The sequence below is a fragment of the Mercenaria mercenaria genome, chromosome 6 (genome assembly GCF_021730395.1).
Source record: "Mercenaria mercenaria strain notata chromosome 6, MADL_Memer_1, whole genome shotgun sequence".
Classification (NCBI taxonomy): Eukaryota; Metazoa; Mollusca; class Bivalvia; order Venerida; family Veneridae; genus Mercenaria; species Mercenaria mercenaria.
Window position 1 is genome coordinate 18255820 of NC_069366.1, and position 72089 is coordinate 18327908.

Sequence of the window (72089 nt, forward strand, 5' to 3'; positions counted from 1 at the left end):
AGTTTCACACATGAACTTGGCAACAGCTCTGGGGATGTATACATGGAACACATTCTTTGATTTGTTCAAGGTAAATATGTGTAAGTTTGCGGATAGCTTGAGTTTAAAATGGGTCAATACATGCTTCACCCGTGACATACCACCAAAACCACACTATTAAAGATAAAATTATTTATGTAGGGTATCGAATACACTATGATGACCATCACTCTGTCCTGACCTGAATTTGTACTGAAGTGTTCAGTCATGGCGCACGTGCGACCTGGTTTGACTTAGAGACTCTGAGAACAGCCTGTGGTTTAGTGTTTAAAGCTCAGTTACGAAAGAGATTTTTGTCGAACGTTTTTTTCTTCTGGGACAGATTGATAGTGTATATTCAATGTATGAGCATTAAAAAATGTTCAAGAAATTTGATGTAAAGATTTTTTTAAATGTTATAAAATTGAAGTTCTATACCTTTTATTATATTCATAGCTTTTACAGAGGGATGTGATACCAGTAGTATGTGGTGTAACATTGTACTATAGGTGTGCTGGTAAAGTTTTATCCATTTTTAAACAGCCACTGTCACGCTTGTTTGTTCTGTCCCCTTTGTTTGTACACTTTATTTTATTAATGTATATTCGATGTACACTTCCATACACTTCAGTACTTGCTGAATTAGTCACAAGATTTAAGTATATATGTAAAACAAATAGGCATTTGCGATTTAAGATGAAGTGGACTGTTGTAACATATGGACCATCTCAACATAATGTTAGGAAGACTATGCCCATAATGATGACAAGATCTGGCTTAAATATGCTTAAAATTTGTGGTGTGTGATATAGGACTGGTTTTGTCTGTCTGCCCGTCAGATAAGACTTTTTGTTTCAGATATCGCCAAAAGTATTTGACCTACCGTCATTACACTTTAGTGAGATAATCTTTAACATTAGATGTTGTGCATCTGAGACAACGTGGTCGAGCTGAGCTCTACTGTCTGTCATGGTAACTAACATTTGTATTTAATACAAAACTATGGATATGAAGATCCATTAAAACTTGTTTTCTAAATGACCCAGTGACCTAGTGATCTGCAGTTATGCAAAGGTGATCCCCCGTTTTGCAAATGCACTTGACAAAGGTAAAAAATGTGACCAGCAGCTTGATAGTAAATTTTATAGTGTTAACAAGTATTTTATATGAGCTTACAATGTGACCTACTTCTCGGCCACAGTTGATCCAGTTAAATAAGGATCAGACATTGCTGACATATAGATAAACACTCTGAAAACGAGTCATATAAATTAGGTATAAACTATTGTTAATGTTTTAGTGTGACATCGGGTAAACCAGTTTCAAACTTGATAAAGGTTTTATACAGAAAAACATTCTGAAAGGCTTTTAGGAAAAACTGATAGAAAATGTTTTAACAGAGATTTTTTTTTTGTTTTATTTGAGGCATTGACTTTTTGTACACCTACATAACCCTGTTTAGAACTTGCCCTAGGCTGGATTTACTGAGGAAACATCTGACCTGGAGTGAGGGAGGTCGTAGGTACGGTCCCAGGCCGCGTCATACCAAAGACGTATAGAATGGTACCAGTAGCTTCCTCGTTTGGTTCTCAGCAGTAAGAGGATAGTAATAGGACTGGTCAGCCTGGTGTCAGTATAATGTGACTGCGTGAGGTATCATGTCACGTATCTACGACGTGATATTTCAGTGAGGCAACACTAAAATGTTGGGTATTGTGTTCTCTGCTACAAGTAGACACCGTCGTTTGTATGACTGAAAATGTTTTGAAATTCACGTTTTACACAAACACACACGCAAAAAAGTCATCTGACGAGATTTTTTTTAAATAAAATGACCTTATCTTTAACCCTAGATAGAGCATTGTCAAACTTTATCTAGGTTTTAAAATAAAGACAAATTCCGACTTTTTTTCATATACATTGATAGGTAAAATATAGTCTCTAGATGGTTAAAAAGTTTTACTATGATATGATATTAGTTTTAATCCCAGATGTTCAAATTTATTTAGATTTCCTGCAGATCAAATACAAGATATTGCCTCTGTAGTGTTACCCACCCAGAATATAATAATACAAACTTTCTAATCAGTTTTCATGTATATATGTAGTCTAAGAACTTAGGCCTTAATTGTATTAAGAAATGTTTTCTATATTAAACCAAATGTGTTTTTTTTTATCCCAGACATCCCTATTTTAAATTTTTCTTCATTTAATAAAGGAAATAAATATGGCATTCTGAGTGTTAAGATTTTTTTCTATTATTTTACCTACCGACCTACCTTTTAACCCCATATGACCATGTTTCAAACTTTACCTTACTTTAAACTTTACCTAATTTTGATTGAGAAAACATTATGAATATATTTCAATAAAATATAAGATAAATATTAATTAGTCTTTAGAGCTTTAACAAGGCATTTCTATTATTTGCTTAGTGACCTAGATTTTTTATCCGGTTACAAAATTAACCTTTATTGTCTGACCCTGTTTCATCAAATCCGGTATAAAATATTGCCACTAGAGTGTTAACAATGTTTTTAGTTCCACTATTCGGAGAATAGGATGTGGGGTGGTATTCTACTCGACCCGGCGTCGGCGTCGACGTCGACGTCGGCGTGAGCTTTCTTGGTTAAAGTTTTTCGGCAACCTTTACTTTTCTGTCATATCTCTGTTACTACTGCTTATATGTTACTTCACATAAACATTGTCCAGCATACAAACAAGGTATGTGTAGGGGCTGTGCCCATTATACTTAAGGTCAAGGTCACCAAGGTGTTATAGCTACTTGGGTTATTTGTAAGGTTAAAGTTTTTCGGCAACCTTTGTTTTTCTGTCATATCTTTGTTACTATTGCTACTACTGTAACTTCATATAAACACTGTCCAGCATACAAACAAAGTATGTGCAGGGCTGGGTCCATCATACCCAAGTTCAAAGTCACAAAGTGTTATACTTGGAATTATTTTCATGTTAATTTTTTTTCGAAAGCTTCGTTTATAGACATATCTATGGTATTTTAAAAGATAATGACTTGAAATTCAAAATATTTTTATAATCATCATCTGCATGTGTGGTTACAATCCCCATAACTCTAACTGTATTTTTTACAGAATTATGCCCCTTTCATACTTAAAAGATTTTTTGGCAATCTTCGCTTTCTAGATATAACTTTAGTACAATATAAGATAATGACTTGAAACTTAAAATGTAGCTTTACCATCATCTGCATGTGTGGTAACAATCCCTATAAATCTGATTTGTATTTTTTACCAAATTATGCCCCTTTCATGCTTAAATTTTTTTGACAAACTTCGTTTTCTGGACATAACTTTGGTACTGTATACTGTGCATGGACTGAGCCCATTATACTCAAGGTCAAGGTCACAAAGTTGTTATACTTGGAATTATTTTCATGTTAATTTTTTTTCCGAAAGTTATGCCCCTTTCATACTTAGTTTTCTAGATATCTTTTAAGTAGATAATGACTTGAAATTCAAAATATTTTTATAATCATCATCTGCATGTGTGGTTACTGTATTTTTTACAGAATTATGCCCCTTTCATACTTAAAAGATTTTTTGGCAATCTTCGCTTTCTGGATATAACTTTAGTACAATATATGATAAAGACTTGAAACTTGAAATGTATCTTTATCATCATCATCTGCATGTGTGGTAACAATCCCCATAACACTGATGTGTAATTTTGACCAAATTATGCCCCTTTCATACTTTTTTTTTGACAAACCTCATCTGCATGTGTGGTTATAATCCCCATAACTCTTCTTGTGTTTTTGACAGAATTATGCCCCTTTCATACTTAGTTTTCTGGCTGTCTTCGCTTTCTGGATATAACTTTGGTACTTTATAAGATAAAGACTTGAAACTCAAAATATACCTTTACCATCATCATCTGCATGTGTGGTAATTATCCCATTAACTCTAATATTTGTTCTTGACAGAATTATGCCCCTTGGTGTATCTTCCTTTTAAAGTAGAGGTCTCTTATTCATTTTTACTGTCAAATCACCGAATAGTGGCGCGCGCTGTCTTACGTACGGACAGCTCTTGTTTTCTGTATTGTAACATGTGACCTTGATTTTAATCCAAGATAATTTAGTATCAAACTTGGTCTAGATTTTTTTAAAGACTAACATTCTAACCGGGTTTCATATCAATCCGGGGTTTGTAAACACCGAATATAAATCATGGCCTTTAGTGTATTAACAGTTTCTTTGCCTAGTGTTTGAGCCAAAATTTTGTTTACAAAAAGTTTAACCTCTAGCAAGGTTTGCTGAGCTGAGCTAAAAACTAGACACGTTCAGTACATAAACGCAGTTTTCAGTGCCGGACAAACGGACGGACGAGCAGACAAGGCCAAATTTATATCTAAACCTCACAGTGGCATAATAAACTAGATATACAGACGTGTTTTTAATATAATCAAACTATGTTGAGACGGACCACATGAAACTTGATCGTCTCAGGTGTTCGTTCACACGATCCGCTTCCTTTATATTCGCAAATGTTTATTATCTTTAAACAAGATGAAACCGGTCATAAAAGCGTTTTTGTTTGAAATGGGGAAGCCCCAGGACTTTTGTATTAGATACTAGGCCATACTAAATTTGATCAGTGTTTAACGTACTCTTTATTTTCAAACAGGAAAAGGAACGAAGTGTTGATAAAAAAATATAACAACTATCGTCACCCTCTGAATGTTTTTACACCCGTAAAGAATATAATTATTGCATAATAAGTAGTTTAAAATACTGAAAAAATCATTGTTTTTCTTCTTTTCATTCAGGGAATAATTGTATTTCAGTTATGTAACACACTGGATAACCGGCTATCCTGACGCCCAGTGGAGAAAAAATAAAACGCTGGAAAAATAACCCCGCTGTAAATGGGCAGGTATAGTTGTCGATACGAAATACGAAAACAATACTTGCAATTCAACTTGGCAGTTTTGTTAATGAATGAACATGGCTTACATTTACACTTTTGGGGCTGTAAACGATTGTTATATTTTTAAAAAATCCCTAACAATTCCTCCAGTCTGAAAAAATGTAACAAAATTCCAAAGTATTATGCAAATGTCTTCGTTTATGAACAATCTGTGAAAACTTTAATAATTTGATTTGAAAGATTATCTTTTTGGAGCATCTGAGTGAAATTTCCTGGCTGTACGTTTTTGTCTGAAATACAATATTAGCCGCTAAACTACGGCTGTCGAAAACGGCCGCGATACAGTTGCTGACCTTGGCTGTTAACGTTTATGGGCTATCCATTAACTCCGATGAGTGTATACATACGTAAAACGTATCATTTGTAGTGATTTGAACAAAACCTAATCAATTATAGAAATGAATCAGTTTCATTTCTAGCGGCTCTGTCAAACATGAATATATTCCTTCTCGCCCTCATTGAATTTTTACCAAGCACTCTCATTATGATATTTATTTCTTCACCATTCGATATATACTACAGAAAGTTTTGTTTAGTTTGTTACGTTTACAGTAACAAGTATGTATTTTAGATCGTAAGGCGACTTTTTTTAGCTTTTGACAGCGGAGGAAGACCCCAGGGTCCCCTCCGGGCTACTCTAGATTTGTTGCATGAATGACTTGAAAAACACAATCCATGCACGACAACGTCATACAGCTTTCATGACGTTCTTAACGTCACGACTCAAAATGCATTCGGTGACATAGCTTTGTAGCTCTTTAAATAATGAAGATAATTACTTCAAATTTTCAAATTTGAAAGGTAAAAGAATTTTTCAAGAACTTGTTATTTCAATTTTTTTTCTTTGTCACTATTGTCTCATGGAACGGCCCGGCCCGTATGTGCTGTAAGCAGTTGTAACATATTATGCGGACTATGTTTTATACATGATTATTGTCGTTTTCAACATTTTCAGATATATTTTTCGAGGACGCTAAACATAAATCAAATTCTGTGTGGCCTTATGTTATGTGCGGATGCTTCTTACCTTAGGTGGCAATTGTTTACTTCTAGTGGTTGCGTAAACATCTACAAACAGAAGTTATGGACTGAATGAAAATGCTTGCCACTTTGGAATGATCCTTTATCTATTCAAGACATGTAAGTAGACATTTGATATGTTTTTTACATCGTTTAGCGATAGAACAATCATAAAGATGAGTTTCGTTTTCGAACATATACGAAACTGACCCGAAAAAATTATCAATGGATTATTGCACTCAATACGTCGAAACCGTTTCGCTACTGCAATAAATTGTTCAAAAATTCTCCAGTTGATGATCGGAAGCTTGCGGTATTCTCCATTTTTATGCCCCCGAAGGGAGGCATATAGTTTTTGAACCGTCTGTCGGCCTGTCTGTCGGTCTGTCAGTCTGTCCGCAATTTTCGTGTCCGGTCCATATCTTTGTCATCGATGGATGGATTTTCAAATAACTTGGCATGAATGTGTACCACAGTAAGACGACGTGTCGCGCGCAAGACCCAGGTCCGTAGCTCAAAGGTCAAGGTCACACTTAGACATTAAAGGATAGTGCATTGATGGGCGTGTCCGGTCCATATCTTTGTCATCGATGGATGGATTTTCAAATAACTTGGCATGAATGTGTACCACAGTAAGACGATGTGTCGCGCGAAAGACCCAGGTCCGTAGCTCAAAGGTCAAGGTCACACTTAGACGTTAAAGGATAGTGCATTGATGGGCGTGTCCGGTCCATATCTTTGTCATCGATGGATGGATTTTCAAATAACTTGGCATAAATGTGTACCACAGTAAGACGACGTGTCGCACGCAAGACCCAGGTCCGTAGCTCAAAGGTCAAGGTCACACTTAGACTTTAAAAGATAGTGCATTGATGGGCGTGTTCGGTCCATATCTTTGTCATCGATGGATGGATTTTCAAATAACTTGGCATGAATGTGTACCACAGTAAGACGACGTGTCGCACGCAAGACCCAGGTCCGTAGCTCAAAGGTCAAGGTCACACTTAGACGTTAAAGGTCATTTTTCATGATAGTGCATTGATAGGCGTGTCCGGTCCATATCTTTGTCATTCATACATGGATTTTAAAATACCTACGCATGAATGTGTGACACAGTAAGACGATGTGTCGTGCGCAAGACCCAGTTCCGTAGGTCAAAGGTCCTAAACTCTAACATCGGCCATAACTATATATTCATTCAAAGTGCCATCGGGGGCATGTGTCATCCTATGGAGACAGCTCTTGTATAAATCATATGTAGGCCTCCATTTTCATTCTGATTAATATCCAAGTGATAATGTTTCATTTTTTAGTAAAAACTCTAAACTATAATACCTCTGTACTCTTATAAATAGTATTTACTCATTTTTTAAACACAGCTTTAAAAATTGGGCTACAGTTCTCATTATGTTTTTAGCTCACTTGTGCACAAAGTGCTTGGGGTGAGCTTATGTGATCGCTCACTGTCCGATGACCGTCCATCGTCCGTCCAACCACACTTTCCTATAAACAACATCTCCTCCTAAACCACCAGGCCAATTTCGATGAAACTTCACAGGGATGTTCTTTAAAAAGTGTTCAAAGAATTGAATTCCATCCAGAATTCTGGTTGCCATGGCAACCAAAAGGAAAAACTTTAAAAATCTTCTTGTCCAAAACCACATGTCATACGGCTTTTATATTTGGTTTTTAGCATCCTCTGGTTGTCCATTACCAAGATTGTTCAAATTATTTCCCTAGAGTCAAAATGACCCCACCCTGGGGGTCACATGGTTTACATAGTTTTACATAGTTTTACAAAGTTTTACATAGACTTATATAGGAAAAAAATAAAAAATCTTCTTGTCTGAAATTTAAAGGTCTAGACCTTTCATACTTGGTATGTAGTATTGCCTAGTGTTTGAATGTTCAAATTATGCCCCGGGGATGAAAAGAGGTTCTGCCCCGGGGATCACTTGATTTATGAGTTATATAGGAAAAATACTTAAACATTTTCTGATCATATTTCCTAGACTGTTTAATTATAATTACCTGATTACCCTAAGTAATTAGGGGTCAGTTGACAGTGACCCTGACCTACTGACCTACTTTTTTGTTTTTTAAGATACAGCCTTGAAATTTGGAAGACATATACAGTTTTGTACTCCGATCTTAAAACTGACTTTCAGTGACCATGAATTTTACCTACTTTCTTAATATTTTAGCATCAGTTTGACATTTGAAACATGTAGCTCATATTACTCAGGTGAGCGATCCAGGGTCATCATGACCCTCTTGTTGTGTGACTCGATAATTTTGAACACTTGGTATGTTGATCTAAATGTACGCTTAATTTCAAAAACACCTTCAGTATTTTTTAAACTGCTGAAACAGTATATGGCAGTTTACCAAGTTTTTCGAAAACTGCCAGACACAATCTTACCTGAACAAAAATCTCGTTTAGATTCTGAGCCGTTTGTGAAGATTTTGTTCTAACCTGAAGAAGCATTATTATTGTATGAAAAGGTCACCAGAAGCCACTATCATTTATTGTTTATTTGAATCATTTCCTTGGGGGAGACCCCTTAGGGGATTCCACCTCCCATACCCATCAAAATGGATAGCGCTACGCCCCTTGTGTCATGCGTTTATGTTTAAGATAAATGGTAAGCACAGTAGGCCCACAACAAAAAGAAGCTGTAATGGAAAAATGTTGCAGACGGGTTGCTTCGAAAATCTGACAACAAGTACATGCAATATAATTATATGCAATATACAGAAAAGGGGAAGGAGGGGTAAGGGGTAGATAAAAGGGTGTTTGGGGAAGTGGAGCAAGGATGGATATTCAACATGGAAAACCACGTTCCTTAAACGCAGTCTCCTTAAAAACATATACAAGAAAAACAACAACACCATGGGTACCGCCCAAGACACACACACACACACACACACACACACACACACACACACGCACACAAGCAGGAAAAAAAGCAACAGTCGGACACCGCCTAAGGACGGGATATAGGTTTAACGCTTCAGAGGCGAAAAGCAATACAGTATAAAATTTAATTTTGAATATCGTATTGCGAAATTCGAGTCAAATTCTACTTCCCTCTACAAAATCTGTTTAACAGTAATTTAAATGCATGAGCTGCTTTGAATAGACTTTTTCGGCGTAAATGTAAATGTACACGACTAGGCAAAAGCACTTATTTCGAGGGGTCTTCTCAAAACATTTTCAACAGCAATGATTTATGAAATTATATACAATATAAAGATCAACAGGCATTCGACCGCAAACTTGAGTTCTCAAGTAGTGAACCGGGTCTCTATAGATCTGGGTCATCCTTCTTTATCTATATAAATCCGCCATTTTGTTTTTGGAGGAGTCAATTTTTGGAAAAATCAGTAATTTGTAGCAGACGATTACCTAACAATAGAGAACCACACCCTGAGGTGAGTCATCCAGAAACAATAGGTAGGGCCTAAACGTGCACGTGGTGTTCACATTGGAAGTTCACTTAGCTAGGTCAGTTATGGTCCCTCACCTAGTGAAAAATACAAATAGAGTGCTTAAAAGTTTGTGTTGCATATATCTAAAAGCTGTTCCACCTAGATTCATGATACCATGGACAGTGACTGCAGTGGGGCACTTGTGTCCTATGGACAAAATATAGATCTCTTTCCTTGTCCCCAACATCTTTTTTCAACGCTTAAGCGGCTAGAGAAGTAATATATCTTTTTCAGAGTTAGGTAACATTTGTCTGTAGGTACTTGTCATCATTTATATCTCAAAGATATCCAACGTTTGACCAAAAAGACGGATCTGCATCAGTCGTGCGAACGCACGGTAATAACGCGCAAAAATGTCAACAACAAAAAAAAAAACTCAGCAGATTTATGTTAGAATGTTAATCATCTCCTCTAGAGAAAAAAATGAAAATGCCGAACTTCCGACTCATTCTTTGAAGTGCTCAGTTGGAGGCGGCAATCATAATATCTTTAAGAATGGCCTTGATTTAAAGTGTTAGAAAGTTTTATTTCCTTCTAGTTTTTGAAAATCAAAAACGTCTGGTTATTGCCGGATAAAACAAAAAACGTTATATATATATTATCATAAAGCAAGATTAGATAAATGTGTTTGCTTGGGTACTTTTTCATTGAACTCGGCTGTGGTGCAATATATTTGCATTAGTTGTAAAACCTGCCGAATGGCTTGTCTAAATCATATACAATTACTCAGAAAAAAAAACCCCAAAAAGATTGAAAAAACAAACGACAATGTCTTCCACAATCTATAAGTAGTAAGGACTTCGGACACTATCATATGCTTCTAGCCTACATTTTGAATATAAAATTCTCATTAAGTATTTAAACAATACCCAGATCGTTTCGAGTCAATGATAAACCAATGTGTTAGTTAACTTATTACAGCAGAAACTGGTTTGTATTTGTTCCTTTCAAGATGTTTTTCTTATTTTATCTAGGTCAGGGTATATTTTCTTGAAAAAAATAAAATGTTTAATTTCCGTAAAACTATAATGTCATCACTTTACGAAGGTTTTAAATATATGAAATACAGTCGAAAAAAGTGACAAAATCTGTTTATTTAAGGAAAAATAACATTTTAAGATTAAAATCCTATAAATAAACAAAAAATAGAACAATATTTTTGCAAACAACCTGTACTTGATTTATCTATACACTGTTCGTAATGTAAAGTTATTGATGCATTACATGTATGAATAGGTATACATGTATAAGTGACCGGTCAGTTTTATTACAGTGGTTCCACACCCTTACTCACTCCAGGAGAACTACGTTCCAACGTAAGTCAAGTCTCATCGATATCATGTGACATATCTCAACGACAATGTTACGGTGTCGCTCCATATGACCTTGTTGATTCATTTATTATGTGCAATAAAGCATTGATTCTATGTTTTCATAACTGAAAAGATGAGTTTTATGCGTGGAAGCAATATTAGCTGTTTGCAGAATTTTGAAAGATAAAACGAACTAGCTACAAATAAACTTATGTAAGCTACATAAATGTTGCAAGGCCGCAACGATAACGGACAATATGTGACAACGTCTCACGTACAGTGTTGCAAAGTCTCAGCATCATAATTACCATTTGAACTTGTAGAAAATTCATATTTACATTTTATCTTTACGTTGGGAACATTTCTTAAGACACTTTCATTCGAAGGCGGCGTCGAGTATAGGTTATAACACACTAAATAGTTGTTGTTCTTTATTCTATATAAAACTGACATATTTCCAATGACCGCAGCACACATCAGGACCCATTTTAAATTTCTGTAACTTACATTTTATTGAAGAATATTGTCAGTGTTAACTAAAAATCAAAAGAAAAGTGGGGGTCATGTTTGATGCAAGAAAAATAATTTCAGTCAAACACACAAACTGCAAAATCAGCTAAAAAATGAGACACCAAATTATACTGGTGGTGTATGATCTAAGTTTCCATGAAAAAATTTGTCATGTTGTTATTTCATTATGAAAATGCTACCTACATGTCAAGCATAGATCTGTCATGTGATTTTTAGCCAAAAAATTGCAAAGAAAATAAGGAAAATAGCTCTACAGAGCAAAAAAAACTGAGAACTATTTGTGTCCGCCATTATGCGACTACCATTTTTTTTCGCGCCATTTTTCTATTTAGTGTCTGTATGCCTATATGGGATACACTTTTATTTCGGACCCTGTAAAGATGGTAATGAATAGTTTCGGAGTGATAAACTGAACACAGTGAATAGTTTGTAAAAGGATCAACGATATTGCACAATAGATTTTAGTGAATAAACAAAAAATGGCAAAAAGAAAACATAAAAATGTATGTAATGCAATTTATTATGTGATTTAAAAACAATGCTATCTGTCTTTCCTCTCCTTATTTGTAGAGCAGAAAATATTTTTTTATTTACAATTTCGTCAAAATGTTGATCCGATTTATTGATAAGGGAGGTTACTCTGTAAGTCAAGTTTTCTATTTCTGATCTTAGCATGACCTACTTACCAATCTCATTTTCTATAAATAGAACACTCCGCAGATATACCATACTGTAACGCGTGAATCGCCATGACAAAGGAGCGTTCATGTATTTTACAAATAACCTTTAAGTAAACTTCGAAGAGAATATTAAAAAATAAAAAGACGGAAAATTACAATTTTCCTGCATAAAATTCCTTGAAAAAACGTATTAACAAACTAAATAAAGGCATCAATAAGCATATATATGTTGAAATGAACGAAGGAAGTGCCGCTGTTAAATTATTTTCAACCTTTTGTCTTATTTCCTTTGTTGATAGGTACAGTGATGTAATTTCAGCAGAATGCGCACATTTTTGCAAATTCCTATTTCTATTTGTTTTTTTTTTTTTTTTTTTTTTTTTTTGTTGTTTTTTGGTTTTTTTGTGTTTTTTTTTTTTTTTTTTTTTTTTTTTTGCTTATGTGTCATATACTCATTGTTTACAGATATACACTTCAATTAAAGTGTGCAATAGGCTAAAGAGCATTTGGCTGAATTTGGTCATTGACAAGTTAATACTTCTTTAAATGTGGTTGATAGAAATATCAAAAGCCATGGGACCATAACTTATCAAAGCATCAGTGACTTTAAAATAGAATTCCTTGTTGAATTTATATTTTCATTGATTTTATATGACTAGTCAATTGCTCTGGTTGTATTATATCTTGTTCCTTGCTTCTTTTTTCTTTTTGTTTTTACTTTAATAGATAGTTTTTGTATCTGTCCATTCCTGACTTTAAAAAATCCCATTTTCATTGACATATTTTCTACACTTTGGCAGTGGGTTATTATGGTTGCTAAATTTCTTGTAATATTAGATTTGAATCTAGACACTGACATATTCCTAGTAACCTTACGGTTCAACGAGGACTTCAAGTCTATCGTTCGTCCGGGAAAAAGAATGAATTTTATGATATTCCAAAAATATATAAGAAAGATTCATGCTTTGTGAATAGGGGCAATATAGAGATTATTCATGTTATATCATTCTTTTCTTGGACAAAATGTTTGGTTGTTTTGGCAACGGAAACAGTAAAATGCTGTGTATAATCTGCACTCTGAAATCTATTATGTAGGTGACTAATGTCCATGAAACTTCATCAGTAAATAGAAAACACTCATTACATTACATGATAATAAAAATAATAGTTTCTGTGAACCACAATTTTGAAATAATTATCTTTCAACATTTCCTCATTTCCCAACAAACTGCATTTCTGTGAAACTTCATACACACGCTCCTGCATATAAGAACTTTTCACAGGTACTGACCTTAGTTTCTTTAATTTTGTATGTAAAGGGACTACCTACTCGAAATGTCAATGCCATTGCAAATAGAGGATTTATATTGCATGGTAATACTTTTCTATCATGTTTATTCTTCATGTTTTAAACAGTTTATAACATAATTATATTGTTTTATGTGCTAATGTTGATAACTTGTAGCCAGTCAGACTAATAAAGTAATGATTAGGTGATTTCTCATATTGGAATAAATGTACTTCAGACACACCACTTGGCGGCGTCTTTGATGCTTGCATCAATGAATTTCCTTGTAAATGACTGGATGACGTCTGAGCAAGATACAACAATTTAATCAGTATGACAAATGTATTTGAGCGGCGCCATGAGAAAACCAACATAGTACGTTTGCGACAAGCATGGATTCAGAGACCAGCCTGCGCATCAGCCCAGTCTGGTCAGGATCGATGCTGTTCGCTGTCAAAGCCTATTGCAGTTAGAGAAACCGTTAGCGAACAACATGGATCCTGACCCAGACTGCGCGGATACGCAGGCTGGTCTGGATCCATGCTGGTCGCAAACCCACTATGTTGGTTTTCTCATGGTGCGGCTCAGTTGTCGTTATCATTTTACACATTATAGTCTTACGCAGGCTGGTGTAAAAATGTTTGAAACGGATGTATACAATTTCAGCATGAAACGTTAAGTTAATGCTCTACAATAGAAGCAAGAATTTTCAGGTGTTCACTGTAGAAATACTTTCATTTAATTTAAATACCATTGAATGTTGTAAGCATTGTTGGTGACATCTACACAATAGTGGTGTTCAGCTGAACCATTACTCATACACTCAGTTTTAAAAAAGTGTATACATGTTATTCATTTCAATGTTTACATTTTACGTTAAAAGTGGGTCGAGAACATGCAAGGTTTTAATACTTGGAAGAACATTACAATTTTATACATTACTGCATTTCTTTCTTCCTCGTCCTTTTTAAACACACGCATTTTTTTCGCATTGTTTTCATCTCCCAATTTCCCTATTAAATTCATGAAACTTGTGTTTTACTACGAAACGCCATACTTATGCATTTTATTGCATTACCTTTTTCATTTTTTCATTTTCTTTTTCAAACTAAATTCATAAAAGTCGTGCAATTACTCGAATCTCTTTTACTTTGTCGTTTACTACTTCGAACTTTTCCTTCCCTTTAATTGAAAGGCATGCAAGTATAAGCATTTATTTTAATCTCAGACAAAACTTTGCATTTTACTGCGTCCCTTTCTAAAAAAAAAAATGAATAAGCTTGCTTTTCAAAAATCTCATTAAATCATTATTTATTTCTTCCCTCCAAACTATGTTCGCAGTGACTCGGGTATTTATACCTGCTCATTTTTACAAGGTCTGTTTAATCCCTTTGCTTTTTTAAAATTCACAATAATTATTAATTTAATGAGATATTTTTATTTTACTGAAATACCGTATAGTTTTACATTTTTCCCCTATTTCTTGTGAAAAGATTTTGTTTTGTTACAAAAGATTCCTTTAAAAAAGATCTTCTTTTAGAGTTAATGTATGATCCGCAAGATCTATAATAGGATTTTGTATGAATTTTACAAAAATCATTAAAATTGGCATTGTATATTCTGTGCGCCTATAGTAAGTTATAACGTGAAAGACCTCCGAGGCCAATGGTCGCTGACTTCGAATCACTTGCCTTCTCAACTATGCGCTTAAAATTAAGCTTTGGGTGTAGGATTTTGATGTAAGAAAGCCATCCAGTACGCTTGCAGTAGGTCGTTTGCTCTACCAAGATGTCCGTCCGTAAATAAAATAATGTTCAGTGGGGCACCTAGGGCCTTCCATCACCATGAACCTTAATATTTGTTTATCAGAGTGACGTAAACGCTTCATTAATGTTACTAAATCGGCTCAAAATAGCTTATACGTTCACACTTATCAAACAGTACGTGTTCACGTAAGAACACGTAATAACTGATACATGCGTACACAGTTAATCAATACTGTATATATTTTCCGGATCGTGAAGCATTACTTCCAGAGCTTTGCACAAAAATTAGCTATTTCGTAACAAATGTTTTCGTCATCATGTGCAGGCGTGTCACTAATTTTGTCCGCACATAATAATTATTATTACGTGCGAATGTATCAGGAACCTGAGACGTCATAACTCGAAACAAGGCGCAGGTTTCCTCAGGACGGATATTTCTATCCGATTCGTAAACACATGACTGAATTCTTTTGCATATCATAAACAAATAAGCGTTTTATTCTGACAGATTATTTTTTGCGGGAAATTTTCGTCCATAAGCTGAAGTGACGTCATGACATTTCAGTGAAGCCCAATAACAAAGTTTCACTTTAGTTTTTATCGTTTCTAGCGTAATGGTATGTTCTTTCCGTAAAATAACGTTTTTTGGACCAAGAAATATACTTCATGTAAAAGGGACGGAGAGAATCTCTCAAGGTACCTGATATTTCGTAGTTCACATAAACAATACCATAATTATATAATCAATGCATAAAACGCTAGTTGTCATTAACAGACCGAGAGCAATCTGGCCCGGGGTGTCAGATGGGTTTTGTCGGCATGGGTAAAATCAACGGAAACGCCAGTCCGGTGTGCAAGAAATATTTTTCCATATTGACGTTCCAGTTTCATATCGGGTGCTGTCGTCAATTGTGACGTTAATTTCATAGATTCATGAATGTCGTCATGTTTTTAAGTTCTTTAACCACGACATTTTCAGTTCAACTTTGGTTAAAGAACAAAATCTATATAATTGATATAATGAATAATACACGTGTAGTAATTATAAAAAGATTATTAGATTTGCATCGAGAAATATGCATTCATTCTTCCTAAAGTCGCGCAGTATTTCTGCTGTAGAAGCGTGCATATTTCTCGATACAAATCTAATACAAATGTACCCTACAATTACATCCTCACTTATGTGCTTCGTTGTGTATGTGCTTCTAAAAGATCTGTTTGCAGACTTAATTATAATTAAGGTGTGCGCATGCAGTAGTATAAGTCAACTCTGTGCAACGCGTACATTTTGCTTTCATTTCGACTAATATATCTTGGGGGAAACCGTTAAATGGAAAACCGGATAGAAAATACTACACACTTTGAACAAAATCTGATTTTCAGTCACATTTAGACTTGCTGGTATATTTTACTCGAATATAAGTAGTGTGTTTAGCCGCAAAACTTCGATGAGTGTCAGTAACTCTTGCCTGTGTCGCGTTTAGAGTTAATAACATCATCGGTTAGAATGAGGAACATGATATTAAATAAATATTGCCTGTTTATGATAAAGCAGTTGCAAAAATATATTTCTAAGATTAAAACTGACATTGCCTGCAATCTACCACTGACTGTCTGTAAGTATTGTTTTTGAAAACATGTACTGGTAGTATATTTTTATTCTGGAAAATAGCAAAACACTTCTATTTTCTCAAGTAACAGACGACTGTTTTTAAAATCTAAATATTTTAATCAGTTTATGCGATTACTTTTAAAAGCTGAATACATGTTCATGCAAAGACACAAGAAAATATAATCAAAGTAAATGTTACAAATGAAAATTATATAAGCCGCGTGCTATTGAGCGATACCGTAACCAGACATCGTCGAGATATGTCACATGATATCGTTGAGACATGACTTTAATACGTTGGAACGTAGTTCTCCCGGAGTGTTACTACCCCTCTTCAAAGCAATAAACAGACACCCGGAAGGTAAGAATTTTAGCTGTCAGTTTATTGTTTTGATCACTCGCAAGAGGAAAGGTGTAATACAGTCGTTTATAGGGTGTGGGTTCAGGTATTTATTTAAGTACATGTACATGTCTGTATAGCTCTGTTATAAGTGATGACAGATATGTATGTGCTGTATAACATTAATACTAAGAAAAGGCAGTCATCTTATCAAGGCCGTGGGTTCTTGCTTGGGATAAGTACCAGTGGCACAGATAATATTTGAGCCGCGCCATGAGAAAACCAACATAGTGCAATTGCGACCAGCATGCTAACGCTTTGTCTAATTCCAATAGGCTATGAAAGCGAAGAGCATAGATCCTTACGAGACTGCGCAGATGCGCAGGCTGGTTTGGATCCATGCTGGTCGCAAAGACACTATGTTGGTTTTCTCATGGCATCGCTCATTTGACTTAAACATGTAATAAAAATGTATCCGAAATGACAGTTCTTTGTGGGACTTGCCTAAGAGCTGTATTGGAAAAAGTTAAATAGGGATAAGTCTGACAACAGCCCATCTAAAGATAATGTTGTCTAATCAGGGCCGAAGTTGTGAGCAAAACACAATCGAAATGTGTCATTTGTAGAGCTAAAGTAGAAGCAGGTCGCTGTATAAAAATTCCACCTGAAACTCGGCTGGACCTTTTAGTTCGTTTTCGCGTCTAGCCGTATTTGTATATGCCATCTGCATGGAAAGCGACTTGACACATGACTTTCGTGGCATCACACTGAATGTGACACCGTCACTGATAAGACCTGCCAAGAAGCTACTGTTCTTGACCTATGCATCACAGGCATATCAATGCCAAGCTTTATTTCTGTTGGATAGACTATAGTCAGGATCAGATAAAATGCTGTGCACATATTGCCTCTTTTTGTGGTGTTTAGGCCTAGTCCGCCACAAAGAACAATCTTCAATTCAGTTTTCACAGATGGAAGAACATGAGGTAATGACTGCGTGTGACCTTTAGTTTGTGTCTAAAAGAAATAAATATAAACGCACAGAAGAAGATGAAAAATAAAGAAATGAAAAATATATAAAAAATAATAAAAAAATAATTTAAAAAATCAAAATGGAAAACAAATAACATCCTCATCGCTAGTGGCGTGCGCGTCGCGAGGAGGGCGAGGTGTGTTACAGCAGCACACATCTGCCAATCTACTGCAATAAACAACCAGGATAAGCCGATGAAAATTTAACCCACCGAGTAATAATGAGTTCACGGTATTTGCTTCTCTCACTACTATACATGTATATCTTGCCTAAGTTTACCTTTTCAAACATTTGTGTAGTTATACATATTTTATTTTCATTTGAGTCTCATCAATTTACATGGGTCAATTTACATAAACATATAAAATACCGCACATAAAATATAATGTAAATGGCCACTCTAGTAAGAGTTACAAGAGACATTATACAAATACTACACCATTTGATATATCATACATCACGTTTTTATATTCCACTTGCAATTAAGTATATATACATTATAAGAATTAGGAAGTGTTCGCTAATCGTGCACTGAAGTGCATAAAAGAGCCTTAAAAGATAATTAATAAATTTTGACGAAGAGTTGAAAGCTGCACTATATATGCTCCAGTAAAAAGAAATTAAAAACATGTACCACCTCTAATCAGATTAGAGACAGACAGATTAGCAAACACTTCCTAAAATGATATATAAAAAACAGCAATGCTAAAAAGAGTAATTATAACAATATTTAAAAAAATACTTTTCAAGCATTAAAATATTGTATGTCAGTGATTCCGAACCTACCAAGCAACATCTTGTGTACACTGTATAATTCTGTTGTTAAGATGTCAAATAACTAGTATCATAAGCAAATTAATATTGTCACTATTTCCGCGTTAACAGTAAAAGGGAACTATACTATAACAATCTCACAAATCTTAAAAAAGTATGATGATGCAAATAAGACAAAAGGTGATGACCAGATACACATGTGTACATGTATGTTGCTTAGTTGTTTGGAGTCAAAAATCATATGACTTACATGTTTTTACTGTACAACAGGTTTTTTCTTATTTTTAAAATATTACAGCAGGTTTTGGCTACAACTCTAACTATATCAGGATGGGTGAACATAAATTTTAATTTATCATCATCAGACAATTCACTGAAGTTACTCATTATGGATCTAATTTTCTCTAACAGGCAATGTCTTTTGTCATTATACACCGGACAGTGCAATAAAACATGACTTTCTGATTCCACCACATACAAAATGGACAGGTTCTATTCATTTCTGGTATGTTTTCATACCACCCGGTCTCTAGCCGTATTGGTGCAACACCACACCTAAATCTGGCCATAGCAGACCTATGCGGAAATGACATATGAATCTTACAGTAGTTTTCACATTCATATTCGCTTTTAAATAGATTGTATGTTCTCAATTTATTAAGGCCAGAACCATTTACACTATGTATTCTTTCTAAATCAGACCTCCATTGAGCAATGTGATCATATTATAGTTTCAGACATATCAGTCAGTAATTGCCGTCGTGAGAAAGGCAATTGTAAGTAAGAATTTAGCCCAAGTGATTGTAGCTTACTGGTCACAATGTAAACCCAGTTTTTACACCTACTATTGCATTTGTGCCATGTCCAGTCAAATATTTTCTTATTTACTCTCGACCTATCATAATTCAGGCAACGGCTCCAATGATAACAGACAGATTTCAATTGTTCAAACATAATTGGCTCCCAGCCCATTTTACCTTGTACAGCAGCATTGGGAGTATACCTCCCAGTACCAAGAAAAACCTGCATTGCTCTATGGTGCACTGCATTAATACCGTAACTGATAACTGGAACAACACAGGAATAATACAATTTAGTGTATACATTGTAAGGTAAACCACCACTATTTTTGAATTTTGCAATAAGACGACCAAGAGCACGGCCAGCGCTCTGAGCTACATTTTTTGCAGTTACATTAAAGTCAAGGTGTTCAGACAACAAGAGTGTAGTATTTGAGTTACAAACAGATGTAAAAATATGTGACAATCAAATTATTAAAAATGAATATAAAAAGTATTGGTTACTTTACATTTGGGAACACCCTGTACTTATATATTGTTTGTTTAAAAGTACTGTTCCACACCTTGCATCGACGCAATAGTCACAGAAAATGTGTATTATTAATATCTACATATGCTGGCCAAATATGGTTTTGATGCACGAGGGGGAACAATGTTGTATAAAACAAAATAGCTTTTAAATGTATAATGACAGGGTATGTCATTCTATTTTGAGCAAAAATCACCGTTTTATGAAACAAATATTGAAAATTTGACTGTAAGAAAGAATCTCAAATATGTATTTTGATGGTATATTTAATTAAATACTTATTTCTCAAAGGTTTATTTTTCACTCTTGGAGTAGGCAAATTCATATAGAAAGTGTCCGAAGTCCTTTCTTAGTTCAAATTGTTCAACTACTAGTGAGCACAAGGCAATATTTAGCTATAAACACATGTTTCTTTCTTCAGAGATACCTGTACAGCTTCGTATGAAAGCGCCCTGGTGCCAGCGGGGAGATTTAAGTTTGTCTTACGTACGACTTACTAACTCATACGGATGGCTTACAATCTCCTACATACAACTTACTATCTCCTACGTAGGACTTACTATCTCGTACGTAGGACTCACTATCTCCTACGTAGGACTTAGTATCTCATACGTAGGACTTACTATCTCCCACGTAGGACTTAGTATCTCGTATATAGGACTTATTATCTCATACGTAGGACTTACTATATCATACGTAGGACTTAGTATCTCGTAGGTATGACTTACTATCTCCTACGTAGGACATTCTATCTCGTACGTAGGACTTAGTATCTCGTACGTAGGACTTACTATCTCCTACGTAGGAATTAGTATCTCGTACGTATGATTTACTATCGCCTATGTATGACTCAGTATCTCGTACTTAGGACTTATTATCTGCTACGTAGGACTTAGTATATTGTACGTATGACTTACTATCTCTTATGTAGGACTTAGTATCTCGTATGTAGGACTTACAATCTCCTACGTAGGACTTGGTATCTCGTACGTATGACTTATGATCTCCTACATAGGACTTCGTATCCATGCGCGGTTCCAGCAAATTTTCTCAGGGGGGTCCGACCGAACTCTACTATGACAAACACGTGTTTTTACACACTAAATAAACAGGTTTGTCAATACGCTTTTGTTGAACAGGCTGAAATAGAAAAGTAGCCGACCAGCTAAGGGGTTCAGGGGCATGTCCCCGCGGATAATCTTGAAATTCAGTGCTTTATTTCCTGCTTTCTGAGGCATTTTAGGAGCATTTAAGAACACCTTTTCCACTGCAATTTTATATACAATATACCTCTTATTTTCACATTTTTATGAGCTCACCTGTTAAATGTGGGAAAAATAATAAAATTAAGTTTTCTTAAAGGTGAAATAATTAAAATAAATATGAATTACGTCGGGGTCGTATGTAGCAGCAGCCACATACACTTTGAATGCGGTCCTAATGTTGCCTTTTCGAAAAACCATTTTCTTTCCTTCTTATCTTCTTTCCTGTTTTAGGATTTTCTCCCTCCCCCACCCCCCCCCCGCCTCTGGCTCCGCGCATGCTATCTCCTACGCACGACTTACTATCTTCTACGTACGACTTACTGTCTCCTACGTACGACTTAGTATCTCGTACGCAAGACTTAGTATCTCGTAAGTATAACTTGTATCTCCTAAGTACGACTTACTATATCCTACGTAGGACTTAGTATCTCATACCTGCGACTCACTATCTCATACGTAGGACTTAGTATTTCGTACGTAGGACTTACCATCTACTAAATACGACTTACTATCTCCTACGTAGGAATTAGTAACTTATTTTGCTGCGCTGCAACGTTCTGTGGGCCTACTTGCGTTGCCGGTACAAGTGTCAATTGTTGCTGACTGACTTATTATGCCCCCCTTCGAAGAAGGAGGGGTATATTGTTTTGCAGATGTCGGTCGGTCGGTATGTCGGTTGGTCGGAATGTAGACCAATCCGTTTCCGGATGATAACTCAAGAACGCTTGGGCCTAGGATCATGAAAGTTGATAGAGAGGTTGGTCATCACAAGCAGATGACCCCTATTGATTTTGAGATCTGTATTTCAAAGGTCAAGGTCACAGTGACCCTGATTAGTAAAACGGTTTCCGGATGATAACTCAAGAACCCTTGGGCCTAGGATCATGGAAGTTGATAGAGAGGTTGATCATCACCAGCAGATGACCCCTATTGATTTTGAGGTAAGTATGTAAAAGGTCAAGGTCACAGTGACCCTGAACAGTTGAACGGTTTCCGGATGATAACTCAAGAGTGCTTAGGCCTAGGGTCATGAAAGTTGATAGGGAGGTTGGTCATGACCAGCAGATGACTCCTATTGATTTTGAGGTCAGTATCTCAAAGGTCAATGTCACAGTGACCAGGAACAGTAAAATGGTTTCTGGGCAATAACTCAAGAATCCTTGGGCCTAGTGTCAGGAAAATTGATAATGAGGTTGGTCATGACCAGCAGATGACCCCTGTTGATTTTGAGGTCATTAGTTCGATCGTCAAGGTCACATTGGCCAGGAACAGTTAAACGGTTTCTGATCTTCTAGTCAAAAACCACAGGGCCTAGGGCTTTGATATTTGGTATGTAGCAAAATTTAGTGGTCCTCTACCAAGATTTTTCAGATTATTTCCCTGAGGTCAAATATGGCCCTACCCCGGGTGTCACATGGTTTATATAGACTTATATAGGAAAACACTTTGAAAAGCGTCTTGTCCAAAACCACAGGTCCAAGGGCTTTGATATTTGGTATATTACTTCATCTAGTGGTCCTCTACTAAGATTGTCCAAATTATTCCCCTAGGGTCAAATATGGCCCCGCCCTGGGGGTCACACGGTTTACATAGACTTATATAGGGAAAAACTTTGAAAATCTTCTTGTCCAAACCACAAAGACTAGGGCTTTGATATTTGTAATGTAGCATCATCTAGTGGTTCTCTACCAAGTTTGTTCAAATTATCCCTCTAGGGTCAAATATGGCCTCACCCGGGGGTCATATGGTTAATATAGGGAAAAACTTAGAATCTTCATATCCGTAACCTATATCATTCAAATTTGGACCACATGTATTGTTTTGAGTGGCAAGATGAACCTTGACATTTGTTGACCTTGATCTTGACCTAGTGACCTACTTTCACATTTCTGTAGCTACAGCCTTCAAATTTAGACCACATGCATAGGTTTGTGTACCGAAACAAACTTTGACCTTGTTATTGACCTAGTGACCTACTTTCACATTTTTGAAGGTACAGGCTTCAAATTTGGACCACATGCATAGTTTTGTGTTCCGAAATGAAATTTGACCTTGATTTTGACCTAGTGATCTACTTTCACAATTCTCAAGCTACAGCCTTCAAATTTGGACCCCATGCATAGTTTTATGTACCGAAATGAACTTTGACCGTGAAATTGATCTAGTGACCTACTTTCACATTCCTAAAGCCACAGCTTTCAAATTTGGACCACATGCACAGTGTTTTGTACTGAATGAAATTTGACCTTGATTTTGACCTTGTGCTAGTCTTGAAATTTGAAACGTTCAAAAATGGCTCAGTGATGGGTGCCAAGATCACTCTGTGATCTCTTGTTAGGTTAATAGGTTAAAGGTCAAGGTCAGATTGAACCAGAACGGTAGAACTTTTGTTTACAGTGAGCATACAATTTCTGTTCCTTGTGCAATTACTGCATCAAAGGGGGCATTTCGTGTTCGACGAGCTCTTGTTTAATTTTGTAATGATAAACGGACTTTATTGCAATATTTAAGATATTTACTCTATAAACATGATAATAATCGTATGTGATCTCAGCTGCATTGACAGACTGGTCGTTATTCACGTAGAAAGTTACTACCCAGACATTGATTTGGTAGATTTAGAAGACACTGAAATCCTAGGAATAGGAGCTTTATGTGGTCTCCCACTGCATAACAGTGCTTCATATACTTTAGTTATTATTTTATCAAAATCCGAGAACGTAGTCAGACAGAAAGGGGGGTGGGGGTGGATCCGTCGGATCTGGGCGAGTAAAAGGGGTGAACTCATCGTTCAAAGTGGTTAGACATATTACCCATACAATTGAGTTCACCTTTTCCTCTAAATTGTAATTGCTCAGTTGATTAATGTCCTGACCAATTAAAGTTATAACTCTTACGGCAAAGCAATTCTCACCCTTTTAGAAAACTCTCACCTTTATTTAATAAAAAATAATGTAATTATTTAAAACTGAATAAGAGAAATGACAAGTATTTTTTAATTCAATAATTATGATCTTTTTATCTAAGTAACAAAATAAAACCAGAAAAAAATGATCATCGCTGGATTTTATTAGAAATTAAAGAAGCGTTCAGTTGCATTTTTAATAAAAAAAGAAATATGCATTCAGGCCAGAAGCAATATATGGGCACGATGGATGAACAGAAGTTTGGCTGGATACCTTTCTAATGAGACACTATGAAATGTGTTATGTAAACTAAGTTATAAGAAAACTTTATTAATTGCAGAAAATTCTGATTATAGTAAAACTATAAGAACTGTGATTTGGGAATATACAGTTCCCGGTGTGTGGCCTAAATACATTTTCTTTTATTTATATAAAATCCAGTAATAAAGATATATCATTGTTCAAAATACACATGATTTATTATTTATAAAAAGTGCCTGAATGCATTTTATTTTATTTTTAATAAAATCCAGCATTAATGAGATATTATTGTAATAAAACTTGATTTATTAAAAAGATAAAAATACTGTTGTATCTTATCACTTTGTTTGTTTAGCCCTAATTTAATCAGGCTTTCTAAACTCGTTATAAAGGTGAGAACTGGTGAGAAATGTCACATGTGTACTGCACAGTAGCTATACAGTAGCTTATGGTGAACAGAAGCTAGTCTATCAATGGTCCAGTCTTGTATATAGGCCCTTACCGCCAATACGCAGACCGTATCATCCCCATAGGCCACATACCTGGCATACCAGAATCAGTGTCTTTAAAGTGAAAGTTTTATCGCAATTTCTTAGACAAATATGAAGTAAAATTATCTTTCTCGTTTAATGTACATGTAGCTTCAAAACATTTTATTTCTAAAGTAAGTAATATGTTCGTGTTATTTGCATTTATTTAAACAGATTTCAAAATTTAAAATACTTACAGGAGTACCCCGGGTCTGATATTTTAATGGAAAATTATTGTGCATTTATTATTCTCACGGATAGTATTGAAATACAGATAAACGCCTTTGAATTTTACATATAGATATATAGGTTACGGGATTCGTTTCCATTGTAACATTAATTTGATTCAAGAAATCACTATTTCTACTGAAATTATGACAATTTTAGATCAGAGTTTTAGTATATAAGTACCAAATTATAAATGGAAACGGAAAAATAGGTATTACAAATTACAAAAAAAAAAAAAAACGGTTGTATATCTTACCCGTATGGATATTGATTATGTATTATTATTCTATATATATTTTATATATTCAATCGTGAACGTTTATTTGCATCACGTGACCGTACAATATATTACCGTATTGGACGCACGTGCGTACAAAAAAAACTGTATTTTTTTCCATATTTCGACGGTTCAACAGTCCCATGTTAAACATACGGTAGTTAAATACTACATATTAAGGTAGCAGGGTACACTTTGAATTTTGGCCCCCGTCAATATTTGTAATAAATAGAACTTCGTGATTTTGGATGTCTGTAAATTAAGGTGAGAGATAACGATTATTAATTCTTTAGAAAATTTATAGAGCCGATACATTTAAAATTCTGATGTCAGTTGGAAAACTAACTGCTGGTAGCTTTGCATGATCAATGAGACACCTTTTTTGCGGAAAAATTCAAATCACGGAAGGGTACTGTGCTTGTTGATTGATACTCAGGAACATTTTCGCTATTTTGTGAATGGCTTGATGGGCCCCCATTCCGTTTATATCCTGACGTTCAGTTAGGACTATTAAATTGAGAAATGCAATAAAATTGGGCATTGTTCTTGCAGCGGGATCATTGCACCCATTGTACCCAGCTGGGAAAACCACATTGGACTCGCCTAGCGGCTTGTCCAATATGGTTTTCTCAGCTGGGTAACTCGTCCAAATATATCTTCGTATTGTACAGAGCAATGTTAAATAACCTAACAATATTGCAATATGTTTTGAAATATTACTTTTACAAAAGGTGAACAGACTAGTATCATTTGCTACATTTTCATTATTTCCAATATCTACATAATTCTAAAATGGCGGACATATATACTAACGTCATTTCATTTATATGAGTCCCTTCCCGAAAATTGACTGCTCCTAATCCAAAATGGCAGCTTTTATATAGACAAAGAAGGTAAAAAGTGGTATAGAAAGGCCACTCTATATATCTTGTTCACGCTTCCCGCACACAGTGTAACTGACATCAGGTTCTTTACCATATTGTAATTGGACACGCAGATAATGTGTAGTCTGCCATCAAAAATACATATTACTTTTGTCATTGAAAAATAAAAACCGGCGATGTTACAAAAGGATCGGTAATTTAATCGGAACACTAGGCGAGTGTCTATATTGAAATTTAAGTGTTGAATTTGATACCTGGTACACACGATAGGGGTATTGTTGAAGGGTGCGTTGACCTACCCTCCATAATTCTCATTGTCCAGGATACGCAAATCTTGACCTACCTTCTATTGTTCTCATCGAAATATTATCTCCGTGTCGTCTGCTCAGATTCCAGATCGATGAAGCTACTCCGCGAAAGTCTTGCCCGAGTGAGCCTGAAATTCCTTCCGAACCCGATTGCGTCATTTAAATAGAAAAAGGATTACCTAGATCTAAAGACCGGGTCCTTAACTACTCAAAGAGGGATGCACGAATCGTATGCTTGTTCAGATGATTTTCACTGAGTTATTTTCCCTTTGATTATTCCAAAAAAAATATGCTATAGTACCATTTCTTGTCAGGAGTATTCTTCAGAAACCACTGGCTGGAATTCCCCCAAAACGTCATAGGAAGCTTCACTCCTAGAGAATATTATCTTCATGTTCCGGTCGCTTGATTTTTCGCTGAACTACTGCTCTTTGATTATTCAACATTAGTAAACAATAGCGCCTCCCTTGTCCGGAGTATTTCTCAGCAACCACTGGCTGAAATTTAGCGAAGGATGCTTCACTCTCAAGAGAATATGCCCATATTCTCTTCACGTTCCAGTCGGGTGATTTTTTTTAATAATTTAATGTCTTTTGATTATTCAGCATTAGTAAACTATAGTGTCATCCTTGTCCAGAGTATTCCCCCAGCAAACCTTCGCTGAAATTCAGCGAAGCTTTGCTCCTAAGAGGAGATGTGCATATCTTGTGTACGGTTTTCTTATCAATTAGCTGCTGGAGTCTGAAAAAAATACTTCTTTTGAAGCTTCAGTTCTAACACTCTATATGTGCCCAGTCAATAAATTCACATTTTTGCTTCTAAAATGCAATACTCATACTTCGGGAGCATCCATCGGTTTTGCCGATATTTTCTTGTTAAAACTTGACAGAGTCAAGAGGCGAATGTTATAATTGATACATACGAATTGATAACATTTATGACTTTGTAACCATTTTTGAAAGCCTTTGACATTAATGTACATTACACAGTTTTGAACCAGTTTTGATTTGTTTTTAACTTTCTTTCCAGACATGTTATTAACGCAGACCGTGGTGTCCTTTTGGTTACACTTATATACGCTGGAATAAGAACTGTTGAGACTAATCTTGGGACCAGTTATTGAACTTTGAATGCTATCTAGCATTTATGTAGGCACATGAAAATTTAGAAAGAACAAGTGTAGTTTTTCTACAAATTGTTCAACTCAGAAACTCGGAAATGTCGTCTCCACGTAAAATCCAAAGTGATCAATACAGGAACTGGGTCAGAGGAGCTCTCGGTCTGTTCTATCTGCAGCAGGGTTTACAAGACTTTACAAATAATGTTTCGCAAAATCACCAGGCAATGATTTTACAAGCGTTGAGTCAACAGACTGGTAATCCACATATTCACTGCAATCAGTGCTCCATAAGGACGATATTACCAGTTCATACAAGCGGGAAAAAATGTATTCAAAAGAATATAGCAAAATGCAACTGTAGAAAGAAAAGCAACAAATATTGCCAGGTCTGTAGCTATATATACGACGAGATAATACGTCAACACCGTTACAATGATCCTTACTGGGACGTGGATTCCTGCCAATGGTGTAGCGACCATTGGCAAATCGCCAAGTGCTTCTTGACAACATCAAGTATGGGGACAAACAATTCTGCTCAGGATACAGACGCCGCCGGCTTACTTAGTATAATCATAAATAATCGTTTCTTTCAAACGGAAATACACTGCCAAATCAATGCACCGTACGATGACTTTTGTCTGGTATGAACATATTCTGTTCTTTTCATATGTACATTTAAACAGTTAGTTTTTGATGTAAAATGATAGTGCAGGTCCTTTTTATTTGAAATAGATAACTACAAATACAGTTAATGTTGTCCCTACCATCCTTCCATGCAACTTCGAAGAAGAAGGGGTATATTATTTTCTTTACTGTTTATCTGCCGGTCGGTAGACCCTTTGGTCTCAGGTCAATAACTAAAAAAAAAGGTCAAACCTCATAGAATTACTGCCTGTTGTTTTGGGTGTCAGCAAATCAATGTTCAAGGTCACAGTGGCTTTGAGACTGAAAACAACTTCCACTCAACATTCCATAAACTTCAGAGGATGGCCTGTAATTAGCAGATTGTCCCTATTATGTTGTGTGTGGGGGGGGGGGGGGGGGGGGCGTCAATCTTCAATGGTCAATGTCATTGTGAACTTAAGACTGAAAATTGGACAGGTCATTATGGGGGCATAAATGTGTACCAAACATTTCTTGAATGACAGACCTGCTGGATCTTTCAGTACCAATGAGATTTTATCTGTATGACTTTGAACGTCTCTGTATTTTATCCAGGCGAGGACAACACGGAATGAAATCCTACATAATTCCACACTACAGCTCAAAGATGCCGAGGTGTCAAAATACCTCACCACTATGATCGCTGTTTTAGAAGATAAAAAGACACTTTTAAATGACGTTACAGCGAAAAAGGCGGTTGAAAGTTTGAAACAGGTAAGTCTCATCTTTCTACAAAAACTGATGCGCATTTGTCAGACATCTTGTGAAATTTATACATGATTATTACATTGCACATACTTTGTTTTGTTTTGTTATTTAGTAAAATCCTTTTTCAGATTAGCAACGACAAATTGGTAATAACGACTGAACTTGAGAGCAAAGCAATTGAAATCGCCCTGAAAGCCATCGACGAGAAAACAGAAGAAGCTGTAGAGAAGATTCAGCAAACAAAGGATCAGATAATTGCTGATGTTAAGGCTTCAGTGGCTTCAAGAGAAGATATTGCTGCGCATAGTGTAGAGATAGAACACTTACAACGAGGTCATGGAGATCACGAGATCGTAAGTTTACTTTATGCTTCGAATCGATTAATATAAATATATTAAATAATACTTACTGTCGCATTATATCCAGTAGCAAATTTATCAATTCCAAGCGTTTTGTTATTGTGATCTGCCAATAATTTAAGTATTTTATGATCCACAAAATTTCTCCATGAAGGAAAGTCTAATATATAATAGTTATTTAACATTATATACAAGCAATTCAATTTTGTTCATTATGATTAATATCATTGCCCGCTTTTCACATGCAGATTGACTTTTTCATGACTAAAATATGTTTCTATTTCAGCGATTGCAAATTGTTGAAAAGAACATGTCTGAGATGAAAATTCAGGTAACGGCACTGGAGAATGAGGTTTCATCATTAAAAGATGTCAAAAACTTGCATCAAAGGAGACAACACTTCTTGCAGCAAAAGCAAGGTAAATGCACATTCAATAGAATTCTATGTATGAAAGACGACCAGTGCGCCATGCTAAATGCCAAATGCTAAACGACAAAGTGTTAGTGCGAAATACTACTTGCTAAATGCTTATTGTCAAATAATGACAATTTTAAAAATGGTCGAATGTTAAATAATGACTGTAAAATGCAAAGCAGTCAAGCTAATTACTTATTGCTAAGTACTCTTTTTTTAATAAAATGCTGAAGAATGCATCATAAAATAAGCATTTGCATTTGTTGCACAATTTTGTCACTATTAAAAAAAAGTTTTACTTAACATTTTAGAATAAACATTTTCAGTTCCAAGTTTCTATAACTGCTAGAACATGATATTGCTTCGAATCAGACTGTTAGAACATTACATATTTTCACATGATTAAAAGTATCAGTTGTTAGTTTAAAGATACAGATCATTGACTCATTAATCTAAAATTTGAAAATTGATGTTTATATTTTAGCAATTTTACATTATGCAATTGGAATTTAGCATAAATATGTCACATATAGCATTTGGTATTAAGCATTCGGCATTTAGCATTAGGTAATTGACATTTAGTATTAAATACTAGTATCTTGTCATTTAGCAGTTAGCATGGTGCACCGGATTACCATAAATTTTGTATGAAGCATTTAGCATTATATATATGCTATTTAGAATTACGTTATTGGCATTTAGCATTTACTTATTGATATTTAGCATTTGGCAATTAGCATGGCGCATGGGCCTTCCATTAAATGCGCAGGGACAATACCTTGATCACCGTAAGCCCATGTGATATGAAAATAAGCATTTCGGATGATGTTAGATGATCGAAATATTTTGGCCTCCGTCTGTTTTCGCCACTCAGTCATCAGACATAGTCATAGAGCAAAGAAAGTGGGGTTTACTACGTTTCTCGTCATCCATATATTGTACCATTTTCGGTATTTTTCTAGAAGCAAATTGAATCTAAAGTGAGCATATTGATAGGGACCAGAGAGGTCGTACTAAGTTGCAATAAAATCTTTTATTCTAGCACTGATACGTCTAGGATTTTGTTCGAGTTGCTCAAATTGAGTAGGTATGGGTGGGTCCGGAGTTTGGGTACCCGGTGTTATTCATTAACACTGAGAATTCGCCATTACACGTAATCCTAAACTAACTTTCTGTTTGCTTCTTAACACAAGATCATGCTATATATATTTGTTGGTAAAAGATCATTTGGATTTCTTTTTTGTGTGTGTCTAGGTAAACTGTTTATGTCCATAAAAATACCTAAAAATGCAATTTATTGAAGTAACGGAGTTGGAGTGAAAACGAATGAGACTAAAATTTACTGACTCGTATTACATCATAACGCAACATATAGATATTTTCTTCGTAGAATATTAGAATATAACCTCTTGCAGAGGATGATACTGCTACTACAAGAAAGATTCTCAGTATTTGGAGACTACATTGGTTCAAATTATATTTCTTGTAAGAGTTATCGCTTTCAAAGAGTAAATACTTCATAAAATAACATGGCTGGTGTAAAATCATTAAGGTTTACATCGTTAAAAATTAAAAAAAAAGAAAAACAAAATTAAGGTTTACATCGTAATTTAAAGAAAAACAGTTATCAAATTGGACACCTTCACATTATAGAGATATTTTACTGGGACATTTGAAAATGCTACATTTCAAATTGCCTCCCTTTTATATAAATAAGTTTAAAAATTCTGTTGATTTCGTGCTTAAATTTTAAATGAATTGTTTTCCATCAAAATTTTTTTTGTTCTGAAAATCTGTATCCATTAGGTAGAAGCTTATCATTCAATGTTTTACACCGATCTTTAGAGAAGTTTATTTCCAACGGAAAGTTAACTCATTATATCATTTAGCCTCTGAAAAGTACTAAAATGGCATTTCAAGCATCTGCCGTTTTATACTGAACTCGTGTACACTGAAGATTAACTTTGGTATAGTTCGGTTCTGGAATGTCTACATTGTGCGGTTACATCCACTAAATGCAAACTAACGCCAAAAATTTATGAATAAAATGCAATTTTTGGTTTTTAGGGTGATTTATTTTATGCTCCCCGAAATGTGAAGCATATAGCAGCCGCTGTGTCCGTCCCACAATTCTTGTCCGGAGTATTTGTCAGAAGCCACTGGCTGGGATTCGGAGAAACTTTAAAGGAAGCTTCACTCCCAGCAGAAGATGCGCAAATTATTTTCTTGTTGTTTTTTTTCTGAGTTATTGCCCTTTGAATATGTACAGCTCCATCCTTGCCCAGAGTTTTTCTCAGCAGTCCTTGGCTCGAATTCAGCGAAAATTCATAGAAGCTTCACTCGCAAGAGGAAATGCGCATTTTATCCTCATGTTCCTGTCGAAAGATTTTTATGTTTCCCGAAGGGGGTAGGATGGTGGTGAGGGGGGTGGGGGGCATATAATCGCTGCCTTGTCCGTCCGTCCGTCAGTCCGAGCTTACATTTGCATACTTAGGTGGTTATAGGAACAATAGGTTACGGTAACTGTACTTTTTCTTTGATGTCATTCATTTCGTAAGCTATTATGTGGCTTTGATTCTTTTACACGGCTAAAAGAACAATAGAGAGAACAAATCAGTAGCCACATCTATACCCATATGTAGGAACGTCCGTCCGTCACACGTCTTGTCCGGAGGATAACTCAAAAAAGTATTGAAGGAACCTAGTTGTATCTTTATACAATGATATAGCTTATTGAGAGGAAGTGCAGTGACAATGAACTATAACTCTAGGTGGTCCTATTTTTGAATTATCTCCCTTTTTTGAAAACCTTGTCTAGGGCATAACTCAAATACTATGTAAAGTATTGATTTCATACTTAACATATAGATTGTGGTCCGTGAGAGGGAGTGCAGTGACAAGGAACTATAACTCTTGATGGTCCCATTTTAGAATCACCTCACCTTTCGGGGTATAACTTGAATACTATGTAAGGTATTGACTGCATACTTTACATATTGATAGAGGTCAGTGAAATGGAGTGCATTGACAAGCAACCATAACTCTATATGGTCCTTTTTTGAATTATCTCCTCTTTGTTTAAAAACCTTATCCAGGGTATAACTCGAAGACTATGTAAGGTATTGACTTGATACTTTACATAGTTACAGAGGTCAGTGAGACAAAGTGCAATGACAATGAACTATAAGTATAGACGGTTCCATTTTTAAATTATTTCCTTCTTTTTTGAAAACCTTATCCGGTACATTACTCGAATACTATGTAAGGTATTAACTTGATACTTTACATATTCATAGAGATCAGTGATGGGGATGCAGTGTTAAAGAACAACAACTCTTGTTGACCACATTTCTCCTTAACACAATCTCCGTGACTGAAAAGCTCCTTATGCTACAGTTATGTCGGGAAGCCGATCGCTTTGTTCACTGAATTATTGCTATTTGATTATTCAACATCTGTAAACTATTGAGTGCCATCCTTGTTCGAAGTATTTATCAGCAACCACTGGCTTGAATTCAATAAAAACTTATAGGAAGCTTCTTCCCAAGAGGAGATACGCATGTTATCTTCATGTTCCGGTCGGATGGGGTTTTTTCACTGAGTTATTGCCCTTTGATTATTCAACATAATTTAACTACTGCGCAATCCTAGTCAAGAGTATTTCTCAGCAATCACTAACTGGAATTCAGGGAATATTCTTAGGAAGTTCACTCTCGAAATGAGATACGCATTGATCAAATATGCCACATTTATTTATGTTTACACTTGTGCATCTTCATTTCTTCAGCAATCCTAATTATATTTACACAGAAAGAGTACTATAATATACCAATCAGATTTCTTTCACGCTTGTTAGCTCACCTTAGCACGAAGTGCTCAAGGGTGAGCTATTGTGGTCAGTGATTGTCCGGCGTCCGTCGTCTTCTGTCGTGCGTTGTCCCTTAACATTTCCTTAAAACAAAATTTCCTCCTAAACCACCAGGCCAATTTTGATGAAGCTTCACAGGGATGTTCCTTGGTTGGTCTTCTTAAAATAATATTCAAAAAATTGAATTCCGTACAGAAGTCTGGTTGCCATGGCAACCGAAAGGAAAAACTTAAAAAATCTTCTTGTCCAAAACCACAGGGCCTAGGGCTTTGATATTTAGTATGTAGCATCATCTAGTAGTCTTCTACCAAGACTGTTCAAATTATTCCTCTGGGGTCAAATATGGTCCCGCCCAGGGGGTCACATGGTTTATATGAACTTATATAGAAAAACATTGAAAATCTTCTTGTCCAAAACCACAGGGCCTAAGGCTTTAATATTTAGTTTGTAGCATCATCTAGTGGTCCCCTCAAGTTTAAATATGGCCGACCCCGGGGGTCACATGCTTTATATAGACTTATAATAGGGAAAATCTTTGAAAATCTTCTTGTCCAAAACCACAGGGTCTAGGGCTTTGATATTTGGTATGTAGCATCATGTAATGATCCTCTACCCAGTATATTCAAATTATCCCCCTGAAGTCAAATATGACCTCGCCCCGGGGATCACATGGTTTTTATAGAATTATATTGGGAAACATTTTGAAAATCTTTTTGTCCAAAAGCTTTGATATTTGCTATGTAGCATCATCTAGTAGTCCCCTACCAAGATTGTTCAAATTATCCCACTAGGGTCAAATATGGCCCCGCCCCGGGGTCACATGGTTTATATAGACTTACATAGGGAAAACCTTTGAAAATCTTCTTGTCAAAAACCACAGGGTCTAGGGCTTTGATATTTGGTATGTAGCATTATGTAATGGTCCTCTACCCAGTATATTCAAATTATCCCCCTAGGGTCAAATATGACCCCGTCCCGGGGATCACATGGATTATATAGACTTATATAGGGATTTTTTTTTTGAAAATCTTATTGTCCAAAAGCACATGGCCTAGGCCATTGATCTTTTGTATGTAGCATCATTTAGTGGTCCTCTACCAAGAATATTTAAATTATCCCCCTAGGGTCAAATATGGACCCGCCCTGGTGGTCACATGGTTTATAAAGACTTATATAGGGAAAATCGTCCTGTACAAAACTACATGGCCTAGAGCTTTGATGTTTAATATGTAGCATTATATAGTAGTCCTTTACCAAGACTGTTCAAATTATCTCCCTGGGGTCAAACATGGCCCCATCCTAGGGGTCACTTTGTTTATGTAGACTTCTAATAGAAAACATTGAAAATCTTCTTGCACACAGCCATATAGCCTGGGGCTTTTATATTTGGTATGTAGAATCGTATAGAAGTCCTTTACCAAGAGTGTTCAAATTATTCTCCTGGGGTTAAAACTGGCCCCACCGATTGTCTTAATCATGACCTACTTTCTTGTTTTTGAAGGTAGAATATAGAAATTTGGACCACGTGTATAACTTTTGATACAGATTTCTATACTCATCTTTATTATTTTTAACCCTGACCTACTTATCTATTTTCTTGTTTTGAAGCCACGGCAAAGAGATTTAGACCATGTGAATAATTTTTGATACAGATTTCAATACTCATCTTGATTAGTCTTAATCCTGACCTACTGACCTACTTTCTTGTTTTTGAAGTTACAGCAAAGTAATTTGGACCACGTGTATAATTTTTTATACAAAGTTCAATACACATCTTGAGTAGTCTTAATTGTGAACTACTGACCTACTTTCTTGTTTTTGAAGGTACAGCATAGAAATTTGGACCACAGATACAATTTTTGATACGGATTTCAATACTCACCTTTAATATTCTTACCCCTGACATACTGACCTACTTGCTTGTTTTTTAAGCTACAGTAAAGAGATTTGGATCACCTGTATAATTTTTCATACAGTTTTCAGTAGTTATCTTGAATTATCTTTACCGCGACCTGTTCACCTACTTTCTTGTTTTTGAAGCTTTAGCAAAGACATTTGAGCCACCTGTATAATTTTTAATACTTACCTCAAATAGTTTGGTTAGAATTACACCAAACTTGGTCAATAGCATCCTGGCATGGATATTTATCAAGTTTTTTTTTCAACTGGTTTACACATTTATCTAATACAAACTTTTAGCTGTTCATGCAAGCAACTGAACTCAGGTGAGCGATGTAGGGCCATCATGGCCCTCTTGTTTATGGTCCAGATCAAATGAGAAGGTTGAGAGTTGTTTGCCCTTGAAAAATATCATATTTCGCTGTTTATACTCTAGCACATTCCTTTCTTAACCAGTCTGTTCCATATATAGACAGAAGGTGTATACTTGTAAAATCAATGCAAAGTCAGAATACTTGAGAAGCCCGACTGATTGCTGAGTTATGTGCTCTTGATTTAGTAATAAATTCCATGTAACATTTATATGCAGTTTAACTCTCTTATATCTACACACATATATACCAAACAGGTTTAGCTATAGTTGCAAACAATATCCTATTTACTTTTATGGATTCTCCTTTCAATTGTCCCAAAGAAATAACTTGTATCACACTGTATTGTTTAACATTTATGTATGTCATTCTGTCAACAAAAGTCATTGTGCTATGCCGAAATATTGCATACCTTTTCATCCTGTTATTTAAATGAATCGGCACGGGGTTACATACGCTATAAAAAGCAATCTCTAGTGCTAATTGGAATAATCCATAACTGTGCGCAAAGTTACAAAATACTGTCATTGTTTTTCTGCCTGCTGCAATTTAAGTTCTTAAATATCAAAGGGATTTGTTCATAGATTGTTTTACGCTCTTCAAACGTGGCCTTCTTTACAGTATTAATTTGTTATTCTATACTCATAAAATACAATTACAAGATAAAAAAAAACTTAAAAGCGTTGAAAAGTTTTAATACAAAGATTCAATAGGAAGGCCAGCATTAATTCTCCCCCATTGAGTTTATGCACCGCATTGAATGTACACTATTAAACCTATGTAAAACATTACCCCAAACATTGTACACTCAATATTTGCGTTCATTAAATAGAGGCGATTTAATGTTGGGGCAATAAGAACAGCCAAGTTCCAAGGAAGCAGCCTCTCCGAAACTAAACCCTATACCAGTGTATATATGGATGCGTAAGTGATATTCATTTATACATGCGTAAATGATATTTATTTACACAAGATAAAACAAATAGACAATAAGGACAAAACAAAAATTAAAACACGGTGAGGCACGGTCATTATCTCACTATTTTGCATGAGTGTTTATTAATGTTAAATGTCATTTTATCGTCTGGTGTTTTTACATTATGTAAGATTTATCTTTTTTTGCCATTTCAGGTCAGATATAGACATTTGCTCAATACATCTGTGATGTTGTTTTTCAGAATTACAACTTCAGCTGTTACATCAGTATAGAGACTATGTAAGTACAGACGTTTCTCCACTTTTGCCAGAAGAAGAAGTGGATCTAAGTAAAGCTTTCGTACCATTAAAGTTTGTTGATGGAAATTCGTCTCAAAGGTCGGAGGAGTCTAAACAAGAAAGAAATATATCATCTCTAGGCGATATTCTTTTTGACGAATCAGGCCAAAAGTTTACTAACATTTATATCAGTGGGGTAGCAGGAATGGGAAAAACGACTTTCTGTAAGGCAATTTTGTTCCTATGGTTGAATGCACAAACGCAGAAAAAATGTCATTTTCACGTTGTTTCTCATGCTAAAGATGTCCCAGATAGGAATCATGATTTTCATGTTATAAGGCAGTTTGATTTTTTGTTTTATGTTTCACTGAGGCATGCTCTGGGTGAACATTTTGTAGAGCAGATGATCATAGACCAACTGCTTTACGAAGATCAATATGCCATACTTGAAAATGTGCTGAGAAAAGAACCAGATAAATGTTTGGTAATTCTTAATGGCCTAGATGAGTGGAAACCGTCTAAACCATTTAAAGATCTAAAGGGAAATATTGAAATACCTTTAAGGAAATGTAAGAGTAGTTACACAATAGTAACAACCACAAGACCCTGGAAACTAGACAATATACGGCCGTCTACAAAAGAAATTAATGCTGAAACAAAGCTGATTGGTATTGATCAAAACGAGAGAAACAGTTTGATAAAGTCAACCATTAACGAGTTAAACAGCAGAATGGAACACCACAAGCATATGTATATTTTTAAATTCAATGATGAAATTAAAAGGTTACAGCTGCATGATATATGCAAAACACCGATTCTGTTGAAACTTCTTGTCTGCTTATGGTACGAAGATAATACTCTTGGTAGTTCTTACTGCAGCATATACAGCTCAGTTATAAATGTCATATTAAAACATGCCGATGAACGGTATAAAAAAGATGAAGCATTCCAGAAATTAAAATCCGTTATTAAATGTAGCCAGACTAAGCAACTTCCTAAATGTTTCAAAGGTAAGCAACTTTGTTGGGAAATGTCCTCTTTGGTGTTTTCACTGAGCAAACTTGCATTTTTTGCATTTTTTGGTCATGATCGAGAATCAGCTCTTGTTTTTAAGCGAGATGATATTACGGCCTTTGGCTTGTCGGAGTCTCAGATCGAAATAAGCAAAAAAATTGGCTTATTGTCTGTGAGCAAACAACTGGGGCGATCTGCAATGCACCGGTACAGTTGCTTCTCGTTTGCTCATAAAACTATTCAAGAATTTTTCTGTGCTGTGTTCATTGGTGTCCAGTTTGAGGACAACGCCGTAGTTTCGGAAGAAATAAAGAGAAACTGGATCTCTGCTGAAAGAGTTCTTGGCGATTCTATCATTTTGAAATTTCTGTCTGGCATGAAACCAAACGTTTCTGAGATTTTATTTGAATTCATTTCTAAAGTACTGGTTGATGACAAAGAAATAAAATTTCGAATGTCGTCGGACATTTGCTCTCAAGATGTATCAAAGGGACATGCAGTGACTGCAGATATTCAGAACATGATGACTGACTGTGTATCTGAGAGTTTTCTTTGTGGCCATCATGATATAAAACTCAGTATTGTCGACATTGAGGTCACTGTTGACTCAAACATTGCGAAATACATCCCATGTTTCGATTTGAAAAAATTGAAGTCATTTAGACTTACAAGTAATAGAGCGGCAGTCGAAACTAATTACATGCACTTGCTTTTCGACTCTGACATACCAACTTTAAAAGTTATTGAATTAAATGTGATTCCACTATCTTGTTCACAACTCTGTCAGATACTTCTCAAGGCAAAACATTTGAGTCATCTCAGACTGCAAGACATTTCAATGAATTCCGGTTGCAATACAGACGAAACTGCTATGCCATCATTTGAGACTACTAAACTTACAGTGGTCCATCTGGAAGGAATTGAGTTATCAAGTAACTCAACGGAAGAAATGCGTGTGCTAACGTCTATTCTTTCGCTTTCTCCTTACTTACATCATGTAGACATATCCGGCATTTATTGCGTAAAGAAATACTGGACGCATTTCCATCGAGACAATGAAAAATGGAACAATGTTGCGTGCATACGATATTTACGTGTTGAAAATGTAAAAATTCCAGTTTGTACATTTTACTGTTTGCTCTGCCTGATGCAGTCGTCAAAACTCACTGAGTTGACGTTTTGTAACATAAACTTGACAGATGGTCGGGAAAATTTGCCTGAATCTTGCATTGTATCAAAAAACACTGCATATGAAACTTTGAATACAGTATTACTTGGTAATGTTTCAAGTTTAACCGATACGACGTGTAATATTCTTTGCACTGCTATTTGCAATGCACATACGGTACATATATGTGTCATGGAGCTTCCTTGTTTACTGAAAGATGCCTTTTTTAACACAGTAACACGATCAAGTTCACTAAGATCGCTACTGTTTTCATACGTCAGATGTTCAGACTTGATAAAGAACAAAGACCATATTTGCCGGTCTAATATTGTATTAGATTCGTCCGCACTGATCAGATATCGAACTTTCAGATATTTCACTTCACTTCAAAAGCTTATTTTTACGAGTCCAAGATTATGTCACGCACAGTTGCATATTCTAGTCAATTTCATCAGGAATGCCCGTAAACTTACAGAATTAGACATGTATGACGTAATATGTATTGATAAAGAAGAGACTTGTATGCACAAAGTTGACTTCTCACTACTCACAGAACTTACGACAGTAAACCTTCGTACAGTTTGTTTTGAAGTCGTTAATTGTTGCACACAACATTTAGAATCACTTACATATGTTCCATTGGACAAAAAGGATGCAAAGGTTGATTTTCTAAAATTTGCTCCCTATCTTAGCAAATTAGAATTATCATACCCTGACAGCATATCTATCACAACAGTAATTCCTACCCTCAGACAGCTTAGGTACTTGACTTTGAATAATGTGGACTTCCAAAATGAGGAATTGATCCTTTCCCCACTGATGAGAAATCTGACTGAAGTGCGATTATGTATATTTAAGATGACGGTAGATGCACTCGGGAGGTTTATGACAAGCGTTGAACTTTTAAGGCAACCTGTCCGGGTTATACTTAGTCACTTTGATATAAAGCAGTCAGATAAAAACGTTGAATCTAATAAAGTTACTTGTTTAACGGACCCGCCAAAGTCAATTGTAGTTTGGACACCATGTATTGAGCAGAATTTCTCAGTAGTAGAATTTGATTCAAAAACGGGCAGAGTTGCTTATATTAGACGAGATGGAAACAAGTTATCGGGGACAAGATTATCATTTAGCCTGGATACCTAAATTGTCTGGGATATGATGTTGTTACCGGTTTTCCTACGACCTACATTGACTCATTTCCGACTTATTTTTTGTACGGCCTTGATTAAATTATCATCATTTGAGCTTGGCGTTCTTTCGTAACTATTCCTGAGATAGCTAATCTACCTGGTAGCAAAACTGCATGATCGTCAAAAAACATTTAGTAAATTTAAAGATAATTTCGCACCTACGGAAGTGTCAATGCATTATTTATTTAGCAATAAGATCCGCAATTGAGACGACCTTTATCACATAAAGGGATGAAACTACTTACCATATATGAGGGAAAAAAAGATGAATTCTGGTTGTTACGTAAGTGTACTCAGATAGCTCAAGCTGAAAACAACGTTGAAGTTGATAAAGATATTCAACAAGCCCAAAATTTTCATGGTATGAGCAAAAGTAGTTTCTGGAAATGTTCGAAAATAATACTTACAGTAGTGATTCCATTATTTTGATAACACAGTTATATGTGTTAGGCAAATAAACTATAAAACAGACCAAAATTGAAAGTAACGTTGGATGAATACAATCTAAAAAGTAAATATTTAATTGAACTTAAGACACTACATCTTGTCAATAATGTAGTTCCAAGCTATCTGTGATTTCAACATTAGTCTTTTATACTCGTAGAAAACAGTTTACTCCATGTCATCCGCGAAAAATATCAACACTATGAAACATTGAAGTAATGTATTAATCATAAATCAAGAAAACATGAGCTTGAAGCACTTATGGTGGTAAAAGCTATCAGTTACTACTGTTTGCGACATATCTGAAAGGAAAGTAGAAATAACACTGGCACCAGACTAGAAAGAAAATACCACTGAACATGTTATACCATACCCCTAGGTATACTATAATGACCGTGGTCATGAGGGGAAAAATCTCACATAAAACGCGTAATTCAGTATATTGGCACTAAGTATATTGAAAAAGTGGTAATTTATCTTCCATCATGCCCAAATCATATTGTTTCAGTAGTTCATATTGCAGAGGCACTCAAAATATATTATGCTTTTTTCAATCTTACAGAAAAAAACGTGATTGATTACGTCTTGACGACATGCACATGTTAGACGGAATGAAAAAGAACATAAAGAAAACGAAAAATATTTACAGTTATACAATAAAATTCGGAATGTTGTATGAATGTCAACTTTGAAATGATTTTAAATAAATTTAAAATCATACAATGGTACACAGTTGTATCGTTTATTTGATTCACATTGCACATTTATGCTGCATATACACATTCTGGCGAACACTGTAGCTAAACGAGGATTGATAAACATTTCCATACCAGCCAGTCAGAAAAAAAAATTATTATATAGACCGGAACTACACTAGGAAAATTCATCCAGGTTTTTTATGTAACGTTGATATAGATATAAATAACGCAGAATGTATCTACGGTAAGAAATATTAAGACAATGTTACCAGTAAACGACGGAATATAAATTACCACTTGTTCAATAAGCAGTATGGAACTGCGCGTTCTAGGTGAGAAAAGCGCGATTGAATTGGTTAGTATATTAGGGGTAGAATATAACATGTACAGCGTTGTTGTTTTTCTATCTGGTCTGGTGTCAGTGAGCAATACCTGCTAAATGTTATTTCCTGATTAAAGTTAAACGGTGTTGGAACAGTTTACAGGTCAATGTGCCACACTATGTTTACACATGTACTTGTTTGATAAAAAACCTATGTTTAATTATTACGACTTTAAAAACAAAAATAGTTTCTTCTATTTAAATAGGTGAAACGTGAACATTTACTTTCAATTAATACATAAAAGTACATCTTTTTGCAATATAATGAAATGTCCTTTAAGAAATGCACCTCCTCTTTATAAATACATAATAAAATTTTTTGATTCAGATAATTTTAGGCTGTACTTTTTGTTAGAGCAAGCATTTAGTATGCAGAATATAATTATAAAAACACCATTAAAATGTTAGGTTGGCAGTTAGTGTATGATATGACTAGAATGTACAGCTGTACAATATATTAAATAATATATATTTTAGTGACGTCAATATGAGGATTGATCGATGTTGGAAAAGTCAGGGAATACAAACAAGTGTAAATGATCAGTTGTTTAAGTTTCAAACAAATCGATTACTTGATCAAAATCTGATTCCAACAACTTGTAAATTATTTGTAAAAAGATATAAAATCTAAAAGTTTAGATTTCATTCCTTGTAAATCGTCGTTTTGTATTGTGTATGGTGCCACACCAATCTGACTAAAGTACATCTCCTATTACGCTACGCATAGGATCTGAGAACGACCTATTCATTGCCTCGTTCTGACGATGCTTTCGCTAGCCAATCAGAGCCTAACTTACAACATCTTGCAAATCTACCTGTAGCCTTGACTTTTGATATTTACAATTCTTATGTCGTAATGTATCAGATAGCCGCCTAGCTCAATCGGTAGGCCACTTGCTTTGTAAGCGAGGGGTCCCGGGTTCGAGCCCTGGAATGACTGCACATTTTTCTTACTCTTTGACATTCGAACAAGTCGTCTGATTGGATAAAATAAAAATAGCAATACTGGAAATCCAAGATCTACAGAAGACGAATGTGAATGGGTCGTTCTCAGATCTTCGTTAAGAAGATCAAGTACTTTAGTCAGATTGGGTGCCACACCAGTGTGATGATTAAACTTATTATTTATGCAAAATGATGTGCACTATTTATCTACAGACCTGCTTCTACATTTTCATGGCGTATGGGTGTTTGGGAATGTCGTTGCCATGACAACACAATTAATATTAATTCGTAAAATATGGTTGAATTTGAATTATCTTAGATAACAGAATAACAATATACAAATATTTAGTTTCTAGTATCTGCAAGGACATAAGAAAAAACATGTTTTTTTTCTGTGTTAAACACTTTCTATTAATAATTATGCAATAACATTTTTTTATTATACAATAATTATTTCATGTCATTAACACAACTTTTTTCATGGAACGGTCAATTTTCTATGTGGTTATTTACAGTAGCATGTTTTGTTATTATATGAAAGTTAGTTAGTCACTAAATGTTTATGAACGACAAATCTTAAAAACAATAGCTCTTTGGATACTATAGATATTTTACATGTGCCCAAGTTAGTTTAACTGGATGTCCTATATATGTATAAGTTCCATTTATCAAATATCTCTATCAAGTATCATTTAGTCTGTGTAGTGTTTGATTTATTGCATAGTATAGCACTCGATACTTACTATTGATTGTATACAAAGATGATTCTGCTGTGAAACTGCTGTACAAATATTAATTTCATAATCTGTTTCCATATTTTTTTGTACAATTTTTGTTATACGAGGGTGATTCAATGATTTTTTGCCGCTAATGGACTTCCACATTAACTATTGTACATAACAGCACGGGAGGTTCATATACCCAGTAAAGGATTTTACTCAACATACCCGTGAAATCTCGAATTAATCCATACAATTGACCAAGTTATACATTGTTGAATTATATACACTTGTAAACTGTAATTACATTTCTATGCTTTATTCTAACACGATCCGCAGCAATTGCTATATAAACATATAGCGAAATCGCCTATACATGAATCTACGATGAAATAAGGTTGGCTGTTACATTTCACTCCCTATGATTGTAACATAAGAAATTCTACTTCAGTTCCATTACATACGAATTATTTCAGGGCCAAACGGTTGAAAACAGCATTTCAAAAACATAAATATAATAAAGTCATACTGACTTATGTGTAGGTCCGTAAAACACGTTCTGATCTCTACGAGCGAATTCAAATAGCCTAATTATGATTCAGTAGTGACGTCATAAATGTATGACAAAGTATGACGTCATAATGATGTGACGTCATATAAAAGTTAAGCTCGTCACTCGTAACACATGGTCAACTCGCCTAATTTGATGATTCTGTTCATAATTAGTTTGCGAACTGTTAGATTACTAATTTATGAATACTTCTCAAAATTTTGATAAAAAAGAAACAAATATCTATACCTTCCATTGGCTATGCAACACTTTCTAACCATAGGGGGTAAATTGTAACAGCATATAACCCGAATGACGTATTACGCTGAAAATGTAGTACTTTAAAATGTGAATTATTTGCGTTGTTAGAATCGAAATAATAAATATGTTCCAATAATTTTATCAATTAATAAAATATGGGCAGGAGTTTGGATGCGTAATAATTAAATCACGAGTGCGTAACACGAGTGATTTAATTATTCGCATCCAAACGACTTAATCTTAATCTTAAATAAAACGTGAAAAAATAGAAGTTATGGCTCACATTAATGTTTGGATTTCTTTGCGGGTATTGCCAAAAGAGATATATTCTGACTTTTTCGTATCCGTGGTGGTTTTATAATGACGTTAGGAACAGTTTTTGTTGGGTTAAAAAATTCAAGAGGTCAAAATTTGTCTTCAAAACTTCCCAGACGTGTCATCTCTAGCAACAAACAAAAAAATTGTTGCCATAAGAGGTATAGTAAATAGTCGATATTCAATTTTCCAAATAGCTCTCACTATAGACATTTCAGACGATACTGTCCATTATACTCTTACTAACCGTTTGAAATTACAGAACGTTTGTGAAAGATGGGTCCTCCATTTGTTGACTCCAAACCAACAGTCCAAACATTTAGATTTTGCCAAAAACTATTGAAAAATAAAAATGTATTCCAAAGAACATACCTGAATTGCTCATAGGGCATGAAACTTGGGTTTGAGTCCCTGCATATCATAAATAACATACATTGGCTGAGTAACAGTCTATATACAGAAGTAAAAAGTTACATCTGTCAAAACATTGCAAAGTGAAGGTGTCAAAGGCATTCATTACAATGCGTCTGCCCACAAATGTTAAATTGTAGTCTTTCTTAGAACAAGAAAAGGTTATTCAGGTTGAGCACTCACCTCATTTTCCTGGCCTACGTCCCATTGACTTTCTCCTATTTGTTAGAGAAAATGCTCGAAGGTAAACGCCGTGACACTAGTGTCTCAACAGTACAAAAAGTAGATGTTTTGCAGCGTTTAGGTCATGAATAGGAATTCTAAAAATGTTTCTGAGCAAGGCGAATTCTTTGAAGGGATGAGGTGAAATTTATCTTCATCTGAGTAATAACTGAGGCATACGTATACTGATGGCAAAATTTTTGAATCAACTTCGTAGATTAAATTTCACCTAACTTGAGTTTCATTCAGGATACTTTTGCATGATCAAATCTATCTTTTGTTTGTGAGATATATGATCATGTATAGAATACCAGAGAAAATTTAATGTAAGATTATTTTTGTTTTGTGTTCTGTTGGATTATTTGAAACTGTTAATAGATTCTAGTCATATAAATTATTGTATTTTTTTCTATTAAAGATTTTCCGTAACACTTTTTGTTAAAGTTCACTAACTTCATATGGTCTTGGTTTAGTTCAAGAACCTTAATTTGTTCATTTGCTAAAGGTAGAACCCTATCTGTGGTAAGATTATTATTGTTTTGTTTTACAAGAAGTGGTTTGATGCAAAGGTTGTTATACTTCTTGTTATCGTACATTTTTATTCATTTAATAACTGATCAGATGCATGATTATGAAGTGACATTGTGTCTCTCCTTATATTCGTTTGTCTGTTAGTTACAAAATATTGTTCATTCTATATTGCATTACACCATTCATTTTCAAAACACTTAGCGTAAGTATTTGATATGGTGAGACGGCATGCAGAATAAAACGTTCATGTTTGCCAGTTTAACATAAAGGTTGCACAATGAGATCAAAGGTCAAAGGAGAGAGTTTTTTGTCAATTCAATATTTTTAACGCCGCAAATACCTTGTGTGTGTGTATGTGTGTGCGTGTGTGTGTGTTTCAACATTTTTTCAGTCATATAAACGACGGTGTCTACTTGTAGCAGTGAGCACAAAGCCCAACTTTATAGTGCTGCCTCACTGGAATATCACGCCGTAGACACGTGGCATTACACCCCACCCAGTCACATTATACTGACACCGGACTGACCAGTCCTAGCACTATCCCCTTAATGCTAAGCGCCAAGCGAGGGAGCTGCTAGTACCATTTTTTACGTCTTTGGTATGACGCGGCCGGGGATCGAACCCACGACCTCCCGCACTCGAAGCGGACGCTCTACTGCTAGGCTACTGAGGCGGTCGCAAATCCTTGGTTCAAGGTCAAAGTCGTAAGACGATATAAAAAATAAGAAGTCATTTTTTATGCCCGTTTCATATTTATCCCGTATACAATTTTCAAAAAGTGTTGGAAAACATATTGCAACGACATTTAGAATGCAACCTTAAGCTTTATTCAAGGTTATGGTTATACTAAGAGATCAAAGGTCAGGTCAAAGTCAGTATGCCTCTAAACATCTTATTAACATTAAGTGAAATTTTCCATACAATGAGACAATTTTTGAATATAATCTTCGGTAATGTTGGTTTAAAAACAATGTCGCACATGAGCTCAAAGAAAATGTGGTAAATTATGAACTTATTTCTGCAAGTTGTAAGGAATGCTGGTTCAAAGTCAATGCCTAATTCAAAGGTTATATATTAAACAGACAGTTTATATAATTGCTTAAAGATTATTCTTTGTTTATTCATTGAATGTATGGCATGTCGTTTTGGTAGAGATATGTTTTATTTATTTCCATAAAATAACCATCTGGTTCCGTTAATGCACAAGAAATATTGAAATAAAAAAAAAACATTTTTTTATTTGTACATTTGTAAATATATTATTTAATTTTGTTATTCTTGGTGTAAATAAATAATTCAATCAAGTTATGCGATGAAACAAAAAGGTTCATTTTATTTGTAGTGTTAGCTGCCAAATGTTGCCTATTTATGAATAAAAAAGAATGTTATTCTTTATGGTATGTATTGTCCCATAAAATATCTTTATTTTCATGTAATGTACAGGTAAAATAGTGTTGTTATGTTTATATAAATCCAGCGTTTGTGTTCAGTGTGATCAATGATGTGATCAATGATTGTTGCAATTACTATTATTATGTGTGCCAAATTTTGATGTAATTATCGCTTTTAATTTCATTTCATTTTGTGGACGAACCGTCAGGGGAGGTAACTAGAGTCACGTATTGGGACTAAACCTACGTAACTAGTCAACGAGACTAATGTTGTCGTTGCTTGACTCTTTATGTTTTTGTTGTTCTTCAAGTTAAAATAGGTTTGAGATGATAATAGAAACATACTTTGACAACTTATTATTAAAACAGATTTACAAAATGAATTTTCACATAGTCGGCATGAATCATGCAAAGAAAAACATCATCTAAAAGAAATGAACGTCCCTTAATGCAGGTCGTGTAAATGTGTGACAAAATTGTATAAAATTGATATATTAAATATTTTGTTTTTGTGCTACATGATATTTTCTATTCTTATGTTCTGAAATATTTGTCATAGGTATGAATACTTGATAATCACATTAGAAAGAATTATTGAATCCATTGTTTTGATTACTATCCTTTATGACTAAGACTGTGTACGTGCATTTTGCAATAGAGCAGTGTCTAATTATTCAGTTACGCATATTCTATATTTGTAAGCTTAATTAAGGCTGATTCATTTGTTTAGATATATTGGAGCTTCAAGTCCTAATATCACATTTTTCAATCACTTTTGAAGGTGTAAATACAAATGAAAAGAGTACTATATAAATGTAGTATAAGACATTTATATTATTGTCTATTTTGTTTGACACTGCGGCATTTTGTTGTGTTTGAAAGTGCTAAAAATAATGTATATTATTTACATTTTATTCCTTCTACATGGAAATTGTTTTTATGTTAACTAATTTACTTTTATAGTACTAATAATTCGTACATATGTAATAATGATGAATGACATATTTTTAGTATCGAATTGATGATGCTGAGTATTATCTTTCAAAGCCTGTTATATCTTATCGGTATAAAGACTTTGGATATGATTAGTATCGATACTGAAATTGTCTCTTTGTTTTGTTTTGTTTTTTTGTTCATGAACAGGACAAAAATAAAGTAAACTGAAGTAAATCTTGTTATTGTCATTACAATTAACAGATGTATGATATCTTTCTTTATTTCGTATTGATTTTTTTCAAAGCCACATGAAATTCTAGCGTGGAATTATGCCATTATATTTTGCTCACGTTCATCTAATGTAAAGGTTATATGCTAATTTACCTAATGACCCTGTATCTTTTAAAATATTGAGAACTGCTTTTAGACTGTCTTCGTAAAGGCTCCATTTTAAAAGAAAGAGGCTGTTTACACACTAAGGCTTATCTAATGTCTTGATTTCATACTATGTATGTTACTTCAAAAGAGAAGATAACTAAGATTATTTAAGAGGTGTGGTTCTTTAATTAAACAGTCTCTTCTATAAGACTAATATAACAATAAATTCCCTTCCGTGGCGTGAAGGTAATCCTGTAAAGAAGTGTAGATTGTTCATTATTGACGACAGCTTTATGGCTATGTTTCTCTTCACGTCCTCGCATTGCTATCTTTTGTTGTATTCAGTAACTTTCTTCTACCCTCTCATTTGATTGGTCGCTATTTACATTAAAGTTTCGGAAATGACGGACAGATGGGTCAAAATGATTCCAGTATAGCCCAAGCCATTCCCTTCAAACTTGTTTTGTGGTATTATTAGCTCACAGGAGCACAACACGCACAATTTCAGCTATTGAGATTACCTAAACACAACGTACTCAGGGTTAATTATTCAGATCACTCGCCTTCCGTTTTACGTCCATTGTTTTGTATGTCCGTTAACTTTTTTTTGTTTGTAACTTTTTGCCACGGCAACAGAACGGAATAAGAAAAAAACTTCTTGCCAGAAACAGTTGAATTCAAAATAGTACATAAAATTCTCATTAGGTGAGCGTCTACTAAGATTTACAAATTATTTTGATTAACATTTACTTATGTATACGGTGGTATGTTTAGGACATGCAATTATTTTTTTTAATTAAATCATCTCGGGCGCACGACATTTTATCTAGAGCGTTCGACATCTTATCTCGTACGCTCGACATCTTGTCTAGTGCGCACGACACCTTATCTTAAGCGACGTGCGCACAACATCTTATCTTAAGCAATCAACATCTTATCTCGTGCGCAAGACATCTTGTCCCGAGCGATTAACATCTTGTCTCGTGCGCACAACATTTTATCTCAAGCGATCAACATCTTATCTCATGCGCATGACATCTTATCTCAAGCGATTATCTCGTGCGAAAAACGTCTTATCTTAAGCGATCGACATTTTATCTCGTGCGCACGACATCTTATCTCGAGCAATCGGCATCTTTTCTCGCGCGCATGACATCTTATCGCGAGCGCTCGACATCTTATCTCGTGCGCTCGACATCTTATCTCATGCGCTGAACATCTTATCTCGTCCGCATAACGTCTTATCTCAAGCGATCAACATGTTATCTGGTGCTTACGACATCTTATCTCGAGGGATCAACATCTTATCTCGGGCGCACGACATCTTATCTCGAGTGCTCGAGCGCACGACATCTTATCTATATATATTTAGGCCCTTTGTGTGTATTTAGCTCATCAGTAAAACATACGGACAAGTTGATAATTAGGGTCCCGCCTATTCCGACGTTATTCAAACTTCCCAGAAGTACATTTACATGTTTATCACATCATTTTGCGACAGTGCTCATAATTGGTCATCCCATCTTCAAAATTAAATGAACATAATCAATGATGCTTACTGCATGTTAAAATAGCAACAAATCGCAGTTCGACTGATAAATTTGCACAGAAAAGTTATAAAATAGCATGCATGAATTATGGGGAATCAAGGAAATTCTTTAATATATGGGGGAAGCCTACATACTAAATCTTTTTTTTTTTCTTTTTTGTCAAGGACTTAAATTATTTCTTTGCGTCATAACTGAATTTCTGATTTTTTGCTGCCTTTGTTATCAGTTTGCGTATTCAAATTATAACCCTGCAAACACGTATAACGGTTATAAGTTTAATCGAAACAAAAGCAAGAACGGTGGCAGTCGTATGTTTTTACTGATGATCTGAGTTCACAAAAGGGCCTTAAAATATATTGATAATATGTCGTGCGCACGAGATAAGATGTCGATCGCTCGAGATAATATGTCGAGCGCTCGAGATAAGATGTCGAGCGCTCGAGATAAGATGTCGTACGCACGAGATAAAATGCCGATCGCTCGAGATAAGATGTCGTGCGCACGAGATAAGATGTTTATCGCTCGAGATAAGATGTCGTGCGCACGAGATAAGATGTTGATCGCTCAAGATGAGATGTCTAGCGCACGAGATAATATATTGAGCGCTCGAAATAAGATATCGAGTGCTCGAGATAAGATGTTGTGCTCATGAGATAAGATGGCAATCGCTCGAGATAAGATGCCGTGCGCACGAGATAAGATGTTGTGTGGACGAGATAAAATGTCGAGCGCACGAGATAAGATGTCGAGCGCTCGAGATAAGATGTAGTGCGCACGAGATAATTTAATTTTAAAAATGATAATTGCATGTCCTAAACATACCACCGTATATATGTAAATGTTGGGATCTTTATAAATAATCTTCATGTCAGAAACTGCTACCAAAATGAGTTTACGTATATCAATTCTTAACGATTGGATCATGCATAAAATGTATATAATTATCTATGCAAAATTATATTTGTATGAAATATGCATGTGTTTTAAAGACAAAAGCAAACGTAGTTACTCCATGATACAAAGTTTTAGTATGAAAGAAGTGATATTCTATGCTAATGTATATCATATATAATCTCATTTGGTACCCATAAGAAGAGTTGGCATTTATTCTATGGTAATGTATACCAGATACAATTTTACTTGCTATGGTTATAAAAAAAAATTAAGAAATGATTATAATACTCCTAATATAAATATTACTATATAAATATTGTTTGCACCTTCTACTTGAAAGAAGCGACATTTAACTTCAATATAGCATAATTAAAATTAATAACATGTTATAAGTAAAGATGTACATGTAGCTCGCATTGTTTACAACGATAATCATAATAACGAAAGTAGTTACGATCCTAAATAACTTCCCACAAATTAATATTTCCTCAGGAAACTCTCATCTTTTTATGCTTCTTTTTTTTTCCTTTTGCTATGTTTTTTGTTCTTTCCATTTTTTGTTTGAGAATATGCTACTGTACTATTTTTGTGTCGGCTTATGTGGTCATGTTTTGTGCTCTGGTCCTCGCTGGCTTCGGTGTGGGGGCTCGCGGGGGGATTACATTTGCGCACTTGTTCTATTTATTCTTGCTAAGCTTGAACTTCACATTTTTTACTCGTAATATAACTCGTGCGCGAATCGAGGCGACGACTCAAGATAGTATCAATCTTAAACCGTATCATAGTTGTGGCCTATTTATAAACAACGTTTTGCGATTTGACATTACATTAACATTCACAGAATTGTTTATATATGGGTTTCTGCAGTTTGACATGGTTTTGATAAAAATTGAATCGATTCTATATCAGTCATTGGTTGCAATTTGGATTGCTACTTTAATACGTTTGTCACGAGATGTTCATCCAAATCCGGGACCAAACACCCCAGGTAATTCTTTCTCTAGTACAAACATGATAGTGACTGATGATAACTCTTATTAAGTTCTCCGGTTACAGAATTGGCAAACTGATCGAGTCGCGTGTGTACTTAGATACGATACATCGATAATATGGAAAAATTCATCGATGTAAAGATCTGTAAACCTTCTCAAAAATGGCCTTTGTATAATGCATTTGAACACTCAAAGTCTTCGTCCGAAAATAGATCTTCTCGAGATCGAAGCCCAATCCTATGATATATTGATTTCCTCAGAAACTTGGCTTACATCAGATATCGACAGTAATGACCTTAAAATTCCAAACTTCGGTCTCCTGTTCAGAAAAGATCGATTTGATAGAATTGGCGGTGGTGTTGCAATCTATTTGCGTGATACCTTACATGGTAATATACGAAATGACCTCATGATCAACGGATTAGAGGCTATCTGGATTGAAACAAATATAAATGATAAAAAACTACTAGTAGGCGGTTTTTATCGACCACCGAATGCCAATAACGAATACTGGTCACTCATAGAAGAGAGTTTTGACAGGGCATATAACACCAAACTTGAAAATATAATAACAGCAGGCGATTTTAATATAAACGTAGCTGGCTCGCATTCACATAAAATCGACAATTTAGTTGCGTCTTATAATTTTGAACAATTGATTACAGAACCTACCCATTATACGGAAAATTCGTACTCTGTTATAGACTTAATTATTGTAAAAAATAGCAACAGCGTACTAGCTAGTTTTGTAAATGACCCATTTATTCCTGACCTTACCAGATATCATTGTCCCGTTGTTCTAGTCTTAAAACTAAACAAAATGAAAAATGACAGTTTTAAGAGAAATATTTGGAAATACGACCAAGGGGATTTCAATAATTACAGATCTATTTTAGGAAGTGTTCACTGGGATTCTATTCTTTCAAATGATAATATGGAACATATAGCACTAAGCATAAACGAAAACATTATAGACGCCGCAAAGAAATCAATTCCGAATAAAGAAGTAACTATCCGCCCAAACGACGTTCCTTGGTTTAAGAGTAATATCCGTAAACTAATTAGAAAGCGAAACAGATCTCACAAAAAAGCTAAAGAAAATAATACTGAATATTATTGGGCAAAATTTCGAAAAATTAGAAATGAGGTAACGAAACAAATAAAAAAAGCAAAAGCGGACTATAAACTAAATCTTATAAACAGGAAATGATAATTCATTAACTGTCAAGGAGTGGTTTAAAATTGCAAAAAAATATAACTAAAAACCAGAAAAACACTGATACTATCCCAACATTAATAACCCGAGATCTGACTGCCTCAACAAATACAGAAAAGGCGGATATTTTAAACCATTATTTCTGTAGTCAGTCAAATATAGATGATACTAATAAAATTTTGCCGAATATTGAACAACCCTTAAACACCCTTTTATCTACTTTGCAGATTTCGAGGCAAGATGTTATCGACGCCATTAATCAAATGGACTCATCCAAAGCTTCTGGCCCTGACCAGATAAGCCCAAAACTGTTAAAAGAGGCATCCGTGGAACTTTCAAGTCCTCTTTCGCAATATTTCAACATTCTTTTAGCGAAATCTTTCTTCCCAGATGAATGGAAAAAGGCAAATGTTACGCCAATTTTTAAAAAATCAGATCCTTCTAATCCTGGAAATTATTGACCTATATCTCTATTAAGTTGTGTGGGTAAATTAATGGAACGTTGTGTACATAAGCATGTTTATAATCATTTGATAAATCAAAATCTACTTAGCCCATTTCAGTCCAGATTCATTCGTGGAGATTCTAAAACAAATCAGTTAGTTTATATCTATAATGATATTTGCAAGGCTCTTGATGATGGCAAGGAGATACGAGTAGTTTTCTGCGATATTTCAAAAGCGTTTGACCGTGTTTGGCACCGTGGATTAATACATAAATTATCGTCTTTTGGAATAAGGGATTCCCTTTTACAGTGGTTTACATCATATTTAGAAAACAGAAAACAACGCGTAGTCTTAAAAAACTCAAATTCAAAATGGAGGAACGTAATGGCCGGGGTGCCACAGGGCTCGATCCTCGGGCCTCTTCTTTTTCTCATTTATATAAACGACATTGTGAAAGATATTAAATCAAACATTCGATTATTCGCCGATGACACAAGCTTATATCTAGTAGTTGACGATCCAAAAGACGCCGCATCTCAACTCAACTCTGACCTCGGTAAAATAAATTATTGGGCAAAAACTTGGCTAGTTGATTTTAATCGTAATAAAACGGAAACTCTTCTCATTTCTAGAAAGTATAATAAACCTCACCATCCGAACTTATTCATGAACAATATTCTTATAAAAACAGTAGAAGAACATAAACACTTAGGAGTCATATTTTCAAGTGATGGTAAATGGCGCCCTCATATTTCATCCGTTATTACTCGTGCATGGCAGAGAATAGGAATACTAAGGTCGATGAAATTTATTATCAACAGACAATCGCTCGAACGCCTTTATATATCTTTTATAAGACCACTTCTCGAGTACAGTGATGTCCTTTGGGACAACTGTACTGAAGAACTTAAACGCGAACTAGAAGCGATACAAACTGAAGCAGCGAGAATTATTACCGGCGCGACGAAGCTCTGCAGTATTAACAACCTGTATACCGACTTAAAGTGGGAAACACTATCTAACAGAAGAAAGAAACATAAACTTATTACTACTCTACAAAATGAAAAATGACATTTCCCCAAGCTACTTATGTGACCTTATCCCTCCTTCTACACAGAATAGATATCAATTAAGAAATAACACGAATATTCCCTTATTAAATTGTCGTACACAATTATATAAAGATTCTTTTATTCCATCCGTGATTCGTGAATGGAACGCGTTGTCCGAAGAAATCAAAGCAAGTCCTTCGTTAGAAATATTTAAGAGACGCTTAAACAGCAACGTAACCAAACCCTGCCGCATTACCTTTCAGGAAGTAGGATTGGTCAAGTACTACATACTCGTCTCCGTCTAGGCTGCAGTTCCCTAAATTATGACCTTTTTCGTAAATCAATTTCAAATAATCCTTATTGTATATGCGGTGAACCAGAAACAACAAATCACTACCTTTTATCATGCCCGATTTATATACCACAAAGACAATTGCTCCTAAATGTATTACCTTGTGCACCCACTATTGATAACTTACTGTTTGGTAACGAACACTTAACAACGACTCAATATATCGGTCTTTACTAAAGTGCAACAATACATCGTTGCCTCGAAGCGATTCTCCACGTGACCGGCATACCGTTGCGTGCGGGTGGCCTTGGCGCGGACTGGCCGCATGCAGCACATTCTTAGTACCAAGCAGCATTTCTCAAGTATTTTCACAATGTTCATACTTTACTAACTAAAAAGATATAAAAAGAGTTTAAACTAACAAATAAATAGACAAACACCATATTCTTTTACACTCTATCCTTACAACATGTTTTACTGTCGAGGAAATGAATTAATATAAGTTTTCGCTGAAAACTTGTTTTCAGATCCTTTACATCATTTTGATTGTAAATGCTACTGTATATATTTATGTACACATGATTTATCTAATAAATACTGTTTAAACCAATTCTTAACAAAATGACCGCGACTGGGCGTTCAATATATCTTCAGTGTGGTAACTTTAATTATCTCCTTGACAGAAACTGATCGGCCGATTAAAAGAAATATATGGCCGCTAGAAAGCGTCTTTTTTGTAATTATATATATTTTTGTACTGAGAACGGTACATTATTTTTGTGTCAGAAACTGTTGACTCGAATTTAAAACAAAACAATTTCACGCAGCTATTTCTTGGATGATCTTTCCTCAACAAAGTTCAGATTATTCCTTTTCATAACAAAATTGCCACCTGAGCTTTAAATAGAAAAATTGCTGGTCCGATTTTTACATAATTTAACACAACTCTAATCGGTCAAAATTCTTAAAATAATTCTGATTTATAGAAATGCCGGGGGTAAAGTTAAAAAAGAATAGTTTCTAGATGCTGTCTTTTGCACCGCTGATGAGATATTGAAATAATTCTCAGAAATGTTCCTTATTTGACCCTCTGCTTAACCGTTTGAAGTCACCTCAATTTGTCAAAAAAAAAACATGACTGCTGGGTAGTAGTGTTATTTTTCCCTGTATGGCTCTATGAAAAAAAATCCTTCTCTTAATATGCAAAGACGTTTCAGCTACCATGTCCGAGAAAAACGCCGGTGAAAAGTTTCATTCAACAAATTTCTTCAACACAGCCGAATACCTACCACTAGCCAAATATTCGGATGTGCACCATCTATATACGATCTTGTTATAAGTCAGAATAGAGCTAGTAGTGTCTAATTGTCTCTGATTTATGTTTTTATCGGTCATTTTCAATTACCACGATGCAGTATAGATACCTCCGCCGTAATAAAACCAGTATACCATACACCAGCGGAGAAATCCGTTTGATGATATTTTTGTTATTTAACTGTGTAAAATAAACCCCAACTGCAGCTGTCACCTAGATTTCACTGAACTCCTGGTTCCTCTAAGCTTCCGTATCAGTTGCATTTAGATACTGCATAAACTGACAGAAAATCAGCTCAAATATGCGCAGTCAAATACAAGCTGTTTTGCTGAGGACATTCTAAACCATTGTAAGAAATTGTTTATGATTATCAATACAGATGATTCATGTGCTGTTGTTGCCTTTGAATCAAGTTTTCATAAGGAACTGGTACGGAGAAATTTCCGTGTCATCCCTCCTACACAGGGACATTATCTTGCAGGGGTTGATACATCGCGCGGGACAGTCTGCTAACAGCCACTTTCTAACAGTTATGTCACTTTGCGTCCACGTGAAAAGTCACCAAAAAGCTTTAGCTTGATACGCTAAAATAATGAATACGAATAGAGTGCAGACTAGAAATCCCGGATAAATTTCCAACAGAAAAAATCACGTTCCAAGAATAAAACTTAACAAAACGAAACCAAAACGTAGTACATGAATGTGTATACATGTTAAACATATACACGGATATACATTGACAAGTAAAATGTGCTAGCCAACAGGGACTCAACGACCACATAAAGGAATACAACAGGACAGTGTCTTGGAATTGTCCATTTCTAAACACCACTGAGAATATTAAACCGGTTAATTGTGCTCTAAAACTCACTTTAAATTCTAAACAAAACGGAAATCAAAATACCACAAAGATAGCTAATGGCACCAGACAGAGATTCGTAGACTATGGGTACATATAAAAATAGCCTGATATTCACTGCTTGCTTCAACAGTTTTGGAAGATTATCATGCAAAGAAAATGTCTGTAAAAATATTTGTTCAGTCTTTATAAAGGGTCAGCAGTTTCTGACAATGATTTTGAAATTGGGTCTGTCATTTCTGACAAAAACAATACACATACAGCCGATACAGGGAACCATGTTTTTAATGAATTGGAATAATTTGAACAATTTTGACCTTTAAGTGAAATCATTTTAAAATCAGGCTAGCAGTTTCCTATAAAAAGATTGTTTAAGTTTCCACAATATACATATAGAGAAAAGTGACCGTGTCCCCTGGTAGCCATGTTTTTTTGACCAAATAAAAAAATTTAACATTCTTGATAGAGGGTTACACAAGTACAATTTGTGTGAAATCATTTTAAAATCGGGTCAACTTTTAAAATCGGTCCTGCAGTTTCTTACAATAAGCTCTGTAAGGTTTCCAACATCTACATACAGGGAAACGTGATCACGTCTTCTAGTGGTCATGTTATTTGACGATTCAAAGTTATTTGAAAAAAATTGGTAGAGAGTCGCACAAGGGCCATTATTGTGATTTTTTTTTTTTTTTTTTTTTTTTTTGCTCTTCTTTTCAATATAGAGCCAATAAGATTTTTAAAGTTTCCGATATATACATATAAGAAAAGGTGATTTAAAAAGGTGTTTAAAGGAAAGTGTGGACGGACGACGGAAAGACGCCAGACAGTGAGCGATCATACTGAGCGATCACGATAGCTATGGTAAGCTAACAAGGTTTTTCATCAAAAGAACAACCCCTACAAACGATGTATTAGCTAGTTGTCCAATAAGATAAAAAGGCAATGTCAATGAAGTGTGTGAGAACGGATCTCCGAACGAGCGGGTCCACTACCTTATGATTTAATTCATTTGTAAATCGCTTCTTAAAAGAACAATGAATACTTTTTTGGAATTCTAGTCTTAACACTTCGGCAATATGCTATATTTTGATTGGTATTTTACACATTGACTGTATAAAGTACACCTTACGCGCTTATGTTTACACGTTAAGCGCATATATTTATGTTGATCCATTTCAAAATTTAGCAATCTGGCCGAAAGGATCAATGAAAATGGAGTTCACGACTGCAAAATGTTAAGCACAATGCTTTACAAGTTGTACCACGGCGTGCTATGGTACGATGCAACGCACGAAATTTTGATGCGACGTTACGGCGTGACGCTTGATATTTCAAAAAGCCGCGCGTCATGTTATAATATGGTTCTCTGTTCTATAGTTTTTATGTTCAAAAAAGCTTTTCAGAAGTTCGCAAGGAACATTCTAGTCGTATCGTGCCAGCGTAAAAAAAATGTCGCGCGTTGCGTTTTAGCTCACCTGAGCCAAAGGCTATTGTTCAAATTATTCCCCTAGGGTCAAGTTTGTCCCTGCCCTGTGGGTCACATGGTTTACATAGACTTATATAGGGAAAACTTTGAAAATCTTCTTGTGCAAAACCACAAGACATAGAGCCTCAACATTTGGTATATGACATCATCTAATGGTCCTCTATAATGATTGTTCAAGTCATGCTCCTGGGGTGAAAAGATGCCCCGTCCCGGGGATCCCAAATTTTACATAGACTTATATAGCAAAAAATATGCCCCTGGGTGAAAAGAGGCCCCGCCTCGGGCGTCTCAAATTTTACATAGATTTATATAGGAAAACAATTGAAATTCATAGTTTTCTTTACTGCCGTATCTGTTTTAGCAATTGTCCGATCTTATATTTCTGCCAGCGTTGGAATGATTCTAAAATATATTCAACATTTCTTCCACTTGTTTGGATAGACACGTAAATTAGTTTTAGCCCATGATTAGAGTAAAAAGTATTTATGACAGATATTAATTCTTCAGATGTGCGTAGTGGTGTTGCAATAGAAGGAATTTATACCATACCATGGTATGTTAGAGAGTCTTTATTATAATATATCAATTTACAAGTTCTCTGATACCCGACTCATGTAATAGTGACCTTTTCTTACAGGTCAAAGTTACAAGGTTACATATCCCGTTCATGGAAAACATCTCGTGATTTAATCAATATAATTAAAATTGAAGTAGCAACGCTCAGTATTTTGAACTACGAAGCCCGAGTTTGATAATATGGTGCGACGGTACGACGTGGATACAATTGCGACGCGTCGTACAGTTGCACCAAAGTGTCCAACGCCAATTTTTTACAGTCTCGCTTTGCGGTACAAAATTTCACACATCGCATCGTACTATAGGTCAAATAAGGGAATTTACTCGAAATAAGATAATCAAGGTAATGTTTAGGCTGTTCTGATCAATCAGTTATGATAAAAAAACAAGAAGTGACACGTTTTCAAAACTGAACCGTTTTAATGCATCTGAAGTATTTTATTGTACATTTCGGCAATTATGCCGCAATATTTGCTACATTTGATGTGCATTGAAAAAAAGATTCATGAAACGGTTTTATCCAGCCGTAACAACATTGTGAAAAGGTGGTCATATTAACACGAAAAATATCAAATAAAGTATTACTGTTCAAATGTTTCTCTTCCGTTACTTTGGTGGGAATAAGAAAGTGGTTGAAACCCATACAACGTCACAATGCATAAAGTCTATGGAAAAACAAGTGGTGCTCTGTAAGACATAATGCGCTTTCGTACCATCCTTTTTGTACGACACACGCCGTTACGATGGTTCTAACAGGATTCCGTAAGTTTCGTAACCCTTCTCGTCTTTCTTTATTTATCTAAATGGTAAAATAGAAAATCTATATCTCATATTGAATAACCTATTATGCTTCTCACTTCATTTTATTGATCAATACAGTCCGGACGCATCCTCGTGAATAAAGGAAGTACAATTCATTTGTAACCGCGACAAAAAGGAATAGCTATCGTACAGTACTTTAAAATATTGGATCTAAACATTTGAAAAAAAAACAACAACAAAAAAGTTGTGAAATTATGAAACCGAGACAAAGTTTTAAAAGTGTCATATTGTGTTCACTAATTTGTTTGGTTCTTACAGTGATATATTTACAAATGCTGCAGTCAAATAATAAAAGTTTAAATAATACGCTGCGACTTTACATAGCTGGAAAGAATGTTACCACCGGATTCGAATGCACTGGTGCTTTATTTCAGGAAAAGTGCAACAACGCCGGAACTTCGCATAAGTTGGACAAGAAAGTACAAAAACTGCATGTTTATGCTGAAACTGCGAAGAATCTTACAGTGGAAAAAAGTTGTCCGGGAATTTCATTTCGAGAACAGAATAACACAGACGGCTCTTGGCATCAGGTGGATAAAGAAAACAAAATATATGTAGTTTCTGCGTACTATATCAAAACTGAAAAAAAGGTTTTCATCATTGGAGCGAAGCCTATGTACGATGTATCAGTTATTTGTCAAATATGGTCGAAAGGAAATGGCAATGAAAGTGTTATCATGTGGGAAACAATTGCCAAACTCGGATCCCCGAACGATCCTGCGGGTCCGCTACCGTAAGATTTGATTTATTTGTAAGCCGCTCTTTTTTTTTAAAAAAAAAAAGTCGGGTGGTGTTAAAATGAAGGTATTTATTTTGATTTGTATAACATTAAAGACTGATTCCTATATAAAAAGGAAGCAAATATCCCTTAACTTATAAAATATACTTTAAAAAAACTTCTAACAAAAATAACCGTTTTGATCTTGAAATTGTATATAGATTTTATGTGGTAATGTTCTATCACAATGCGTGTTAGGTTACTTTTTATTCAATGACATTATTTATTCAAACAATTTAAAATAAATATTTAAAATTTAGGTTTTCTCCTATCGTTTTCAATCGATAATTCTCTCTTAAATGTATATGCCTCTTAACAAACTTGTTAGCACGTCAAACATCCCTATGTTGTTGTTTTTTTATATATTTCAAAGAAAATACTAGATTGAAATAATATTTCATATAATAATTAATTTTAAGGAAAAACTGGTTAATGATTCCGGCTACATCAAAACCTTTCGTTTTCGAGGGTAAAAAAGAATCATATATACAGAAAGTTGTTTTATTATTATTATTATCATTATTTGTCTGTTGTTCTGCTGAAGTTGTTCTTTCAACAGATTAAAATGATTTACTAACAGTCATTAAAGCAATAATGGTATCATGTGTGTCGCAAAAAAGAATCTTAGGCTAATGCTAATTGTGCGAGGTAATATGCGAGACGTATAATAATGTATAAAGTTGGTCTTGTTCATTTAACTCACATAAATGGCTTTCTAACAAATTATAATGGTAACATGTTTACCGCAAAAATAGTCCATAAGTTTTGTCATACAGATGCTAGGTAAAATGAAAACACACACACACACACACACACACACACCACACATACACACACACACACACACAAAACAAAACAACAAACTCATTTAGCGTTTTTGTCCTTTTAATGTTGTTCTGCTGTTTTGCTGGAGTTTTCTGTTATTCTGCTTTTCTGCTGGAGTTACTCCGTTATTCTGCTATTTTTAATGTTGTTCTGTTATTCTGCTGGAGTTGTCCAGCTATTATGCTATTCTTCTGGAGTTGTTTTTCTATACTCTGCTGGAGTTATTCTGCTATTCTGCAGAAGTTATTCTGCTGTTCTGCTGGAGTTATTCTGCTATTATGTTGGCCGTATTATGCTTATCTCCTATTCTGCTAACTTCACATAGACAGAATAGCAGAACAACTCCGGCAGAATAGCAGAATAACTCCGGCAGAATAGTAGGATAACAAAATAGCAGAACAACTCCAGTAGAATAGCAGAGTAGAAGAATAACTCCAGCAGATTAGCAGAATATCAGAATAACTCCAGCAGAATAGTAGAACAACAGACTAGCAGATCAACTCCATTGGAATGGCAGAACAGAAGAATAACTCCGGCAGAATAGCAGAATAGCATACTCTTATTTGAAAATTTAACATTTTAAATGTATTTCTGCAATATGGCTATTGTAAATTGTGATAAGTCTGATAAGAATATTTAGTTAGATCAACATGGTTAGATTCATCTTTTAATATACTTAACAGTGAGAACTATGCCCTGTAAGTAAACAATGTAAGATTATTTTATATAGTGGCGGTCATTGGGTAATATAAGGAAGAAAATATAGAGATATGTTTGTATAGTTTTGTTAGCATGCTCAAAGATCTTTAAATCGCCGAAAAAAACACCATTCAGGGCTACTTTGTGAATTACAAATATATAGCCAGCTATATCGCCTAATGTTGCTGTATTGATATATAGCTAAGTATACGTATAGCCTAATGTTGCTGTATTGATATATGGGTAACTATACGTATAGCCTAATGTTGCTGTATTGATATAATGGTAACTATACGTATAGCCTAGTATTGATATATGGGTAACTATACGTATAGCCTAATATTGCTGTATTGATATAATGGTAACTATACGTATAGCCTAATGTTGCTGTATTGATATATAGCTAACTATACGTATAGCCTAATGTTGCTGTATTGATATATGGATAAATATACGTATAGCCTAATGATGCTGTATTGATATATAACTAAGTATTAGGGGTGTAACGATACATCGAACTATCGATGCATTGCGATACTAAGTGCCCCGATAGCATGCATCGATAGAAAAGTCACGATCCAATAACAATCGCCGATAGTTCCTTCAACAATCGATAGGTTCGATAGTTTTGAAATTTTGGTAAATACAGAAATAATTTATAATTTATAAACCAAGAAATAGAGCCAGCTTTCATTTGCGCCTTGGAAAATGTTTACGTCTCCATTACAATAATTACCCTCACGGAATTAAACTACCATAAAGGACTGAGAAGTCTGGAAGATAATTAATAAATTTAGTTTCTTAGAAACTTTGATTAAATATATTTAAATGACCTGTTAATTTTAGATGAGAAAATGTACTATGGACATGGAGAAAGAAGGCTACTTGTATTATACAGCAAACTGTTCGGTAGGGCCCTTAATTTAGTGCTGGTACACCTTAATCCGATCCGTTAATTTTCGTCTTTTTCAATGCTTTGGGTTATTAAACATGTTGACATTCACAACAAAATGGCCGATTCGTTTGAGTATACCTTGCATAGGTTTATTGTTTTACTTATTGTTCCATAGCCAAGGAAGGCAAGAAATATTTAATGTTAGAATTATTTCTGTCCGTTTCAGTTATACAAACATCTCAATGTGTGTTAACAGCAATTATAGACAGTGTCGTCTCTTACACTGTGTAACAATGCCAGTTGGTAGCTTTACTGTATAAAATATGATGGCCGATAACTATTGCAATAGTATCGCAATAGTAACCTGCAATAGAATAGTATCGCAATAGTTTTTAAGCAATATCAATAGTATTGCAATAGTCAAAATTGGCCTCAATAGTCACCCCTACTAAGTATACGTATAGCCTAATGTTGCTGTATTGATACATAGCTAACATGTATTTTATGTAAAATGTCTGTCTGTCTGTCTGTTTGTCTATATAGCTAACCATGCGTATAGCCTAATGTTGCTGTATTGATATATATATATAGTTTAGTTAAGTCTGTGGACCAGGGTCAACACCCATCTCAACTCAATAGTATCTGCAAGTTGCTAGCTACTAGTATCCAAAATACTTGCAAACAAAAACGAAGCTACAGGTCTGAATGATTTAAGAAGTTTGACTGTATCTGCAAAGGACTAGAGTTACTTTGACTGAAAATTTAAACCTTAAACCTCAAATAATTTAAACCTCGCGAATTAAGTGTATGATACTGCACTTAATTATCCGGATAATACTACTGTGAATCATTTGCCGGTTTTATATTCATCTGATAAAAGTTTATATCACACAATTTTAGTCTGTACTTATAAGTCAAGATCTGCACACATCTATGAAAGTTTGTACATGTTTATTTCCTTATGGGAGGAATCTAAGTGTCACACATGCACACACCACTTTCAATGACTGCCGAGTGTTGAATGGTGGGAGAGATCCGAAGTGCTCCTTCGCGTATTACTTGATGCAAGGGGGTGCACTTTGGTAGAAATACCAACATTCCTAAAGTCAACTGAATGGCCACCTAAAATGACGACTTTAGACAAAATTTGAAAGACAAGAAGCTTGAATACCTTAGCATCCGTTGTTTATCTATTCATTAGGTAGTCCCAAAAGATCTCTCTAATGTCGGAGTTTAGAAATAAAACCGCTTTAAAACAAATTGAAACCCCAGTCTGAACAGAGTATTAGACAGCCAAAGTTATAAGTAAAGGATTATGAACAATAAAAAGTCCTTACAATAAAATCAAAAAAATATACTAGTGTTTCCCACAAAAAGTAATATTTTGGATCAAAATTTAACCGGCGATTAGTTTAACAGTCGGTTAAAGATTCTTACAACTGGACCCAGGTTGCTAAGGATATCCAGTTAACAAGTGCATTAGACATCCGGTGAACATGTCTATTTAGGCAGATACCATAAATTAAAATACAAATAGTATCATTTTATATTAAATGTTAGAAATAGATTTTCTAACTTACCACAAGAATGGTAAAATTTCCTTCTGCTGCAGCCGTGACCATTCGAAGTACATGTATTAATTAATATCTGTAATCCGTATTTTTCTCTCTAAACATCTGTGGTCTTACAGATCATCTTTCAGGTTAAATGATCTACAGTCACCTGATAATATCAAAGCCCTTCGAAAGTGTATAATGTGAACAGTTATAGAAAAAGCGCTAACTTGACTTAGTGCGAATTTCCCGCAAATTTGTATGAAGTGAACATCCAGTGAAATTCGCGCGAATGGACAGTCTCGTAACATGTCTGTGGCATATTCGCGGTACGTTGACGTTTTAAACATACCAAAACACAACCATTGTCAACAGCAAAATTAAACAACAACAAATGCTTAGACATGTACTCGGGTGAGAAAGGCCAAATCTAGAGGAATGTCACTTCAGACATACCAAAACACAACTACTGTTAAATTAAATGGACATGATGTTAATCGAGGATAAATGACATTTTAGACATACTAAAACACAACCATTGTCTACACCCAAAACCATATATAACGACTGAACACGTAGTTAAGCTGGGGAGGCCAAATCTAGAGACTGTACAAAACATTATAATGAAAAGTAACTCATCCCCAACTTTGAGCGTGAAATATACGAGAACCGCAACTCCTGTCGGTATTGATTTTTTGCCTTGTGCGCCGTTGTAGTTGTTTCCCTTTACACCAAATTATCGATAAACCTGCTGTTTGGCATATATAGGTAAATTAAAGCAGAATATAACACATCTTTAAGCTACTGTAATTAATTGTATTTCATGGACCTTGCTAGATACCGACATTGTTCCATGAGTTATAAATAATTATATATTAAACAATAAGTAAAATGTATGATTTTACTGTAAAAATACTTGTTCATCATGCGTACGTAATGTGTATTTTCTGCCATGTATACGCTGGGTGAAGTTTTAAGTTTCGTTGAATGCATGGGCCGAAAATATAAAAATAAAAAATGCCACTTTTTAGTGGTAAAGGATAAAGCATCACACAAAACAATTCCTTTTCTTTCAATTCCCTTTTGAAAGCTTTCCCCTTTTTGCTGTAAAGCGTAGTGTTGTAAAATTATGTTCTCGTGTTATTTTATTTTATTTTTTTTTTTATTTATTTTTTTTTTTTTCAAATTTATCGCCCTGAAAATTTCGATTTTGACAATTACTGCATATTGACTGTAAATGTTTTACGCGTGATGTTTTATGGACCTTTGCGAATACACCGGATGGAGACAAGCTAAACACCCCAGGCTACGTTAATTACCCCCAAAATATGTCTGTAATAAAAACCATCAACTGAGACATAAAGTAGAGATGTTCTGTCATATATATCTTCTTATTGCTTAAACGATAAAACAGATATTTATTTATTAAATTATCTAACGGCAAATTGATCAAAGATGTACTTTTTTTACTTATTATACTTTTTTTTGCATACAATTTTAGATGGATGTAGAAAATTATAAAAGAAATTTAGGTGAAAGTTTGTTTCAGAATAGTTTCGAACAGCTGGACAATACAACCTAAACTGAATTAAAAGCATATATAAATTTTGGCAATTTCTAGTGTTATGTGTGTTTTTAAATGCCTAGATCCACTACTATATAAGTTCAACATTTCATTTCAGTCATCTTTGTGCACATTTATATTATATATACATTTGTTAAAAACACATTTTATAATTGTCTAAAACACATACTATCTTACATTTTATAATTAACCTAAAATAACTATTTGCTATTACAAATTATTGTATTACAATAAAACTTCACTGTTTCACAATATTCGCACTAAGACCATAAAACATTTGCGAAGAGGTGTCCGCCACGATAATCTAATCTAAAAACCCCGTCTTATCTGCTGCTTATCAGCGATTATGTAATAGCCGCTAATTGATGGGCAATTTTGCACAACAGGGACCCCATCGGACCATGAAGATTTGTGGAGTAGGAATTAATTTTCCTTTATGGAATGTAGAAAAATAATATAGTTATAAAAATGTCTTTGTTTTCATAAAAAATATCTGCCAATATCATGATAATGAAACAGGTCATATACCGGTGAAAGTGATTATTATATTTGATAAATATATACTTGTTTTTCTTTTCAACTTGAATAATAAGTTTCGTAAAGTGCACCTTTTTTCATCTTCTACTGAAATGCATGCACGGGTAAATAATTCAACATATCACCACAGTTAAAACACGGTTGTGATGTAATCCTTTGTTAGTTTTGCCTACTATATAGGTTATTGTACCGACACCGTTCTATATACACGACTATTTTACTATACCTGTCCATTATTAACCTGTAACTGTCCATTCTTAAAATAATGGATACTTTAAGAATGGACAGGTACAGGTTAATAATGGACAGGTATAGTAACAACCATGTGCGTTGAGAAGTGTGAGTACATTAACCTAAGAAATTCGAAAGTTTCGAAATTTAAACTACAACGTTTTACAGAACTTGTAACTGCAATAAAAAAAAACCTGAAGAGGAACGTATGACTTTAACCTAAATCGCCCCACAAATTATCAGTCAAATGAAAATCAAACAGTGTGCCAAAAGTAATTACAGAATGTTAGTTTAAATCTTCAACCGTTAGAAAGTAATAATGTTCTCTTTGTGTACTCCTAAATCGCAATAGAAATGTATCGCAGATATACACCTGGTATGGCATTTTCAGTCAAAAATAGATAAAATAGGCAACGTTATGTAAAAACAAGAGCTGTCGGAGTAAAGCAACGCTCGACTATTCAACAGCCTTGTCAACTGAATGAATATTTAAGTCGAAAAGGGGGCATACTTTCGTAAGATTGCAAAAAGGGTTATTGAACCAGTACAAAGTATATCAGCTCATGACAATGGACAAATGTGCAGGTTTCAATCCATTCCCATTAGTGGGTACTGAGATATCAGCTTGCATACAAAAAAATTAACCAACAACTGTTTAGTCGAAAAAATGGCATACTTTTGTAAAAATGCAAAGCAGAGTTATGGAACATGAGTAATGCATGTCAGATCATCGCAGTGAACAAGTGCGTGACGTTTCAATCCATTTCCATTAGTAGGTACTGAAATACCAGCTTACATATAAAACCTTAATAAAAAATTATACGAAACAGAGTTATGGAACCTGTGCAGTGTAAGTCAATTTATCACAGTAAATAAGTGTGTGAAGTTTCAATCCAATCCCACAAGTGGTTACCGAGATACCAGCTTACATACAAAAACTTAACCAAATCGGGACGCCGACGCGGACATCGGCACAGGGATGAAATAAAAAAGTGGAAAACCACAGGTCGCCTAACACGACATAACCGCAAATGTTGCAGGCTCGGTCTGATTGAGCCTGTTCATGGACGGTAGTGGAAGTGCAAGCTACCGTCCACGCCCTCTAGCCCCGGGTTGAGCAGAACTCTACATTTACACATGTTATAAGTACCAGAATGTAATTTAGACATTCGCAGATGTATTCATACGACGGTGCACATGGAACCTTCAATGATTCACAGAGTGCAAATCCATGAAAAGTGGCGTATAGTCCCCAGATAAAATAATGGTTGTGCCCTAAACAAGAAAACAGTGGGCAGAATTAAACAAACTGGAGTCCAATAGCTCCACCTATTCTTTGAATAGTCGAGCTAAAACACATAATTTTCCTTTCTTTTTCAAATGCTGCAGGCATATCTTTCTCATGCAGTGTTCATGTAAAATTGGTTAAATTTGTAACATAACTGACATTTGTTGCAGTCCTACCCAGAAATGTACAATTTCACTTTTCTACTACAAAGACTTTTTTACAACGTCAATTTCCCTAAAGTTTTACTGCACATTTCGGTATTACCAGAAAATTTGGCCGTAATGATCTACATTGAACTTGAGTACAATTGTCTTGCAATAACGGTGCTATTTATTGTAACAACGAAATATTAACGACATATGAGTCATAACGAGTAAAGATCTCATGAGATACGAGAATATCTCGTAATTACGAGATAAGAACGATTGTTTTCTAATAACGATATAAAATACATATACATACATTTTAGAATGTCTTCACCTGGACCCGTCATTTATTAAATTACTTGATTTATATAAAACTGCAAACTTAGCACGAACAAAGCATGGGCAACTATTAATACATACATAATAAGGCCAAGTTTAATTTTACTTTTTGTAAAGGCACTTCAAATCATTCATAAATATGACAAAACGAGATATGTTCGAAACTTTCCTAAGAATCAGCACTGAATATCATTAGTATTTAAAAACTTTTAATTGCAATAAACATTTATATGCAATCTAATTTAAATTCCATTTGACTTGGTATTTTTATTTAGCACAGAGACACAAATCAATGATTTGTCTTTGCCTCAAAGAGGACAATATTAGAGACATTATATAATATCACGACAATCTTGAGGACCGTGTTTTAAGTCAGAGAAAAGCCTCAAACTATCCATTATGTGAAAGAATGGACAATCTCGGCGCGTTGCGCCTCGATTTGTCCATTCTTTCACATAATGGACAGTTTTCGGCTTTTCTCCTTTACTTAACATGACCATCATTCTTTAATTTGTAATTTATACTTTTACGTTCACGCAGTGATCAGTGAATGTAAAGAAGCCATGGTTGTATGTAATATTTTAGGCACATATATATCAAAATTTTCGCGAAATGTTTCAATTATAGAACAATTTATAGTAATATACCGGCACACAGTTTGTAAAGCAGTTACATAGAATTAATTCTAATTGCCTTTTTAAATTAATTTAATGCGGACTTTTTAAGAAAAAAAATCCAATTAAAGATATGACTTAAAGTTTGCCAGTTCAAAACATTTTACCTTTAATCATAATATACCAATTAATGTCATTTTATAATGTCATTTTATGCCAAATAAAGTACATGTTATGTATATATTTTATAATAAATAAATGAATAAATAAATAAATCGCTCAAACAGATATGCAACACATTGATAAGCATTGCCTTGTGCCGTCGTACCGTCAAGTAAATATTTGTGAAAAGCGTGCTCAAGATTGCGATCACTTCATTTTCAAATTAAAATGGAAGCAATTTGTCATTACTCAATTTTAAAATAAAAAATACCCAGACAATGTTCAGACAATGGAGAATACTTCACGAGGTTATAAAATAATGTCATTTTGATAGAAAATGTTTTTATAGCCTTTTAAAACCCGACATAACCGATCTTTTCAAAAATTTTATATAGAAATACATAGAAACCAAAGTCATCAACTTCAAACAAAAATGGAAGCAATAAGTTTTAGTATCACATCAATAAAAAATATATTGAAATAAAGGGCAACAAATGAAGATTACTTCACGAGGTTATAAAATTTTGTTAAATAACGATAAAAATACGTTTTAAATGTTTGAAATATATTTTCCTATACAAACCTATAGTAAAACTGTTTATCGATAAACGTTATCGGGTCCGCGATCCGTGTATATTCAAGGGAGACAACTTTTGCCGAAACTACTGGCAATGTATTGGAATGTTGGCCATGTGTACGAAGAGTTAAATACACGAAATTATTTGGTCCTCTTTATTAGATTTATGACTGGTATGCTGTTTGCAGTTGTGTTCTATGGTTTTCACTGTTGATTCAATCATTAAGAGCAGAGTTACGGCCCATGACATATTAACAAAGTGACTGCTGAAACAAAGTCATTGAATTCGACCGTCATACCGAGTTCAATTAACCATTGGATTAATATAAATTTTAAGTTTAAGTTTTGTATATGCGAAAGTATATGAATAGAAACTAGAAACTAGAAATTAATTTGTGTGCCTTAAGATATTAATTTCATCAGGAAATGTCAATACAATTCCAAATATAATCAAAAATTAAATATTGATAACTTTCTTTTTCTGGAGGCGGCATATTTTAATTGTACATGCAATACATACAATTTATTTCTAATATGGCCTTCTATGTAAATGCAAATTACCTTCTACAATAAGTTGAAAAATGCGACAGACTTGGGTTTTTTTTCTCCGAAAGTATTTTTCCGCAGAATAATTATTTGCCATAAAATATACTCTTTCATAAAGATCATATTGTTAAGAATTACTCATATCAGAAAAAAAAGCTTTCTTTGTGACAACAATATGTAAATAGTATGATCAGAGTGAAAAATGAAATCTAAATAATTTTTTCATGTTATAAATATTCCTTCATTTTGTGCGTGAATGTTGAAATTTATCTCCCAATTCAGTATTTGCTGGCATTGAAATGCTTATGCATAAAAATAGTACTTTCCAGTCTTCTGTTAAGTTTGCCAATGTGCGAACCACTCTTGGCTACGAAAGATGATTCAAAATGTTTGACATATACTTTTTTTCATTCTTTGTATACATACTTTTTTGAAACCCACCTATATATATATGATATACAATAATAATGAATTGAAAATTAAAAAGTTTAATGTTTATACTTACAGCTACACAGCGGCAATATTCCACTGTCCTGTTAATTCTTCATATACACCTACCCATGTATCACTTGTTACACGATCGTGTGAAGAGGCGAGGAATATTCTGCACGTGCGTATCATATCGGAGCTTGTTCCATATCAAAGAAGATTCACGGTGTGTTTGGCACCAATTTATAGCTTCGGCGCTGCATATCAGTTAGTCGAGTGGATTGAGCTGAATAAAATTCTCGGTGCTGAAAAGTTTGTGCTGTACATTTATTCAACGGCTGTAAATGTTGACCAGATTATTGACTATTACTCAAAACGAGGCTTAGC

At 34.8% G+C, this 72089-nt stretch overlaps 2 protein-coding genes across 2 annotated transcripts in view; both read left to right on the forward strand.

Annotated features, from left to right (window-relative positions):
- Positions 1–6000: 6000 nt before the first annotated feature.
- Positions 6001–48854, forward strand: LOC123549520 (uncharacterized). The gene is made up of 6 exons (XM_053545270.1): positions 6001–6125; positions 27852–28583; positions 29161–29319; positions 29442–29666; positions 29959–30091; positions 37404–48854. Exons 2-6 carry the CDS (start codon positions 28041–28043, stop codon positions 40766–40768), a joined length of 4425 nt encoding a protein of 1474 aa, XP_053401245.1. The 5' UTR covers positions 6001–6125; positions 27852–28040; the 3' UTR covers positions 40769–48854.
- Positions 48855–60532: 11678 nt separating this feature from the next.
- The window catches only part of LOC123549519 (uncharacterized), a 12647-nt gene continuing 1090 nt past the window's right edge, over positions 60533–72089 (forward strand). Inside the window, exons 1-2 of the mRNA XM_045337667.2 lie at positions 60533–61231; positions 71781–72089. The exon at positions 71781–72089 is cut by the window's right edge and continues 1090 nt beyond it. Coding sequence (XP_045193602.2) covers positions 60693–61231; positions 71781–72089 — 848 coding nt within the window. The 5' untranslated portion in view covers positions 60533–60692. The remainder of the gene's footprint in view (positions 61232–71780) is intronic.

Excerpts from the sequence above, each read along its gene's own strand:
- LOC123549520 (XM_053545270.1), top strand. The coding sequence starts at position 28,041 with ATGTCGTCTCCACGTAAAATCCAAAGTGATCAATACAGGAACTGGGTC. Across the intron at positions 28,584-29,160 it reads CGTACGATGACTTTTGTCTG|GCGAGGACAACACGGAATGA; the intron begins GTATGAACATAT and ends TATTTTATCCAG. Across the intron at positions 29,320-29,441 it reads CGGTTGAAAGTTTGAAACAG|ATTAGCAACGACAAATTGGT; the intron begins GTAAGTCTCATC and ends ATCCTTTTTCAG.